At 40.5% G+C, this 51,173-nt stretch overlaps 1 protein-coding gene across 1 annotated transcript; it reads right to left on the bottom strand.

Annotated features, from left to right (window-relative positions):
- Nucleotides 1-989: 989 nt before the first annotated feature.
- LOC132999107 (collagen and calcium-binding EGF domain-containing protein 1-like) lies at nucleotides 990-46,985 on the bottom strand. Its single transcript, XM_061068895.1, has 11 exons — nucleotides 46,662-46,985; nucleotides 44,669-44,749; nucleotides 7,853-7,905; nucleotides 6,516-6,650; nucleotides 5,759-5,896; nucleotides 5,251-5,384; nucleotides 4,979-5,087; nucleotides 4,546-4,685; nucleotides 3,903-3,938; nucleotides 3,144-3,179; nucleotides 990-2,205 (listed from the first exon to the last, which is right to left on the bottom strand). Exons 1-11 carry the CDS (start codon nucleotides 46,772-46,774, stop codon nucleotides 2,020-2,022), a joined length of 1,161 nt encoding a protein of 386 aa, XP_060924878.1. The 5' UTR covers nucleotides 46,775-46,985; the 3' UTR covers nucleotides 990-2,019.
- Nucleotides 46,986-51,173: the final 4,188 nt, after the last annotated feature.

The raw sequence follows: 51,173 nt of genomic DNA, 5'->3' as shown, positions 1-51,173 counted from the left end.
TGTTTTATGGATGGTTATTATAATTACTCATAAAGGACATAGTGCTGTGAGAACTCAAGAATCTGGTTGTTTTACCTTGCTTGTGTTCACAGAGATTAACTTTAGAAGGGCGGATTATCTGTGTATTAGTACCCTCTGCTGGTGGCACTGAGTAAAAAATCATTCAGGGAAAAGGGATATGGTAGAAAACACCTCATGGTTGGGAACTCTACACAAATTCTGCATCAGGGCTTATCAACAGCACATTGCTCCTCAACCGCTTGTCTTGGGTTTTGAATCTGTTCAGATTTTAGGGATCTGTTGCCTGCTTTTGATATTCAAGGTTTGATTTCTCATTCTGCTTTGAAAAATAAGAGAATCCAATTGGCTCTGACTACGTGTTTAAAACTCAGCTCCTCTGAGGCTGAGTAATGACTTTAAATCTCCTTTATTGTACAGACGCCTGTTTTCAGTCTTCATGCAAAGCTTGTTTAATTGGTCCCGATGATAACTTCATATTTCATTGACATGAGTCGTATAAATCTTAGCTCGATGAGAGGCAAATAATCACATTTCCAACTCTTGAACTGTTACAAAGTCTCCATCTTTCTTATTATAATTTCCTAGAAAAAGCATCTAGTACAGCTACAAACATTAATTACATCCGCCGAGGAGGTTATGTTTTCATCTGCATTTTTTTGTTTGTTATTCAGCGGTATTACCTACTGGACGGATTACCAGAATTCAATTTTGGTGCAGATTAAGATCAGGGGGCGGGTACAGGAATTTGTTTTTGAATTTGAACCAATTAAAAATCTGGATCATGTGAATTTAACTAATTCAGTTTCATGAGAAGTCTGCTGGGCCTTGGTGGAGGTATGCTCTCTACTGACAATCTAGTTTTTGATGCAATAACTAGATCTATAATCTTGATAATTTGCAATTTGACGATCAACGTTACAATATAACTCTGAGCATTATGAATAAAAATCCACATTAAACAGTTAAAATCTATATTAGGCAAAACCTTTAATGAGCAATGGGTTGATCCTTCTGTGCAGCTGCTGCTTCACAGTAAGAAACTTTAAAGTTTCCTTCCTTCTTCATGTCGAACATGTTTCTGACAAACCACTGACAGAAAGATGTGTGCAGTATGAAAACATGTAAACCAACTTCCATGAAACATTTCCCTTTAGACAATTACAGTTATTATATGTTTATTCATTTTAGTTTTAAAGCTTTTTTTATGTCTGTTTTATAAGAAGCAGATTCTGCTTATGTTAACGTTACTGTCACAAGATTGACTCTGTTGTACACGTGACATTTTTGATATTATTTTTAAATGAATGTATTGCTGCAGTAAATGTGTCTTTAATCATACTTGAATTGAGATGTTGAAGGCATAATCAACATTACATCAGGCGTTACTGTTCCTGTCATTATTACGGTTGTCTGCTTTGAATTTGTCTCTGAAGTCTGTGCCTCGGAGTGGAAAGTATCTCTGACTCGAGGGCTGAATGCTGCAGTCAGGTGCAGGGGAGGCTCAGGGCGCGGGTCCTGGGTCTTTGTACCGATGCCCTGCAGGCACACTGTCAGCGGCTGCACGGCTTCCACGGACAGACTCAGGAACAGGAAGAGATGTAGACGATAAAGTTTATCGTTTGAAGTGGTTCAGCTCAGAGGCACAGCTCAGAGACTCAGACATGAAGGCTCACACTGTGTCTTTCTCACTCTATGTCCCGCACGCAATTCCCTCACTCACACATATGAGCATATGAACGGCAGCGAGGAGACTCGCTCGCTTGCAGAGAGAATGCGTTTCATTTCATAATCCCTGGATCTCCCCGTGTTACAGACTGTGGTAACGTTGAGGGTGTAACCGCTGAGGCTCCCTGCCCACTTCATCCCAGCTGTGATTTTAAGAATTATTTACATTTTGGCTCTTTGACCACCAATGTCCTTTATCAGTGAAGAAAAGAGTCAAGTTTGGTGATTTTGTTGCTGGGCTTTAGTAACCGTTACTGTGACCGGGGTCAAAGGTCAAGTATTGACCATCAGATCTTGGCCCGAGCCCCAATCTACAAAATCCACATCCCCGCTGGACTGAGGAGGAGTGTCCAGAGAGATGCCTCGCCGCTCGCCAAACACCTTCTCCTGCAGTTCGATGATGTCATTACGGATGTCCGCCATCATCAGCAGCAGGAAGTCAAAGGAGCCGGGAGGTCCCTGGAGACAGATGGGAAGTTCAGGAATTGATTAAGAAGCCGCACATTATTAGAAAACATTTTTTTTCTTTTAGAGGTTTAGAAGTACAATATATATGAAAAATAATAACCATAATGTAAACAATAGAGCAGTGGTTCTTAACCTTATTGGAGGTACTGAACCCTGCAAGCTTCATCAGTGCATTCAACGAACCCTTCGTAATTGGAAAAATAAAATATTATTTCTTCAAAACATAGGTATATAATTTGTTAGTGCACAAAATGAACCATGCATCAGTTGCACACAAAATCAATGTGTTCAAATCATCAGCTGCAACCAGCTTAATCACTGCGGAGTGTGACGTCATGAATAATACGAGTAGCCTTAATTTCTTTTGTGTAACACACTTTTACCAAGCAACAAAATGTTTGCAATCTGACACGGCGAAAAAAAATTGTGTGTTACCATATTGTGGGCAGCCAATTTTTTGACGGCCGACAAAAATGGCCAGACATTGCTAGTGTGAACCGGGCTATACTGTGTGTGTTTTGACCCCTGCCGAACCCCTGAGAGTGACTCACCGAACCCCTGGGGTTCGATCGAACCCAGGTTAAGAACCACTGCAATAGAGTATGGCACAAGGTGCTGCACAATGAGAAAACAAATAAAATGAAATAAAAACTAAATACAGACAGAAGGAAATAAATAATAGTAATACTAATGATTCAAATAGAGATAGAAGACCAAAATACCTTCTGAGAAAATATGTTTTAGCCGAGCCTTAAAATAACACTCTGTCTCAGACAGCCTTATCTACTCAGGCAATTTATTACAGTCTTGAAGCCCTGATGGCAGACACACTGTCCCTCCTAGTTTTCTATCTAGATTCAGGAAGTAAAATTTGAATACATTCAGGAAGTAAAATATGAATACATGTTTTTACTACAGCATAAACTCACAGGTGGGCCTCTCAGACCTGGAACTCCCATTTCACCCTGTAGATGACAAACAGCACAAATTATCCCTAGTTCAATATGAAGAGCTTCCCAAGTGTCAGAACCATTCAAATACTTTCAGGACACAAGCACACGTATTTAACTATATTATTTAGGGCTGGGCAAGTAAACTCGTTTCAATGGTAACTCGAGTTAACTCAAGTGATGAGTTAACTCGATTAATTATTTTATCTCGCATTCATTCAGGTTTGATTATTTATTGTTTTATTTTGAAAGTCAGGCTTTTATTTTGTGAAAGTCTGTTGCTGACTGCTGCAGAACAGGAAAAAAGAAAATAATGCTGCAGAACAGGAAAAAAGAAAATAATGCTGCAGAACAGGAAAAAAGAAAATAATTGGCGGATAAACAATCGAGTTAACTCATCACTTGAGTTAACTCGATTAAAACGAGTTAACTTGCCCAGCCCTAATATTATTATATATTGTCCTGAACACAGTTACTCAGGTTCAAGTGAACGACAGTATTTATTTGCAGCTACTACTGGATTATTAGGGTTTGTTCATTACAATGTGATCTTTGTCAATGAATCCTCTGGGAGGGGAGGAGCAAACAGGACAAAGTTACTGTAGATTTAAAGACACTAAATGATGCATGTTTAAATGTACTTCAGACACTAGATGGCACTAGTGGAGCTCAACAGACACACACACGGACAGACAAGAAGTCCAAAACATGTAGAAAATAAATCTATGTTATAATGACCTTTAATCCATCTCTTCCTGTTGCTCCAGGTGGTCCCTGTAGAAATGATAGAAATGAGGACATGGGTAATAAGCTGTGACAGTGGCTAAATGAGGAGAAATTAGCCTTCATGCTGCAGACTAATAAGTACACTTGTTTACACATTCATGTATGATGTTACACGTGTAGAGCAGTGGATGTGTTTGTAATTAGAGCAACATGTGTTCATGTCCATTATTATAAAGTCATTATTATGGCATATGGGTTGACTTCACACACATAAAATGAGCTTTTCTAGGCCGTGGGACGGTTTTACAAGTATGGTTTACATATTCATAATAGTAGTATTTGACCTTGTTTTGCAGATGCTTCTTTGAAATTGGTGATTTACAGACAAAATGGTTTTTGGGCTGTAGGTAATTGTTTTCATTGTGTACTGCAACTGCAGCTGGTTACAAAGCAGGTAAGAGAATGTAATGAAAATCTACCTGGTGACAATATGATCTTAGTGTTTTGTTGTTTGTAGTATTGGGTAAAACTCTCAAAATGATTATATACTATTATGATTTGAAATGTTGTATTAAAGAGGTTTTTGGGAGAGTTGTCCTTATGTCACGTTGATAGTGGGAACTAAGTCTTGTTACAACCCTTTTTTTCTTCTTACCACTGCCCCTCTGCGGCCTCTTTTGATATGTTTCAAGTCAGGCTCTGGACCCATTGGGCCCATGTCCCCTCGAGGACCCCGAGGACCAAGCGGGCCCCTGTCCCCTGGGTCGCCTTGCTTTCCTGGTTCACCTGGGTGTCCTGGTGAGGACAGGTGGTTAAAGAGATAAGTGGGGAGGAAACATTCAAAATTAGATAATTAATTAAATCAGTCTAACATATAAAATAATAGCAATGTCATAATAGAAAACCGTAATATCTTCTTGGACTGGTCATATGTTACACTGCTCACATTAAAACTTTGGTTTTAGAAATCAATAGTCTAAAGGAGACTAAAGCTCTGTAAAGTGCATTAACCAGTAACTCTCCCTCTTCATACTTTTGGACTAGTAGATTTGATTTTGTGTCTCATATTACTATTATATCAACATTACCTGGGACCCCAGGAGCTCCTGGAGGACCGGGTAGACCAGTATGACTATCTGGACTTTTTCCTGCCCTCCCCAGAGACGGCTTGTCACTCCTGTTAGCCAGGCCCGGCACCTGCAAACATAAAAAATGACTTTGTGGAATCAAAACAGACATAAACAAATAAATTATTAGCATTAACATTTATGATGAATTATTAACCTTTAGATCTGCTCTGTCTTTACTGGTCAAAGGTGGGAAACATAGATTAAATATTGCTCTAAAGTGAACACGTTACCTGGTTCGGTGACTGTGTGTTGCCCAGCCTCAGTTTCAGCTGCAGCAAACTGTTTTTCATATTCATAAAATCCTGACAGGTGAATGAACAAGAACCAGCACTCATCAAGGTGTCTGACTTCCCAGATGAGCTCACTGCAAGACAAAACATTCACATAAAAACATATTTATATACAAATTCAGGAAGGGAAACAAATGCTCTTCTAACAAAAGTCACTGCTTGACAATTACACTGAAAGAACATAAATCGGCAGTTGTCATTATGAACTGAAATTCAAGAGCTGATCAATTAACATCTTGGTTTTGATTTGTAAAAGTCTTATACCTAGTTATGCTAAAACAACCTCTTACTGACTTTAAGCAGGTGGAAGGAAAAACTAATAAATGAGCTCACAATGTTATCCATATCATCTTGTATCAGCCAAACACCTTCACAGATCAATGAACCATTATGGCTGGATGCTGACTCGGTCTCCTACTTAGACTTATTAATCCCAACAGGAACTTACAGTTGTGTACAGGGATGCAGGAGCGTTGGTCCGGTGCCAGTATGTAGCCGCTGCGACAGCGACACAGGAAGCTTCCCACTGTGTTCACACAGTCGTGGTCACACACACTGCTGCCTTGGTGCTCACACTCATCAATGTCTGCATGAGATGATCCATCCAATTAAAATCTATTCGTTGTTATGATATAAATACTATTCATGCATTGACACAAATTGAAATGACAGTCAGGCAGAAAGAGAGCAAGAGGTAGAAGACACAGTACATGTAGTATATCTATTTCAGCTGCATTCTCACATGCATCTTTTCATGTGGATCTCAGTTGTAATCTTCACCCCTTGGACATACAGTAGGTGCAGGAATATTTAATTGTATATATCTTAGGAAATGATAAACCCTAGAGCAATAAGAACCTTGCTGAGACATCACATAGTATGACTGCAGGTCAATAGCATTTACATAATGTAAATACAGGGTGCAGATTTGGAAGGAATTCTGCTGATTTGCTTTATGCTGCATCAAACAGGAGAAGGCCAGTGTTTCACAACTATGAAAAATCGATTTCATGTGTTGATGCTATTTGAAGAAACACCTATGTTTTTCATTTTCTTTTGAAGAATGTCCACTTTATCTTTGTTTTAAGGATAAAAAAAGCCCTGTGGGGTGCTGGGACAAGGGAGACATAATCTCTCTACCACACCAGTAGTAGACATGGTAGTCAGAATCATTGACTGAGAGATGGGGTGGGTGCGGTACTGACCCAGACAGTAAGGAGATTTGTGGCTGCGGTGTCTTTCCCGGTCAAAGCGGTAGCCGGGGTAACACGTGCAGACAACTCGTCCAAAGTTGTCAGTGCACTGCTGCTCGCAGGGCGATGCATCACACATGTCTACACCTACAGAGACAGAGAGAAAAGGACGAGTGTGCGTGAACTAAGTATCATAAAGTTATTCAGGATCAAAACATAACTGTAATCGCCTGCAACTGCTTTCTAATTACCACCTCCTTACATTCAGAAAGTTCCACATCCACATGGAAACTGACCAATACAGCCTCTACTGCTTTGGTGAAGAGACATATTGACGTGTCAGAGTAGAAACAGCACAAGTGTAAATAACTAAATGAAATCTTAATTTCAGCTGCTTCGGGTGCTGGTTTCTGGGTCATTCTCACATAGTCGTAGCTCACAGGGACACTCATACCTCCATAATTAAACAAAGACATTGTTTAGGTGCATTTCCTAAAATGACAGGCTAAAAAAAACTGTTAACTGCTACCTTCGACGGGTTAAGTGTCACAGGACTGTAATTTATTTTTCTCAACTATGAAATGCTTTCCACATGTCAGCACCCCAATCTTTATAGGGTGACGTTTTACACTGGTTTCCGTCTCTCAATCATATAGCCAACATGTATGGTGTGAAATAGGACTATTAGAATGATTACAAAGTTAAATTATTGGTTGATTAAAAGAAAAAGAAAAATGATATTGCATCATCATAAAAAATTCAATCATTCATGAATCCAGGGCTGTCGTGTCTTGATTAAAGCCTCAGACTTAAGTTCTTTTTAAATCAAACGGAAAACACATATTCATAGTAAATGTTTTTATTGTATGTGAGCTGTGGCCTATTTAAACTGTATACTGAATAAATGTTCTGCGTTTTAACTGTTTTTACATTATACTATAAGCATCAGCTGACGCTCTTTAAACATCCAGCTTAAACAAGGTGGGGTACAGTGCCCTCTAGTGGTCAGAGTAAGTCGCTGTCACTCTGTCTCGGCATGTTCACAGTTGATCATGATAAGTCCAATGATCACAATAACAAGATGCTTTTATATCGATGACCACAACACCATGATGCAGCTGTTTGTGTCAAAACTATGGGCAGAATGTTTTTTGGCTCAGGTAAACTCTGAAATGTTTAAGGACTCCTTAAACTTCAAACTGACAAAGATCAGCTCTAAGAACAAAAACATTATCTCTGTAGGTCCACAATTACAAATATGTTTATATCGTGTTGCAGACTGTTCTAATCAACCACTGTCAGATTAAGAGCATGTCAAGTTCAAGAGTCAGTGTGTATGGTTTACCTACTTTCAGGTATGCACTGGCCCATCACAAACCTGAACCCTTCACAGCATTTCTTCCTGAAAAAACAAAGAGAGTGTAATCAGATGTTTATAGCGCCATTTTCAATTCACAGTTTGTAAAAAAGCGTAGATAAGAGATAGAGGAGGAGATTGATATCACTCTCTGACCAGTCGAGAGGCTCGGAACAGGAGGAAACAGTTGATCTGGCTCAGGTAACACAAGTAACATCCAGAAACTCTGAAGCTTACTAATCAATAATGCTACTGATAAAGATAATGACATCGTTATTTGTATAATACCTTTCAAAACAGCCATTAAAAGTGCTAACAAGAATTCATAACTGTTAGGAATTTCAAACTTTTAACTATAGGTTGTGTCTGAAAGAACTCTTAATAATAAAGCTAGAGGTAGTTTTAGCTAGATATAATGTACAAATTAATTTAATAACCGTTGCTGTTTAGTGCCAATAATGTATCTTTTAGTTGTCCTCATAATTAACTTCTTGGATATTAAAGCATATTTTCATTAGCTGTATTCAACATCAGACAGAATTCAAGGAGCTGTCCTTTCTGGGGCAAAGTCAGTATGACATTGTTTAGTTTCAAGGATGCGAATGTTTACACATTCACAGTCAAGATTGTTTTGATGGAGCAGACACTCAATAACACAATAATAGTTTCTCAAACCATAATGAATGACTCTTTTCATAAAGGCGGAAGGGGAGGTAGGAGCAGTGGGTCAATTACATTACCTTATACAAATCATTATTTTCAACCTTTCGCTTATCATATTTAATATTTGGAATTTGCTAATAATGTTTGTACGTCACAAGGATGGCCAGTCTAACAGCTGTCCTGATAGGAGAGTCGTAGGTTTGTTATGGTTAAGTTGGTGCAGCCAAGATGGCTAGAGCAAGACACTTTCTACTCAAGGCTGAATTACGAGACAACATCAGACTGTCAGGGTAGATAGAGTTGCCCTAGCAACCGGTAGAGTAGCGTAGGTTGCATGACGGAGAGCTGCTCGCTGTCACTTCCTGGATTCGGTAACAAGAGGCGTGGGACTGCGGCTGGACCAATAAGGGAGATCCAAAGTGATTTGCGGTGACTCCCCTCCAAATATTCATAACCAATCACATCAAATCTACTGTTATAACTATATCAAACCCCTTCTGTTCGGGGCCATTTTCATCTTCCTACTGCTAACTTAATTAGCATAGGCTGTGATAATTGTCCATAGCTATGAATAACTTTTCATTGTATCTTTAAATAAAACATTTGATTGAACCAAAATCTTGGATCGGTTTCTCTCATTATATAGGATAAAAAAACACGCCTTAACAGATGGTGACCCCGGACGTGATCCTATGAGAGTTTTTGACCGACTTTTTTCCTAAGGAAGATTTGGACCAGACAGCAGGCCTCAAAGTCTAAGCTGCTCTGATCGATTTTTCGCATTCTCATTGGACGTCCAAACAAAAAGGTACGCAGAAACCAGTTAAAACAAATTCTGTATTACTTAGATAGTCACTGCTATAGATATGAGAATGCGGAGAGGAGATAGGAGGTAAAATTTATAAATAAAGTTCTGTGTGTTTTGAGATACAATGAAAAGTGTTGGGAGGAACTAAATGAGTCAACATACAATGAAAATGTTGTGAGGAAGTGAGTCAACATACAATGAAAAGTGATGTAAGAAACCATAGGAAATAAGAATTAAATATAGGAACAATGAAAAGTGATGTAAGAAACCATAGGAAATAAGAGTAAAATAGAGGGACAATGAAAAAGGGATGAGAATGGAATAGGAGTCCCAGATCTTGGCGCATATACCGTAAACTGACGATTTAAACAACAGGTTGCAAATATTGCAACCTAAACTTTTTAGGGTGTGGTTTTAGAGGAAGGTGGCCGGCCTGCACTAGGAGAGTGAGGGACCGAACTGCCAAACACACCGTTGTTTAATCGGACCTAAAGATAGAGATTCAGGTAGCAGGGTTGCAGTGGAATCTTAGATTAGATTAGATTTCTTTATTTATCCACACAACGGGGAAATTCACTTGTTACAGCAAAAAAGAGAAAAAAGAAAAAAAGAGAAAAAGAAAAAAGAGAAAAAAAGAAAAAGAGTGCCGGTTCTGACGGGAACAGGTGCTTATCGGATCCAGATACACTGTAGAAGCGAGCCTGAAGCAAATATTAAAAAGGGATCCGTGAAGAGAATGTGACCTGAAGGCATGAGCGCTGTTATGACGAGACCAGACGCTTAATGAATTCAGACACAGCTTTTGGATCGACCCTTAGATTAGAGATAAAACGGCTGTGAAGATGTTGTTATTCTGTAACAGACGTGTGCTTTCGACGGGACCGGGTCTGAATAACCAGAGTGCAACGTTGGATCAAGCTTAAAATTCGCCGTGCGACACAAGTAATCATATATGATAAGTCTGCCCCAGCATCAGTACTGACGAGACTGGAGCTGGGACCACAGACTTTACCGTTGCCATGTGTCAAGCCTAAACATTTAAAGACGCCTAGATCATAAAATATTATTATATGTGAGTTGAGTGTTTTGTCCTAATAAAGTATTTTATGTAAAGAAGCTATACGTGACACAGCACTGAGGCTGAAACAGGGGTTTCTATGCCCAGCCTGTATATAGATTTAAGAAAAAATTGGCTGGATTATCTGGTTGTTTCTCATTCAGGACACAAAGACCTGAGAGGATTGAATCTGGCTTTGTTTTGTAAAAACAATTGGGTTGTGTATTTCACTTTTAGAAATCAGAGACTATTTAAGATTTCCAGAAACCATAGAGGTTTAATTAAATGTGGGTTTGTCTGATTCAGAGGTAGAAGGGCAGTTATTAATCGGTGCTGCCTGGAATCCCCAAAATACACACCATCGTTTCAATTGGACACAAATAACGGAAGGATGTTACGAATAAGGATTTGAAAGAGGAAATTACTTAAATAAAAATTATTATACTACTATTGATTATATAAAATAGAGAGGATGTGAAGTAACTAGTATGAATGGAAGTGTGTGGCTGTTGGACTGAGTGACTGGTAGAAAACGTTGGGGCGCGGCCCTTCGTATCTCAAAAGAGGGAGTCCGGTCTCTGCCTGAAAATTAAAAAAAAAAACATGGCAGAGCACGCTTGGCTGTGAATGTTCGTGTGCTTGTGTGCAGGGAGATAACTCCCAGTGTGTGTGGGAGTAGGAGTGTTTGTGTGTGAGGAAACGAGAGGAAAAAGAGTCAAGGTCAAACGATTGACTGAGACACAGAACAAACTGACTAAGACAGAAGAAACTAACTGACAGGAAAACGACTTTTTCCTAGAGAAATATATAGGAATTAGATTAGAAGTGGTATATGTCTGCCATCTGATGTATGTTGTGTTGAAAACGGAAGAGAGGAGAAAGAGTGTGTCAAAGGTCACAGGATTGAGAGAAACAGAGGCAGAGATTTACCCTGTACTTGGTAGATGACAAGGGTATTGAGGGAGAGGAAGCTATTGGGGAAGGCCAGAAACCTTAAAGCTTACATCTGGCGTTAAGATCACAAGGAGGCTTGGTGTTTGTGTTTATTTGTTTGTTTGTTTGTTTGTCTTTTACTATTGCTAAATTCAGAAGTAAAGAATTCCAGAAGGAATTGTTAAAATTACACCTTTTGGCACAATTTTGTTGTTTCAGATATTTCCAATACATCTAATCTTTTAGAGGAAAGGAGAAAGGTTTTGGCCTCTAAAGTTCTACATAAAATCCAAACATTTAAATATCTTATTACTATGTTAGTCCTGCTACAGCAGGGATTACAGTAGACACCAGTATGATACTACACAATTTATTAGTTTGATTTGTTATACAACTCCATGGAAAAGTGATTAACGAAAACACAAAATCACATTAAAGTGCCTTTCAAAAAATAGTAATTAAAAAAGATAGTAATTGGCAGTATTTTGTTTTTTTTCCTGATGTCTTTTTCTTTAAAACTATTCACACTAAGTGCATTTTCTGTCAATATTTTTTAGTATATCTAAGCCATTTGACCCATACAAAGCTTCATCCTCAACCTTGGCTTTGTTGATAATGAATAAGTTCACAGTGTCTTTGTTTTATATTATGGAGAACTAAGCTCTGATAAAATGGGCACAGTGAAACTAGATAGCAGTGGTCAGTTAAGCTCTCCTCAGAATGGGGGTAAAGGTGAAATATTTCTGTCCCCTTTAGAATATCAATCTATGGTCCAACTTTTTTCTTCTTAGAGTATATTTTCCATAAAATTTATTTTGAAACAATTATCGATTATATCAACTGAAAGAGTTAAGATAATTGTGTCAAAGGAGGGAATGTTGAGTGTGTTTTTTGTTTTGTTTTTTGATAAAAATGCTGTAAAGCTGATTCTTATTACTAACTGAAGTCATCCAATTGCTTGCTAGGAACGGATGAGAATGTCAACCTAAGCTTTAAACTTGTTTACGAGCTGCCTGGAATTAGTAAGATACAGAATTGAGATCTTTTGAATTTATGTTTGCCATTTGACTCAATACACCATCTGGGGTTAGATAAAAGTAATTACAACCAGAGGCTTCAGCCTGCCATCTGGTAGCTGGGGAAACTTAAAGAACATTAATGCTCGGGTTACAACTGTGTAGACATCATTGAATTTGATTGATAAATTGGTTAATTAATTAGTTTATATTTTACAAATATTCGTTAATATTTTTAATCTTTTCAATCTTTTTAATCTTTGTAATACTGTATTGATTTTTGTATTGTATTGTTTTGTTTTGTTCTGTTTTGTTATTGTTTTAAATTTTAAATTTTTTATTATTATTATTCTAAATTTAAATTTTGATTCTGATTTTGAATTATTACTATTATTGTTATATTTGGAATTATTATTTTATTTTATTTTTCCTCTCTCTCATCCACTAAGAAATTTATTTATTTTACACTTAGAGATAAACACCCCTGACATACCCATACGACAGACACACCAAGATACACACACATTCATCGAGTCACAGCGCTAGAAAAACAGTGAGTGGATAATAGGTGGATGAACAGGTATATTCTGAGTCTGAACCTTCTGCTTGAAATACTGATAAGTGTGCTGGTCTGGAGGTATTATTATTAACAGGCTAAAGAAAAATAAATAATAACCTGTCGAAAAGAGTTTGTTTTATCCCGAAAGATGGCCGCTGCCCCTGTCCAGACCCCCACCACCATGATGCAGCTTCTCTCTCAGCTGGAAGACACAGCCTGTGATGACGAACGTCAAGTCCAGAGTCTACGAAAGATGAGTATCGTTTTTCAGTCTCGTGCTGATAATACGCTTGAACTATTGGACAAGTGCAAAGCTTCTTTTGCAGCAGCCGAGGAGAGTAAAGACCAACTGAGACGCGAGGTGATGGATGGCATGCGCCATCTCAACCAAGCTCAGAATGCAGCAGAAAGCCACAGGAGAGTGAGTATCGAGCTGCAACGCAACCTCAGCGAAGTGGAAAAATCACGACTGAATGTTCCGAGAGAACTCCAAGAGCTGCAGACTCGTCTGTCAGTGGAGGAGCAACAAGAGGAGGAGAGAGGGAAAGAGGTTTTCGTGCTCAAACAGAAGTTGAAGAAAGCTGAAGCAGACCGAGAATCTCTGAAAAAAGAGCTTTCCCTGATTCAAAAGCGCCTGATGGAGTCTGAGTCTTGCTGGCGATCATGCGAGAGAAAGCTACTGAAGGCCCAACGGAACGAAATGGCGCACGACATGAACCCCAACAAGAAAGACAAGCCCCTTAATCAGATGGCTGCTGTGTCAGGATTAAATTTACAAATAGCTGAGGCAGTAGCGCAGGCTATGAGGATCGAAAGAGACAATCAACCCATGCCTCCATTTGGTCAACCCCCTCCATTCAGACCAAGAGGAGGGTACGGCCCTGCTCAGTATCAAGGTCAAACAAGAGGAACCTCCAATACCAGATGCTTCATATGCGGCCAACTTGACCACTGGGCCCGAGAATGCCCAAATGAGGAACAAAGAAGACCACGAGCCCCCTACAGAGGACAAGGCCCCTACCGCGGAGGCCCCCCAGCAAGAGGCAGAGGAAGAGGCATGCCTCCGCAGCCACACCAGAGGCCATTTGCCACCGGGGAACACGGCAACGACTTTGACCAATGAAGTTGCCAATGTCTACCGCAGGTCACGTCATGCCCCCCGAACCAGACCCCATTGTGACCTGTAAAATCAATGGAGAGCCCATCCCCCTCATGGTCGTCACAGGAGCAGCAGTATCGGGAGCGGTGGTGAATGCGACTCCAGAGTTCTGGTTCAAGAAAAAGAGGGAACCAGGAACCAGGAATGTTTCCCCTAAAAGTCAACTCGGACCACGGCATCACTGTATTTTCTGAACTTTAAGGCAATTTCTTTTTCACCAACCCGAATCCAAATCTCTCAGGCGCTCAAACAGCCTGACATCACCTTTGAATCTAAACCTGTCAACATGGCCAATGAAATGACAGCGGACACACAGGCCCCACATAACTGTGAGGCCCTCTCCGAAGAAGAGATCAAACTCAGAAAAATCTCCAATCCAAACTAGCCCAAATATTTCTCATATAGCGGCCAATGGACCAACACACATCAGTAGGAAACAGACTCAGAATAACATAGAAATACTGGTGGCATCCACACACGACAGCACTGGTAGAGAACTTAGAACATGGGTAAGATACATGCAGTTCACAACACTAAATGATCATACAGATGTAAATAGGCCATTCAAAGCGCTGACCACTGAGTACAGGGCATTTTAAGATAGGAGTTTGATTCCCCCCCAAGTAACTCTTGTTAAGACTCTTGAGAGTCCTAAAAGTAATTATGTTTCACCATTTTTAAAGAAGAATAAATCTAAATTCAGTTAAAGGTCAGAGGTCAAATACACTTTAACACATAGCCTGTTTCATCTTAAATGAAATACAGAAGCCAGAATACAAGCCCCTCTGTTTACACAGTTTATAGAATGTCATATCTATAATCATATTTAAATTTATTTTGGACACTTTAACTTTTCAAATTCAGGCGAGAGGGTTTTTATTTTTTGTTGTTTTTGTTTCACCAGTTAACTTAACATCTAAGGCTCTTAATTTGAAAGGTGTTGTTAAGCTCCAATTATTGTTTCTATTTCATCATGAAGAAAATTGTGAGAATAACTTTTATTTAAATTGTTTTGAACTGTTTCAGCTGTAAACTCTGAAATGTTTGAATTGAATCTCATGTCTCATACATTTGTCCTTTTTGTATGTGATTCCTGTTTTATCACAGGACAGTTTGACGTCAAAGCTTCTGAATTATCGTGTTATGGAGCAGTCAATGAATTTTGGAAAATGGTTTGAACACAAATACTCAAACGCTGTCATATCTGCTGTCATATATTGAAATTCAACTTGTTTAATTTCTTATTTTTAATGTCCACTGATTTGGCCGACCACTCCTCAAAAGTTTTATGAAATTGTTGAATACCAAAAGAGGGTATGTATGTTTTGATTCGATATTTAGTTTGTTTCTTTAATTATAAGCTTATAGAACTTTAATCTAAATTACGCATCGCAGTAAATTAATCATCTTTCTGTTTGTTTTCCTTTCAAACTCTGGGATCTGGGCTTCATGTCTTCACAACCAAACTCTCATCCAGTGTGAACTCCACCTCCTCCACCACGACCGACTACGCCCTGCGCCTGGCTGTACAGTGCAAGCTTAAAACACCTGGCCTGTTGGCAAGTATCAATTCCACAAAAGGATCTTTACAAGGCTTAGATCCAGATCATTGCCCCTGGTGGCTGGGTGACCAGTGCCCTCTCCACCTCTACGCACCATGACATGACATGGCAGTAGACTTTGACATTTCTGACTAGATCACCAAGGCTCGGAGGGAGGAAAACATGCCTCATGCCCCCAGCTGATCTGATGAGGATGAGGACGGGTTTGCACTGGATGGGATGAAGGGTTTGCGGAGTGCTTGAAATTCCCAGTAGGTGGTCACACCGATTTGAACGGTGTGAAAAGAGGGTCTGTTAGGAATTTCTAACTTTTAACTATAGGTTGTGTCTGAAAGAACTCTTAATAATAAAGCTAGAGGTAGTTTTAGCTAGATATAATGCACATACAAATTAATTTAATAACCGTTGCTGTTTAGTGCCAATAATGTATCTTTTAGTTGTCCTCATAATTAACTTCTTGGATATTAAAGCATATTTTCATTAGCTGTATTCAACATCAGACAGAATTCAAGGAGCTGTCCTTTCTGGGGCAAAGTCAGTATGACATTGTTTAGTTTCAAGGATGCGAATGTTTACACATTCACAGTCAAGATTGTTTTGATGGAGCAGACACTCAATAACACAATAATAGTTTCTCAAACCATAATGAATGACTCTTTTCATAAAGGCGGAAGGGGAGGTAGGAGCAGTGGGTCAATTACATTACCTTATACAAATCATTATTTTCAACCTTTCGCTTATCATATTTAATATTTGGAATTTGCTAATAATGTTTGTACATCACAAGGATGGCCAGTCTAACAGCTGTCCTGATAGGAGAGTCGTAGGTTTGTTATGGTTAAGTTGATGCAGCCAAGATGGCTAGAGCAAGACACTTTCTACTCAAGGCTGAATTACGAGACAACATCAGACTGTCAGGGTAGATAGAGTTGCCCTAGCAACCGGTAGAGTAGCGTAGGTGCATGACGGAGAGCTGCTCGCTGTCACTTCCTGGATTCGGTAACAAGAGGCGTGGGACTGCGGCTGGACCAATAAGGGAGATCCAAAGTGATTTGCGGTGACTCCCCTCCAAATATTCATAACCAATCACATCAAATCTACTGTTATAACTATATCAAACCCCTTCTGTTCGGGGCCATTTTCATCTTCCTACTGCTAACTTAATTAGCATAGGCTGTGATAATTGTCCATAGCTATGAATAACTTTTCATTGTATCTTTAAATAAAACATTTGATTGAACCAAAATCTTGGATCGGCTTCTCTCATTATATAGGATAAAAAAAACACGCCTTAACATAACCCCAAAGACAGCACACACAATAATATATTAAAACATTAAAATCAAAGACAGCAAATTATATAATACAATATATTTAAAATCAATGGCAAAAGAATAGCATACTTAAAAGAAACAAAATAATAACTAGCTGATTTGAATGATTGTTTTATTTTTTCTGCATTTGCAATTTAAAGTGAACTTTGAATTTCTCTTCTTGTTCCCGGCACAGTACTTGCTCTCTGTCCAAATAAACACGAAAGTAACTATCAGTGAAAGTGAAGTTATTAGAAACTGCTTTGTGGTCTAACACATTGGTGGATGTAATTTTTTTCAAGTACAGGATTGTGCAACAAAAACTGGGCAAAGATTCCTCCCAGAATTGATTCATGGTGTTTGGCAGCGACACTTATCCAACCATCCCACAACAATTCACCACATGTTACAGACATCACAGATGGAAAAACAGAGAGGAAATGGCTCAGAAACTGGAGCGGCTCAGCCACGCAACAAATATCACACACACACACTCTAATACAGACAGACAGACACACAAACATGCACAAGAAATGCAAATGTCCAAAAAATGGCATGCTGTTACGGGAGGGGATGTAGCATGCTGCCTCATTCACGGTGCCCTCGAGGCAACAAGTTGCTTTTATTCTCCTCCAGCCTCCATGCATCGAAACCCTAAATCACTCTATGATCCCTCCTCCTCCTGCTGAATGAAAAATAACCTGTAAAATGTCAAGCTTGGCCTAAACTGATGAGATCCAGATGAGAGCAGCTTTAATCTGCAGCCTGTTAGCTGAGAGTGTTGAGAAAGGGACGGAAAGGGCAGCGCACGGAGCTGAGGTGCAGACAGGAGAGTGAAGACTGAGACCAACACCGTCAGTCTGTCAGTCAGATGATCAATCAATCAATCCATCAGTCATCTATCAAGGGGATAATGTGTTGCAGATGCAGGTCTTTCCTGCGGAGGTGCTCTTTACGTTCATAAGTCTGGGAATCAGCCATGATGTGGTGTCTCTTTGTGTCTTTGTCAATGACATCATCCAACTGAGAGTTGTAGCACAGACAGGTAGACGGGGCACATGCAGCCACAGCACGTCAGTGGCACAAGGCTTGATCTAAACTAGCTACTTTGTAAATATTTCCCCTGTTGTTGAACTGATTTCAACAACAGGGAAAAATGAGCATTGATGTCATAACATCATCCCCATTAAAAGCAGGTGTTTTATTGTGAAATGACTAACATCTAATTACATGTTGGCTGGATTAAGTTTTTTGAGGAACAGAAATTGATTTCATGGCAATCCCAGTATAAATGTGTTGCAGCTGAGCATTCTGGAGAACATTTAGACCACGAGAGACATGTGACAAATTTGGACTGATGTCTGTTTTATTCTAATGAGCAACAAATGATGCTGTAAGAAAGTGGAACCATGTTTAAAGCTTAATAAATGTAAGCAATGATTGGTAAAGAGTGTAAACTTTAGGGGACTGTTGCTGTTTCTTTTAACTTGACCAAGTGCATCACTATGAACTCTTAACGGAGAGACTGAAATGTCTCTCCTTCCTCCCCTTCTTGAGTCGCCTTTACTGTCCATCTTTAAGTGTGGCTGTTCACAACAGTTATGAACACTTTTGCCCTTGTAAGTAGTCACGCTTCATCTTGCATCAATTTTTTTTAGCATGATCCAACCCTGTGCTCTACGGCCATGATAGAGGTCTTATAACAGTCCATCCTGAGTCCCATTTATATCCCTAAATAAACTAAATACTTCTGGTGGCACAAAGTCAGAGGATCATCAAAGTCAACTTCCTCTGAGCACCATGACAATCCATCCAGTAGATCAATTTCAGTCCAGATGTTTCCATCCCACAAGTTGTGCTGCTAGTGTGGCTTACAATCCTGCACACTGCTGCAGAGGGTAACAGACTTTATATTTAAAGACCAGAAGATCCACGTACATCGACAGGTCAGTCAGTCAGAAATGCAGCGGCCTCAGCAGCTCTCCCCTGGGTGTCTCTGAAGGACAGGGGAGGACGAGCGGATGAGGGTGAAGGGAGAAGTGACCCGTGTGTTTTTGTTTTGGAATGTGAAAGTATGTTGGTCAGGCAGGCAACAGGCCCGGTCAACATGACACTAGAACACACACCATTACACCCATTGAATCTAGAATGTGTGTGTGTATTTTTTTGTGCTAGCACATTGAAGATTGAAAATGCTAACAACCTGCCTTCGAAAACCCCAAACTATTTAACTGCGTGTGTGTGTGTGTGTGTGTGTCAGGGAGTCTGTGTGAGGGCTGGGACAGCATCCAGTAATTGGGTACAGCCTTTTAATGTCAGTCATGGTTTATTAGTGAGAGCGATGCATGACGTTAGCAAGCTCCCTCACCTCCTCTCTCCTTTTCCATGTCCTCTCTGTGCACTTTGATTCACTCGCCGTACACTGTGCATCTGATGTCGATTCATATTCAGGTCGTCCTATCGGCCCCTCGTTTTACCGCGGATGCCATTGGTTCACTGGTTGTTGACATAATCTCTGTCCGTCTCTCGCTCTCTTCTCCGCAGACTGACATGTTGTCGGCCTCAGTGTTGCCCCCTGTCCATGAAAGTCCATGAGGTGTCGGCCATTTCCATCTTTATTTCAATCACAGGGATAGTTTTCTGTCCTCTGAAGTTTTGCTGAGGCCAAAAAGCTGCAAGCCGCAAACAGCCGTATTTACACTAAACAGGAGTATCTATCTGCAAGGCTTCAAATGTGGATCCTCCCACGATCAAAAGCTCTTCCTTAGTTTACAAATGCTGTCAATAAAGTTTTGCTGAGGGAGAACAATCACTACCTGAGGAATTTCATTTTATGTTGCGTTTAATGCACTTTACAGATGTGCACATGTTCCACAGGGGGCAAATTACTATGACATTGATATCTTGTTATTTCACTAATCACCATCTACACACCAGAAAACATTGTTAAATTACTGGTAGCGTTGTGAGAATGCTAGAATGCCGATATTAACATTTTGCCTATTAACTGATGGACGACACATCTCAACTTCCTCCCACACCCTTTAAATGAAAAAAATCCCAAATAGGACTGTTGCCATTTTGTGCTGTTCTGCACTGATCTGCTAAGTCTGCACAGTTGTGATCACGGTGCGGAGCTGCAGTATTGAGGTGATGCCGATACAATGCTCGACCAATCACTAGTCAGTCTTAGCTTTCAATCATGATGTTTCACCGCACTGTTATAGCAACAAACAACAAAAACAATCTTGGGAAAGAAATGCATTTTGTGTTTCGCTTATTTTTTTTTAGATCGGTCCATGTTTCATCAACTAACATGGAGGAAGCCGGATTCATTACCTAAACTGCATCAAGCCACCAGGGAGCAATACAATTGTTTTGGCTTCACCTTTTGCCTCTGAGAGCTGCAGAGCTGCAAAGTGTTGGTAATACAGTGACCATCCTAAATTTGTCTTAAAATCTGAGGATTTTGACCAAAATAACACAGTTCACAATTCAGACATGTAACAGGATAATTATCTTCACAGTTTGTTGGCAGTTTATCTGTTTTATCCCTGTTCAGCTCATGTCAGCAATGGTTCAGACTAAAAGTGCTACTTTTTAATAGGCTGTCCCACTGTATCAACTTTTCTGGATTCGTAAGTCCACATTCAAATTCATGTGTGTAGTAATTTGCACATTTCAGTGCTGATTAGCTGCAGACTTAGATAATGCATGATGATAGAAAGGTTTGGACAGGGGTTGAACGGCCCCTCTTGGCTTTGGCTAACACTCTTTCAGTGTGGATATCAAAAAATGTGTCTGCTGGCTGCTGTTTTTGACAGCTTCTGTACCCAGTGTAATAGATTATAATTTACAAAGAAGTGGAAATGTATTGGACTTTACAAAACTCATACTGATCCACTAAAAAGGCATTGATTGGCACTGATGCAGAGGCTGATGGGGACTTTATTAAAACTGTAACAACCAGTGATTTGTCTTTTCGTACCACTGCTGAAATTATAAAAAAAACTGTGGAATGACTCGGAATCTTATTTCTGTTCAAAAGCAATATAGAGGACAATACCAAGAGTCCCCTTTGGAAGGATCCTGACATTGACCTGTCAATCATAGCATCATAAACCTCACCTCTGTTCATCCTCCTCTCTGAACATAGGGTACCAACTTTCACCAACCAGTCAATTGTTGTGCTGGTGGATGACCAAGCAGCTTCCTGCTCATTCAGGGGTGCAGGCAGGATCACATACAACCCCAGCCTGCTGCTGCAGCTGCTGCCAAAATCAGCACAGAGGCACTGGGAGGAAACGCAGAGACAGGGTCCAGAGGCAGGCCTGGGCCTGGATCGCCTTACACTGAAGATTATATTCTTAAGCAAGGGGTCTCCATCCAGAGGGGGAATGCTCACTGTTAAGGTTTCCGAATTCAGTGTGTCTGTGATTTATTTGTGCATTTGCAAGCAGGAATGAGCTACAAAGATGGGATAACCCCACCAACCCCCAATACATCCTCAGTCCCCAACCTAGACAGTGCCCCTCCAGTGAACAGGGCACAGCATGGATGATGCATTATACTGCAGGCACTCTGCATTATGGATCCAGCTCACATTACAGATCTACACTGTAGAAATGTAACCATAGAGGGTTCTTCAGCTTGTCCCCATCTGAGTACACTTTTTGGTTCCCGGTATAACTTTATTATTAAGGTTCGATCGGGAACCCTTTCAAATGGTAGAAAAGACCCATCACAAAGGTTTACACCTACAAGGAACTGTGTAAGGTTCCACCCAGAACCACCTGTGTGAGGTTTATAGATAACCCTTTCCGGAGTGTAATGGTTCCACCAAGAACCCTCCCTAGGGGGTTCTATCAAGAACCTTTCCACCTTAAAGGGTTTTCATGTCGCATCCACCCAAGGCATGACATTATGGCAATGATGTAAAATATGACAGAACCCAAGTTCAACTGATTGACAGTAAGGATTTATTTTTAAGTTCCTTTAAACGCAAATAGTTCTGGATGGAAACACCCTTTGGAACCATTATGGTTCCAAAGGGTTTCTATATGATCATGAGAAACTTCAGTATTTGTCTCTTGTCAAATCCCTTCTCTTTTTTCGGTGCATCGTCTTTAACAGCAAAAATGTTGGATGATGTGAAGACGGAGTGAAGTGGGAGGAAATGCCACAAGTAAGAAATGAGGGAGGACACTGGAAGGAGGAAGAGGAGGATGGTTTGAAGACACGGATGAAGGTTGTTGTCAGTTTAGAGTGTTCCCTCTGGGGCATTTCTGGTAAGAGGAACACAGGAAGTGAAGCCTAGTGGGGGTCAATGGCCTATTGACACACCAAGACAGGAGAGTGGCCATGTGTGCGTGTACGTTCCTTCATTTTGATGGATGCTTCTCACTGAAGTGGCTTATACATGTTACAACTACAGCATGCTGCATTCATCTACCATGCTGTAATTGATTTATTTGCTCTGCAGAGCTCACAGTTGAAAGCAGTTTAGAGAAACTTGGCTGGTCGTGTTGTATATGACGGTGTGATGATGGATTAGACTGAAACACATTAGTCTGATGATCCAACACTAAAACTTTGGTATAACACATGTTCATTTATTGCATATTTTCTTATGGGAGTAAGCCCTGTTCATTTCTGATGTTGAATTTATTGCTGCTGCTCGAACTAGAGGGAGTTTTATACAGTTTTTTCAACAGGCGTTCTATCCATTCAGAGTTTGTGTTTTTTTTTTAATCCTCAGTGAAAGTCCATTTATAAAGAAGTTTAACTAAATAGTACCTTCCAACCATTTATCCCACAATACTACCAAGAAACACAACTTTTCCTACTTTGACCTGTATCAAAATATCCTAAATTAAAAACAATCCAGACAAAACCTATCAGTTTTTTTCGAAAGGTGCGAAAGTGCTGTGTACAGCTGCATGTTAAACCCTTCTGGTGTTGGCGTGTAATAGCGTTAATGTGTATGTTCGTTTTAACTTGTGTGAGTATACATATGTAAAGGTGTTAGTGTGGCGAGTGTGAGCACCTCCTCTCTGTTTATTTGCTCAGCTATATCCCACTTCCAGGTCCCAGGCCTCAGGGGAAACATCAGAGCTCTGGTCTAACAGAGAAAGCTTTGACTGGGAACACAGGAGGTCTGAACCACTTCCACCAGAACATAGGCTGACCTGAACCCTTCCTCCGCCTCCTCCTCTATGTTATGCCTCACCTCTCGCCTCGTCTTTCCATTACTTCTCCTACCATTCTCCCATTCTGATCGCCTCTTTAAAAACACCCTTTAACCTTGGATCCCTTCGGGGGGGGGGGGGTTTGGTTTTATACAACGTAAAACCAAATCAAGGTATCTTAAGGTTTAAAAGGTATAGTTTAGTATTATAGGTGATTCATCATTTGCTTTCATAAAGAGAGTTCAATTTGATGAATTTATGGTTGCTGGAGCCAGGTGGTGATTAGCTTAACTTAGCATAAAGACTGAAAACAATAGGAAAGAGTAACCCTGAAAAAAAGTATTACATCAATTTGTTGGTTATATTTCTAAATGATAATTTGTCAAAAAACAATCCAGCGGTATAGCTCAAATTTGTTTTTCACTTATTTAGAATATCCCTTTTTTCTACGATTAAAAGGATTTTTTTAAAGATAACTTAAAGGAGTAGTTAAACATTTTGGTAAATACGCTAATCTTAAAAGGAGCTACAAAATTGGAAACCTCCACCAAGACTAAGCAGTGTTAATTACCTCCATATTCCAATTTGTCCTGCCACGGTTTCATGATGAACACATTTTTTATTTTACACTTTTCATAATAACATAAAAGATCACTCATTTGGCCATGTGTTCGTTCATGACCAAAGGAAGAACCTGTTCCATTTCATAAAGCATCAGAATAAATGGGCAGAAGCAGGAATTTAGTCTCATTTTCTTTACAGTGTTTTGCACAGAATGACCGTTGCTTGAGAGAGAAAACTGCATTGGATGCCACTTCTACCTTGAAACTAAGGTGTGACTGTCTGCATTAATGATCAAAACATTATGGACAATAGCCCCCTCAGCAAAATTTCGTGGAAATCAGCTCAGCAGAGTCTGTGTAATCCTGCACAAACAAAACAAAAATATAATCCTATTGGCAGATTATATGACAAACAACAGTTTCCATCCATCACTTTTGTGTAGCATTCTGGCGAAAGTGCCAGATTCCAGGTAGAGTTTAGTTACAGGTTTAGTCTGTACAAACATAGTGGTACCAAATCTGTCAACCATATGATAACACGACTTCAGTCCCAGAACAAAGCAGAAAAACATCCCGACTGCTATTCCACTGAAAAGCTGGTGGAACCTTACAAACTTAAGTCTTAAAATAAGATGAATAACAAGCAAAACAAGTGAAATCATCTCATTGGAATGGTTGTTAAAAGAGTGAGAGTGAGACCAGGCCTCTTTCTTCCTGCTCGTCCAGGAAACCTCAGACACCACAGACCAGATTTCCATCTAGACTTGATGATGGAGAATGATGCAGCATCTCACCACATCACCGTGACATTTTGTAAATGATCCTGCCTCGTTTCGTCAGGCACGATTTCCAAGTAAAAGCTAAGCAGAGTTTAATGAACCAGAGGCGAAAGCTGCAATTTCACACTTTTAAGTACTATTGTTTCAGGTCAAAGTGTTCTGCAGTTATGGGACTGGAACTTTAATGTTTACTGCTGCCTGTGTTTTACTTGCTTTGAGGACATTCTGAGGATTTTTTGATGCTGTGTGTGTGTGTGTGTGTGTGTGTGTGTGTGTGTGTGTGTGTGTGTGTGCGTGTGTGTTTGTGTTTCTCTTTGTGTGTCTCTGTCTGACAGAGTCTCTCCCAGTGGTCTCTGGCCTCTGTGACCCGTCCCGGCTCAGTGTCACTGCAGGAATGTGGCATCTCTGACCCTCTGAGCTGCTTTCTGTGACAGACACACACGTGCTTTCCTCTTTTTGCAAAGATCTGGAGATTTGGTATCATACATGACACCAAACAAATCTGTTTACATAATCATGAACAACCTAACGAGAAAACACATTAACCTCATGAATATGGTTATATATTGATTAGTATTGATCCTTCAGGTCAGAAAAACTCTTTGTCAGATGTTTTCAGATGTATTGTTTTGTCTAGGACCAGATGTTAGTGTCCTCTGCTTATATTGTGACGATAGCGGCAACATCACTATTTACCACACCAATGTGCAACATCTGTATAGCTGCCTTCAGACATTCACTGAACTCTGGATGGCGAACGTGAGAATGAAAACGTCTGATTGAGTTCCTCTGGACGTTCTCTAGTGTTTTTTCTCCTGCCAGCCCCCATGGGAAAACTCTGTAGAGCCCATAGCAGGAATACAGCAGGAAATGTCCAGAAAATTCACCGTGAACAAGAGGGCTCGTAACTACAAAAAGAATAAAAATATCTCAGGATGAAAGTGAGGTGTCATGCGTGTAGAAGATGCTGGCGAAGATGTCAACTTGGAAAGACAACGAGATTCGAAGGGTTTTGGTGATAAGGATCATCGGCAGTGTTGTTACACCCGAGGCCAACACCAGATAATTTCCAGATTCCATTTTCTGGACATTATTTAGAATTAATGTCTAAATAATGATGGGTGTGTGACACAGAAAAACACTTGGGGAATTATATTTACATGTAATGCATATAAAACACACCAAACTGAATGGATTGAGCAGGAGACAGTGACGAATGGTCCGATGTGGCGATAAGGAAACAGAGGGGAGGCCAAAGAGGGACTGAAGTGGAACGGGTAAGTGCGAGATAACAGTGAGTGAAAGCAGCTAAGCCGTGAGGTCAAGCTAACGACAGATCCCTCATAATGACGCGTCTGGTTAAGTTTTCATGCCAGACAGGAAGGCTGTTTCAAGACAAAGAAGGTCTTCCAAGTCTTCTAAATGGCTCCGGGAGTGCCTTGATGTCGGAAAATCCTGGAGGTGAGACATTCATAACTGTTTTCAGTTGTAGAGCCCCAGCTGTTACACTGCGCACACTTCCTCTATATTCTCCGTTTTCAGTTTTGCGCCGGGCTCGTCGACTTCAAACAAGGGCGCAACAACGATGTCGTTCCAGTCTGTTATCAATTGGCCAGTGATTTGTTTTGTTGAGGTATTAACAGTGACAGAGCAGCCATAAAAAAAGGCGCTGGAAAAAAAAAGCTCCCACTAATCTATCGCAGACTTTATTAAAAAAAAAAACAGCCATTGTGTTTGTCCAGAGGGCCGTTCAGGTGCACGCTAATCAGTAAAAGGTGGAAGATGATGACTGGAATTTTTTTGGGGAGGTCCATCTCTGCTCTAAACAGCTCTACGAAGACAATTATACATCCATTAAACACAGGAAGCGAAGGACTCATAAAAGTCCTCTCTGAGAAGATGAAGATGGGGACAGCGTTAAGTGCTTCTGAGTGTAATGAAAGAGCAGAACGAGCGGTATAGCTCAGCTGAAAGAATCTTGTGGCTGATCCAAGTGTGAGAAAAATGAACAGGTTACTGTTCCCACAGCTTGAGCTTTGTTGATCACCATCCAAAGTACACAGAGGGAAATCGCTACGGGGAGACAAGAGAGCGATAGTTTGAATAGGACGCCCGAGAGGACTCCTGGGTGCAATGCAAACAATCCACGAGCTGAGCACGTTCAGTTTGAATGAGCTGAACTTAAAGCGAGTTGACTATTAGTTTCTCCCTTGGCGACATTTCTGAGCAATTTATGATCCCAGCTCGTGAGCTGAAGGTGAAAAATGACTTTATCCACTGTGTTAATGATGAGGACTGAGCTGAAGACAGAGCTGTCAGTAAGTCAGCTAAATCCTCTCTAGATGATAAACAGAAGAATGCAGGCAGTGCACATGTGAGTTTAAAAAACACAGGCACCAGGCATCTAAAAAGTAAAGCAAGTTTAGTAAGCTTAATCCACACACACGCACGCACACACATGCCCGCGCCCGCTTGTCTGTCATTTCCTTATTAGGTTTTCACATTGAAATCGAATTACTGGTGACAGCCTACAGTCAAAACCTCATCCCTAACCTTAACCATGACTAGTTCATTCCTAACCTTTACCCATCAAACAATCCACAACTTGCCCTTAACCAGGACTTCAGAGATGAAGTTTTGCCACATGAGTCCCTGTAAAGTCTACTGTTTCTGATGAATTCAGATTTTATGCTGGTTAAGGTCCTAAAGAGGAAAAAAAAAAGAACTCTCCCACATACTTAGATACCCTTAATTACCTGAGAGTTGACATAGACTAACTTCCTGGGGGCTTATGCAATGACAAAGTTTTTCTCACCATACTTAGACCACACACAAATAAATAAATAAATTCAAACACACACTAACAGGAATAAGGATGATGTCGGCCATGTGCAACCTGTGTTTGTGTGTACACAAAGACAGACACACATAAAAGTATCACAGGTTGTGCTATTTAGTCCAGACATCCCTAAAACATTACCATATACACGTGGACACTTACACAAACATATTCACATGCTACTCATAAACACGTGTCCAAGCACACGACACACACAGTGACAGAGGCATCTGGTCCTTGTTATCCATTTCAGAGCAAAGTCAAATCACCTTCCATTCTTTAGACAGAGGTTTCTTACTGTTTGACCTAAACCTTATTTCTCTGCTTCCTGTTTGACCACTTCTGTATTACACCCACCACGAGTGAAATATGAAGTCAACCGCGTGTACAAGCAACAGATTTGTCAGGAGGGGAGACAGGGCCGTTTATGGACTGTGAGAGATGATGAAATTCACGCAATATGTGGATAAAACTGCACATTTTCATTCATAGTCAGAAAAACTGAAACCTTGTACTTGCAGCAGGATTGTTTTTCCAGCAACAGCACCGCTACAATAGCTTGTTTTATGGCTCGTAAGAGGGGGACCCCTGACTGCAGATCCCAGCAGGCCCCGAGTGTCCAGCTCTGCAGTGAACGAGCTACGCAAACACAACCTACAGAACATGTGGACACGCATACGCCTGCCTCTCATCACTTGCCATAGAAAACAGCCCTCTGTGTTTTCAGCCAGATACAGATGAATAGCTCTTCAGCCATGTGATACATTCTGCCTGTTTCCCACTTCCTAACTGCATCTGTCTGTTACACACATCTGTCCACTGCATGAAAACGACTCTGCTAACAATCCCACAGTGTCATGCTGTTCCTGTAGATCTGAAAGTAACATGTGTGGATTAATACAAATACACACAATCTCAATTTACCGCACAATGTAGTGTGGGTGGATGGGTCAGAGTAGGGAAGTGACACTACTGGACGCAATTAGACAACACTGAGGAGAGATCATCAGAGAGGTAGAGGTCACGTCCATGTCTGCTGAGCGGAGCTGCTGGTCTCCTGCTGAAGGTTTGATTCTCCGGCAGCATCTGTCGGTACCCCCCCCCCCCCCCCCCCACATGTACTTATCAAAGTGGGACGCCAATTACAGTAGAGAGTGGGTGAACAAAAGAACTCATCAGTTTCTCTGATTTCCCCTTCCTGCTCTTTTTATAGACCTTCACATGGTTTTCCAGGCGAACCCCCCCCCCCCCCCCCCCCCCCCGCTGAGAGGAGCAGCTTTATTTCGTTTGGATCAAATAAAACACCCCTATTTCCACCCCCCCTCCACCCCCTGCCTCACTTTATTTCCTTGCCACCTTCCTGCAGCTCTCCCTGCTGTGAATATTTTTGTATTTTTTTTTAATTATATTTTTGTTTTAATATCCCTGTGCTGTTTTTCAATGGCCCAGGAGCTTCCATGTGCTAAGTAGAAGATGGATGATTATGCACAAAAGTAAATCATATGGAATAACATTTACTTTCTTCGCACTTTGAAGAAACTGCTCAATCTTTTTCTGCTTATGAGAGATAAAATGTCAAAGAATCTAGGGAAGGACAAGAAAGACACCTGCTGGGTAAAAATTGTATAAATATTTTTAAATTCCAAAGTTTTAGTCTCCAACAATTCATGAGATGTCAAACATTTTACACAGTACTTCAGCATGAGCCATGTCCCAATTCAGGGGCTGCCTCCTTCAGAGGATGCAGTGCTAAGGTAAATTCAAAATGAAATAGTCTAGTCTAGTTTATGGAGGACTTTTGGGATTGGTATCCCCAGCCTCACGCAGCCAGCAAGGCTGTGATTGGTCTGCTAACTACATCCTTTCCTGAGTCGCATTTCCGGTTTCATGCCCCATAATACCGGAATATGGACCATATAGAAGAGCGTTTGGCAGGAGAGATCCGAAAGAATGACCACTTGTATAACGGAAGTTATGGGACAAATTTGTCCACCAGAAAAATGCTATGAGGAGCCACAGTGCTGCCACACTCAAAGAAGGCGTCTCTAAGGTCGTCTTCAACAAAAAACATTACTCCGCCTAGTGTTCTGAAGGAGAACCATAAATTGAAATGAGTCCGTCGACACAACTGCGTGAAAAGCCGCAGACGCAGTTGCAGAAGCATGCGCCGGCCTTTACTGTTGTAACCAAGCAACAGAACCGCAGTTGAACATGACAAGAACGTTTTTTTGAACATGTGTAACCTTAGCGGTTCGGCTGTGGTATAGGGATGGTATAGATGTGCCGCAATCGCTATTTTGAGGCAGCCTCCAAAGGATGCAGGCATCACTTGGGACACAGCTCAACTATTCTAAAATCATAGATAACACAAATATGAAAGTACAGTAAAACTGTGATAGAATGAGGAGCATAGAAATTATAGAACATCTAATAAAATGTGATTATTATTAGAGTACAAATATAGAAAAAGAAAAAGTGAGGTTTTAGAGGTTATTTAAAAGCTGCTATAATGTTCACTGTAGTCTGAGACATTATCAATCTTGCATCTCATCTGCATCACCCCACAGCGCCTAGTGTTTGAGAAACTGTCAAAACTGTGTATTAACTTTGCATATGGAGTCAAATCTGAACTAGCCAGTGCCAACCGATTCTGGGATGAGGACTGAGTTAACAGAGTTATTCTTTCATCCGTGTCTCCTGCTGTTTCCTCAGTTTCACATTTTCTGTGTTAAAAGTGTCAGATTACTCTCAAAGATGAATGCGTCTGTACTTTGCTGGTCTTGAATTCCTGAAATAACTGTTACACATGCTTTGTGTCGAGTAAATGAGTAATTGGCTGGTGAGTGCATTAACAGCAGACATGGTGTTTGTGGTGCACCCCCGTACAGCAGTTTACCATGTTGTGTCTTTTTTATTTCTATGGCATGACGTCTCTGGCTTTTATCTTTGTATCTATGCTTTCCATCTGTGTGCTGTGTCAACCTCAGGGACTGTCAGCATTTTCTTAGCTGGATAACCTCACTTTACATCCAACTTTCCGGATTTTTCCTCTTTTCTGATCTGAACAACGTTTTTGGCTCTTTTCCCTGGGAACTTTTGTTTGGCCTGTATTACCTTCTTTTACACTGAATAATGTGCAATTTTATGATGCTTGAACAATCATTTTAGGGCTTGGCTGAGAGCGTAATGATGTGTATGTGTGTGTGAGTGTGTGGGGCAAAGTTTAGCAGCTTTGAAAGTATGTACAAAGACTATGTAAGATCCACATAGGAGGTAGAAACCAAGTGTACTGTCATAAATCCAAAAGGAAACAAAGGAGATGAGAGGAAACTTAAAGACTCTGATATACTACTGCGGCTTTATCTGTGGTCCTGCACTGAAGGTGTCAACGAGCAAAGTTCACACGCACACATTCATCACATACCTGGATCCCAGCCTACAGCTGTCAGTAAGTTAATCAGTCATCAAACCAGTCAATCAGTCCGTTTGTTCATTCATTAAAATTGTCAATCATGCAGTGTGTGAGGGTTTGAAGCCACGGTGTCATTCACCTTGAAGCCAGACTCTCTGTCTCCCAGCTGAGTGTTATTGTAGAGGTTTAACTGCTGAGAGTCTACACATCCTCATCTCTCAGGGGGACCATGACGCGAGAGACAATCCCCTGTCCCATCCCTGGGCACCACTTTCCCAGGGGGAGGGATAAACAGGACATGGAATGGCTGCTGGTGCTCAGCTCAAATCAAGACTGACATTAATGTTTCATGTCATACTGATTTATTTTGCCCTGAAACAACCTGACACGATCACACATGATTACTTCTGACAAGGATAAGGACAGGATCAATTTCTCAACACTGACCTCGTTGACCTTATCTGGATAACACAGCGCTGTCAAAGTTCACTTCAAAAAACATTTAACGTGTAAGAAACATGTTTATTCCACTCGACCTGACCTCAACCCTCAGCATTAATACTCAGGCTACTAGACAGAGGCCTGGCTTCTGTCTCTGCAGAGCTAAATACAGAGGCTCAAGAAAACAAGAGAGGAGGAGGAAGCTGTGGAGTGGAGGTGGAGATGGTGTGCAGGCCCGCATCTGAGTCAGTCTCAGTAATGAACACTTTAAATGTTTCTGGGTGACATATGGGGCAAGTTTGGTTTGGGTGAGTCGGTGGGTGGAGGGGTTTGTGAAGGATTCTACAACACTCAAAAGGTCATTTACAGTTATTCCTCATCCTTTCCGACCAAACAGCAAAACTAGAATAACACTCAGTAGAGCACATGCCTCCGTCAAGGCCCAACAGGCCCTTTAAATTCAATCAAGCTGCTCCAAATCTTTCACACACGTAGATATCAGTTTCCTAACTGTGCCTGATTTCTTTTCACCAAGATCCATGAATTATTCTCAGAGAAAACATGGGGGGAAAAACACTAAAAATTATAAAGAAAGTGAAAAAAGAATTGGATCTGCACTAAAATTGCATGGGTTCTCGCTGACTCTTAACACATCCCCAAGTATATTTGTAATCTTCATGTACAAACCTAACCTAAGGAACAAAATAACTTCTGAACTTTTGTTTGGCAGAATATTCTAATCCTGCTATAATCATGCACAGTGGCATAACCTTCAAAACTTCTGGTATCACTCTCCAGGTCTTTATGTCCGTGACAGAACACGATTACATGTCCTGTCATGGTCTGTGTGATCAGTTAGTGCTTTATTGGAAGAAAGGGAGTAACAACAAATGGGTAACCTTCAGTAACCCTTCTGAGGAAGTCCGATTGCATAAAACACAAAACAAAGACCAGAGCTGTGGACCACTAACTCAACACAGCAGAGACCCACACTGTGGTTCACTTGGTGGAACAAACAGATCCCATCTGTACAGTTAACAACTCAAACCAGCCACGATTTCAAGTCCCTGAGTCAAGACCACAACAATGTTCACAGGCTGAAAGCAACAGAATGCAAAACTGATATTTATATGATCTTTATAAAGTCATGGCTACACATGTTAAACAAGAAGGATGATACTAGTGAAGTATCTGTTCTCAACCTGCCTGTTTGGAATGGGCTGTTTGCTTGGCCTGTGGTAATAGTTGCACTGTTTTTTCAAAGTTTGTTAATTTTAGACATACAGAGAGTGAAAATTGCATCAAATTCAACATTGCACTTCCTTTGGCCCTTAACAATTCACATTGTAAGTCTGAAACCAGTAAGATGAACAGTTCTCGAGACATACGTTACACATAAAGGCAGAGATTTATAGAATTATTAGACAGAGAGCATACCTCAGAATCACATTTTCAATTTGTTAATCACTTCCTCTTTTAGCGCCATGTTTTTCAAATAAATGTTATACATTTCATGAAAGGGAATAATAATTCCCGATAATTGTTCCTTGTGTTTGGTTGAAGTTGTTGAGGACAACAAGTGGGAGCCAGATTTTATCCTCGGGGAACAGCTTTAGTTGATTTTAAATGAGCTACGATTAATCACACAAATGATGTGAAGAGTTTTTCATTTTGTTTTCATCCCTGAGGAGACTGAATGAGTAATCAGACCACATACAGACAATACATACTGCAGATAGACACATACAAACGTATCCACATCCAGCAGAGGGCACAGACAAACAAGAGTGAGAACCACATAGAAGATTTTTAAGCTTGATGGTTTTAGCTAAAAGCCAAAATAAACAGGTCAACATGTACACAATGACATGCTAATGGGTTACAGGCATAATGTTCACAATCATTTGCTAATTAGCATTAAACACAAAGCATATGGGAATGTAATTAGTTGCAAGTATTTGGTCAGAAACCAAAGAATTGGAAGAAACAAATTTGGCACAAGGGTAGTAGGAGAGAAAAGTTACCAAAGATACAACAGTTCATCCTGTGGGTCACATCATTGTGTGTAGACATGTCCAATAGTTGTCAAAACATTCCACTCAAAACAACATATGTAAACCTCATTAGGTTTTGTGGTCTGACAACCATTACTCTCTGCAGTGAATACTCTCGTACCAATCTCCAGTGGACGATAAGACATGGGAAGAGAAGTTCAACTTTGGCCTGCTGGTGGCGCTAAAGGAACATTCAGTGCATTATCCTCTGGAGTCCATAAATTAAATACCACATTTCATGGTGATTAATCAGATACTTGCTGAATAATAGGAGCAGAGTTGTTGCCAATCCACAGGCCAACACTGTCGTCCCAGCGGAGCCACGCTACTACTGTGACTGAACACAACTTGGATGGATTGCTACTTAATGTATTTTCAGGATACATGTGTATTGATTTAAAGTATGAAAATCAAAACGGAAACCCCAGTTCAAACTGCATTTGTTCAAAGGAAAGAGGAAATTTATGCAATAAATCTGCTCCGAACACAATACACTTGTAAGAGGCATGTGAATGCCAGGTGTGAAGAGGCCTTCCTTCCTTCTGACCACCAGTCAGCATGTGATCACACGTCTGCAGAGTTAAAGCCCACATGAGAAGTATAATGAGTCAAGACAGGAGGTGGTTGACTGAAACCAAACACACACATTATTAAAGGTTGCATTATGTCTTTGACCAGCGGGGCTCTTTTGTACTGTTACAGTTGTTGGTCATATTACACAGGATGGATGGGGAAGAGTTTAATGTATATATTCACATGTTTTTTTCCTATCTTTATTAAAGAGAATGCTCTTTCAGTGTGAGGGCTGGACTTTTTTCCTGTCTGATTTCAAATTCAGATTTTGCAATGCTTTCACTCAAAAAGAGAGAAAAGAGAAGGCTTGAGCGTGAGGAGAAGAGCTGAACCTAGAGAGCAGGAAATCCAACCAAGCATAAAAATATTTTACGCACAATTTGCGCACAAGGAGACCAAATCTAAATAAGTAGGCGCTATATAAGTGAAAGCATTACAAAATCTGATGTTGAAATCAATAAGGCCTGCTCTCCCATCTGAAAGAGCACGCTCCTGAATAATGATAGGGGGGAGGAACATGGCCTCCATGCCAACTATAAAGTCTTGGCAACTATCAATTGAAGGCAAATGGTAAATCGTTAGATTCGTCGATGTGAACAGCTGGTGAATGAGAATCTCTGGAAGTTTCTCATGCTATAAATCAGCAGATATGGAGCCAACAGTGAAGTAATATCAGAGACTCCCACAAAGAAGCTACTGAGACAAAAACTCTGTAAAAATGACCAAAGCCTGTTTGATTCGGCCTTCCACTGTCCTATCATTTCTACTGTCTTATCATTTTTCCATAATCTTTTGAAGGCAAAATGACTGGACAAGCACAGAGAGAAGACTCCTATGAACACAAATGTCTGCAACTCACTCAGTGAGCGATGACATTACACAATAAGTCAGCCGGATGTCATGTGACAGCGTGATACACGGAGTGTTACAGAAATCTGGATTTCATCAGTGCAGAGCATCAGATTGTAAATGGCTTGGATGTAACCCCTGGTAAACATGTGGTGTAAATGAGATACGTCTCCTTTGATGGGGAATTACATTGAAAAAAATATACGTGAGGCAGGGGTGGACTGGCCATCTGGCATACCGGGCATAATCCCGGTGGGCCGTTGACCCAATGTGGGCCGGTCTGGTCCGCTATGTTGTTGTTTTTTTTTTTTTCTCTTCTTCCTCTCTAAATTCCCTCCAATTGGGCCGGCCAATTGGCTACAGAGGGCTAGCAGTGTGTTGCCAGCATCGACACATATTATTGGTCTATTGTTTGTCATTGTCAATCAATCATGGGCTGACAGGCTCAGAGAGCCCTGACAGTGCTGTCAATCACAACACAAACCGGGGGCGGGTGGGGCGGCACCTCATGGCATAGGCGGGGGGAGTCGCGGGACGGGCTGCTGCTGAGACAGAAACCTAACTTAATGGATAATAAGAGTAAAAAAACGCCCGGGTGGCGCTGAGAAGCATCTCACTCGCTGCCCCCTCCCTCCTGAGATGTGCAGGTCCGGTGGCGTGTTTGCCACCGTGGGGAGGGTGCAGCGCGAGAGGTTGGTCTATCCCTCCGCAGGTTCACCTTCAGAAATCTTGTTACGACTTTTACTTCCTCTAGAATAGGATAAGAGATAGTGTCTTATTTTGTGTGCCTATAGTATAGTGGTTATACTGTGGTTTATTAATGTTCTTGGGCAGACACAAGAGGCACTTGTTTATAGTTAATTAGAAGTTCAGATGCACTGGTCCATTACTATTTGAACCTCAGCATCTAGGGTTCAAAATTGGTAAAATTATACATTATATTCATATTGTTGTTGTAATTTTTCAGTCAGTTGAGATAAATCTTGAGGAGAAACATTTTGGGTTGTTTTGTGTCTGTATAGACCTACTATAAAAAGCACTTTGCATTTTTAATTTTAGTTCTTGTACTTTTGATACTTAAGTACATTTCAACACCAGATACTTTTGATACTTAAGTACTTTTAATATGAGCTACTTTAAGACATTTAGAAGACATAAGTTACGTCAATTTAATGGCAGATGTGCTCGGCTAATTATGTGGGCCGGTCTGAGCCAAAAAATGCCCGGGCCGTTTTGTTCTCCCAGTCCAGCCCTGACGTGAGGATAGAGAGTAGAAGAGAAGCAAACAGGTAAAGGGCTAGATCAGCAGACACTTGACAAAGGATATGATCATTAGCAGATACATATGGTGACATTTAGTTACTTTTCAAGCAGCACTTAATTACTTTCCAATGAAAGCATCTGTTTACATTAGTGTCTCAATAGTTCTTCACTAACTTCTCATTTTCACGCACCCACATCGGTCCAGCCATGGGTTTTGAATTTGTGGTAGATAGATTGATTCATGGTCTCGTGTTTTCGGCTATGTGTTTACAGTTTACACTAATTACCTCGACATAGAAGTTTCTATTGGTTGTGGTAGAGTCTGTCAGTCCTGCATTGGATTCAGATTTTCCTCAGCATGTGGGATTCACTGGAAACGATTCAGTGTGTAATCCAGTCCAATTTTATGTCAGTGATAATAGCCTCACTGTTCAGTGTTTACTCTCGTCACATTGTGTCAAGTCGTATTAAGTTTCTGTTAATGTAAACTGAACATCCTACTGCTGCTGCTTCATATTAAATTCCTATGTGGAAGTTCAACAGTGTTTTGACATTTGTGTTACAGACCATAATTTAGATTTCAAAGCAGTAATATTTAGCATTTGGTTTTTACAACAGAATACTTAAAATATTTAATGGAGGTGTGAGAATAACAAAAAATAAGCTTGACCATGAACACTGAGGACTGGTTTTAGCGAGCACTGCTGTTACCATTAAGAAATCAGAACAGTCAGTGGGTTCCAGTGTGGCTGTGCTGCTGCTAAATGTTTGCATGTGATATATGCCCTTCATTGGTTGAATGTGAGTTACAGTTATCAGCTAGAGCCATTTCTAAGTTCAGTCTCTCAAACAATAAATCTATTCTCTGCAATATGAACCACTTGTGTTCACTTCATCACTCTACCAGCAGACATCACTTATATACCATGCCCACTGCCTCTGTAGAAACAGATCAGCTAGGATACAAAGGAATAATGGTGCCACAGGGGAAGTTGGATCATTGTGGCAATAAAAGTACCATCAAGTATGAACACAATGATATCAATCATATCTGCATGACATGTAACACCCTCCCTTTACTTTAACAGAGTAAGATCCTGAGATCTCATATTGTAAAGTGGTGTTATACGTGTTATCTACTGCAGTAATGAGCCATTTAGAGGTTCATAATTATTATTTGGGGCTAAACAATAGGTTAATATGCTATTATGTTCAAAATAAACATAATTTGTCCCACAGACCCAAACTACCTTTGCAAACAAGACTTAAGGTTTTATTTTGTCAATAGATGCGTGGGAGAGCCTTTCCCTGGAAGGAAAAGTAGTTGACCACCAAAATCTTATCAGTTGATCCTTGAGTCCAAGTGAATATTTGTACCACATTTGAAGAAACTCCTTCAAGGCGTTCTTGAGATAGCATGTTCACAAAAATGTGATGGACAGACAGACAGAGAAGCAGACAACATAACACCTCAGGCCACTGTCTATTGCCGGCATAGAGACATCAAAACCAATGTGGCAAACGAAAGGAATGGAAAAGAACACATGTCATCATATGGGCACAAACCAGAACATTATGCCAATCGAGTGAATGGTTGGTTCCTATTACTGGAGCCCACAGGTCCTGTCAGACTCAACAGCTGAGATTGTTGAGAGACAAAGGCCTAAGAAAGGATCAGAAAATCCACTGCTCTAACTTCCTGCACAGACAATACAGAGACATTTCATTCTGATGCATAAATAAACATGCAAGCTCACGCACACACATCACACAGATACTCGATACACGCTATGTATATTTGGCTTGGCACAGACTGGAATCCGACCTCCAGCAAAGACGGAATAAGAAACGCAAAACAAGCAAAACAACAGAAATTGCGCTGATTCAACGTCATCATTGTGAGAGCCACAGCAGAGGGGGTAGGAGACCTGCGGCTCGCCAGGCCTCTGTTTAGATTGTGAGATCAGCAAAAGGTTTACGTCTGCACAACACCCCAAAACCATCTGAGACAGACACACAATCATGTTGTAGACATTTAACAAACAATCTTCTCCACAATAAAAGCATTTTGATTGGAGCATGCGAAGACATTGGGAAGATCAGCAAAGCCAAAAGCGACTGAGGGAAAGAAGTGAAAAGAGTTTAGCGTAGTGCGCTGGCAACAGGTTTTGTGGAATCTGGATTCATTTCTAAACGGCAGGTTCTACTTGGACAAAGTCAACATCATTAGAAATTCAGTATATCTATCTATAGATCTATAATAGGATTGCTGGACTTTTCTATAAAAGGATCACTTTCCTGGAATCTCACAGAGAAAAGAAACTCTAATGTTAAGTGTTACCATAATTTAAGAACCATCATTTGCTTCAGTGTTTTCATTGCAACTGAGCCCAATTTCTTTGGGAAGGTGTGAACTTTTCCAAATCGTTAACATGCCACATTCAATCAAAACTCTATAGATATATGCAGGCTATTACTTTTCCCAGATTATTTGAATATGAGAACATAGTGCCAGGTGCAGAAATAAGAGATGATAATCAGATATTATTGGAAAATGCAGCCTGTCGACATGGCAGACCTGTGGTTAGAGCGACCTGTTCTGGGTCAAATACAGTTTACGAACTTCAATTGTCCAATCCAAACTTAGCAGCCATAATGGCAGTCATCGAAAACCCTTGGATTTCTTCACATGTAGTAAAAACAACACTACATATGTCGGGAGGATGGTGTTTTTTTAATCTCCTCTCCAAAACCATAATCAAATCACTTGTTAACCTGTCAGGTTAAGAAGCTTTTATAACTAAATGTAACTTCTACGCCCAAGGACCACATTCACTGTATGGATGCAACCAGGGCCGGCCCTGGCAATGTTGGCGCCCTAGGCGGGATTTCAGAATGGCGCCCCCCCCAACATACACACGCAAATTGTCATGCATCCCCAAGAACTTTTGGACTGTATACAGATGCACACACAGGCAGACAAAATTCTAAGCTATAAAAAATATAAAAATATAAAAAGTCTGAAATCAGCTATACTGACAGCATATCATGTCATGTCGACAAAAATAAACATTAATGATGTCTGCAATCGGGGTGATTCTACCTCTATATTGTTCTTTCTTCTCCTCCCCTACTTTGCTGCGCATTCTGAATCGTGCACCTGATAATTTAATCCTTTTTTGACTCAGCTTCAACTCTCACAGTCTAACACGCCCCCCAACACACACACACAAGAGAGTATGTGCTTGTGTGTTTCTGTCTGTTTGGACACAACTGACAAATGTGTGGATTAAGCAGTGTTTGGCAAGTTACTGAAAATTAGTAATTAGTTACAGTTAGTAATTGAATTATCCAACCAGTTACTGTATATCAAAAGTAATTAGTTACTAGGGAAAGTAACTTTTAAGTTACTTTTATTTGTCAACAAACCAGGTGAATCCAACATGTCTGTTTAAGAAGAAGATCAGCTGCTGGAGATCGCAAATGACGGCGGCCTTAAAAGTATGTTTGAGAAAACAACTCTACCGGTGTCCTGGATTAAAGTCACGGCAGAATACCCTGAGATCTCCACAACAGCACTAACAACTCTGTTGCCATTTCCGACATCATATCTGTAGTGACATCGGTGGAATTATTTTTCACGAATTAATGTTTATTTTAAATAACAAAACAACCTCTCCAAAGCGCACAGAAGCGCATCGTGTGGGTAATGGAGCTTTGGTATCCGTTCGTCTCCGTCTATCTGGTAACTTACCGCGCAATAATTAATTTGAGGCCGCATATTAACAATTCGTTAATTTCGTTAAATAAATAAAAAATCTACCGATGTCACTAGAGGCCGTACCAGAGGGACTCCGTAGTGAGGCTCCGTAGCCGAACCTTAACGGCTGGTCTGTGAAAATATAGTCTGACGTCCAACCTTGTCTTCTTGTCTGCAAGTGTTCATTTTTCACAAAAGAGAGTAACGCGAGTAACGAACTCATTTAAATTTCAGTAATTGTAACTGTGTTACTTGATTTAAAAAAAATACTTTGTTACATGCTCGTTACCGCTAAAAGTAGTGGAATTACAGTAACGCGTTACACTCCAAACACTGGGATTAAGTACATAATTGAAGATGGGGACATTTTTATCATGTGGCGGCAATAAACAGGGAAATGAAGGAGAACAGCGGAGAAATCGAAAGTATGGGATGTATATTTAATCATGGATATAATATATCACTTATATCGTATGAAATATATCAATTTTCAGTGTGTTTTCCGGCCCGATTTGCTCGCAGCGAGCGAAAAAAATAGACCCCGAAACCATCGCTGCAGATCGCGAGCCGGCCGCGGCGCATCCCGCAGCTTCCCGGCACGACGCTGCCGGTGCGAACAGCCCAATTATTTAACATGGGCGCGGAAAGGAAGCGGACAGCTTTCGTGGCTCTTCGCGGCGCTTATATCTCCGGCGCGTCCCCGGGTTTAGAAGATGATGCTCTGATGTGAATGTGTTGGTTTTTATTGCATGTGTCACGTCATGATAAATCAGTCCCTTGTGCCGCCCTCTCGGCATTTTGCGCCCTTGGCAACCGCCTACTTCGCCTATGCCAGGAGCCGCCCCTGGATGCAACCCACTGATGCAGTCAGTGTTATTGACAGCTTGAAGTAATGTTCTTTGCTTTATTCTATTCAGCCCCAGTGTACATTGTACAAGTACATTACTTTTTCGTCTGACCTACCACCCGAGGGGATACTTCTACCTCTTTCATAAAATACTTTTCTTGAAATAGTGCTTTCAACCGATTCATGAAGCTTCAGCCTAAATAAGATGTTTGGCAACATGTGATCAAATCTGACAGAGATCATTGCTGTAGCCACTTAAACTATTGTACACTAACTAGAAATGAGAAGCCTGCTTTTTTTTACATCTGCATGAAATTGAGAAACCATTGCCTAAAAAAGCCCATTTCCTGTTGTCCTGAGGGTCAACGATTTCATGCGCAGCTAAGAGTCAACAATGATAACAGACCTCATCAGGCGCCACTCTTGCTAGAGTGTCAAGAATTAAATCACATAAGGGAAATGGGAAAATCGTTGTGAAAGAAGAAGAGAAAAAAGGAAAAATGGAGCAGAGAAAAGGAAATATAAAATCAAGGCTCTTTGTCACAGATGCAGCTAAATAATGCAAAAAACAAAATATTTGCCAATAAGAGACCTGATCAGTCATTGTTATGACCTCACTCTACTGACAAAGGCTCAGTTTGAGACTGACACATATGAAAAAGGACACCAAGACAATGGAAGTGCCATTAAAAAAAGCAAAACAATAATCAAACTCAAATCACAAGAAAATCAAGAAACAAAATGGGTTGGAGTCGTGTCAACCAAAAGGAACAAAGAGGGGAAAACACAGAGTCAGCCATGCAGTGGGCCATGGCACACAGCTCACCCCCCTCAATTACCTAAAGAAAAAGTCTATAAAACAAAGGAAACAGATGACTGGTCTGCTGTAGACCGCCAGCACATAACTAAAATAACTCAAAGGGCACTCACTAGTCCTCTTCAATGCAATCAAGCTGCGCCAAATCAAACACTCTGTGATATCAGCCTCCTAAATGGGCCTGATTTTCATTAAGACACATTCATTATTCTCTGGGAAATCAATGGAAATGTAAAAAAAAGCACTATGTTAGAAACAAACGGCATTAAAGTGTAGGCAGTGTCACACGACAACAGTCATTAACACCAGCTAAACCCACATCGTTGAGATCTGGATGTTCAGTGATGTTAAGCTTTTTAATCCTATGGTTTCTTAATGTTTTGATCAAAGTTAATACTTTAAACATTACAGATAACTCCATCTCATAGTCTTTGTCAGTCTTTTTGTATATATAGATTTATAATAGCTGTGATTAATGTATTCCTGATGGTTTTTGAGGTTTGATGAATAGCTATAGTATACATTGAAACCTCAGTACGCTACTTGTTGGTCTGTCCCCAATGTTTACATTAGCAGCCAGATTTATAACTGGTCTGGTATTAAATCAACATACAAAGTTGGCTTATAAATTAGTGGTCTGGTGGTCTGCGTGAACATGGTGGCCTGGGATTGAGTAAAATTCTCTGCCAGTGTTAATCTTTCCGTCCGCTGTTGACAGACAGGATGAATTATCCAGAAAACCTAGAACAACATGGTCAGTTAGAATCCGATCCAGCTAACACCGTAACCGTTATTCTTCAATAGGCCTTAGGGCTACCTGTTTAAAAAGTACACATCAATCCACATAAACTTTAAACTTGTTCAAATGAAAAAATGCGATGGCCTCTTCAACGTGCTCCTCTCTGACTTAAATGTAATATTCACTTACACATCGACACATGAGATCAATCTGTTTCCCTTGTAGTTAATTGCAAACACTATTTGATCCAGATCTGTGCTTAACCGCCTTGAGAAACAAGTAAAAGGAAAAATACAGCCTCATCTAACCCACCTCCTCGAGCACCGTACATCTCTTATATAACCAGAAATTCAACAAGACACAGAGCCTGTTCCAGTCTAAACTTGAAGGTAAACAGATCAAATGGTCTGGCCTCACACCAGACCTGGTGCCTCATTTATTAAAGGATCTTCTTATGACAAAAAACAACTCCAGGCATTTGGATTAAAAAGAAAGTTATGTCAAAATGTCAAAATGAGCGATTTTCGTGGAATTTCTCCTGTTGTGTGTGATGTATCTCGGGCTCAAAGTCTTACAGCCTGTCATTGCATCTGCATTGGATTCATCACTTACCTTTAACGTATGTTGACCTCAACAAGCTCATATGATATGATGGAGTAGCAATATGATACACCCCTTGAGACTGTGAATGTTTTCAAAGAAGAGCAAGAAGAAACCAATTTCTTCAAGTAATATGTCACATCTTTCAAACCCTGCCCCAAGATTCCCCTTTTAAGGCCCATTTATGCTCATGGTTAGATATGGACTTTGAGAATTGGAAAGAAACTAGAGGCGTCATTATGATGTAACTTGGTTAACAATGCAGATAATTTGCCTCTTTATTGAAGTTGTTTCTATACCTTCAAATTATAATGGTGTTCCGTCCAGGAACAGCCTGTTTTACGGCATACATCATACACCAACAATCGGAGCCAGAGCTAGCAGCGAGAGGCAGCTAGCTGCCATTCTCAATACGGACATCCCAGTAGAGCCACCAAAGAAACTGAAGAGGACATAGTCGGTGGAAACGGAGAAGAGAAGAAGATAAGAAGCAAAAAAATGTAACAAACCAAAACAGAGTGAATAGCGGAGCATATTTTACCAGACTGATCTCGACCCAGCGTTTTATTTATTTAGGTAAATCATAACTTTTGCTTGTTCGCTTTGTCTTGTGCTTTTCTGCTTGATGATGGGGAGTGTAACTGAATTTGTCGACTCTCTCACTACAACAGAAGCCAGGCAAACCTATTTTGAAATTAGCCAAACAATTCGCTCTGATTTGATTTGAGCTACTGTTCTCTCTGATTCCAGACAAACACCCGAAAAACTTTTTCAGTCGATTCTGTGTCTTCTGAGGTCCCCTGTTTATTCTCTTGTCAGCTTGTTAAAAAACGCACCCGTGAAGAGGTGCGTACATCGGAAGGCTTGGAAACAACTTGTAATTACAACAATGAACTACAGATCCCACCTGTAGGGGAAGCCCAAGTGTAGCCGAGAGAGAATCTTGCATTGTGTTGCTTTAAGATGTACATTATCACAACCTCTTCCACCATCGACATGTTTGTTACTATCAGACACTCACAATTTACGCTGAGGTCCCTCTAGTGGATTTAAAGATAAACAACCATGCCATTGTAAAGGACACATTGGAACTATGGTTCCATGGTTTGAAATTAGCCTCTCTCTTTTCAAATAGACGGCAGCATAAATTAACCTTTAGATTTTCTATCCTCTAATGTCTGTAAATGTATATGAACACAATTATCTAATCACTTGTGAGCCTATAGTAGAAAAAAAATTGCTGCGGGAAATGACTATAAACAGTCTGTTGTCCTTAGCTTCCCCTGGATGGATGCAATGGAATAAAAATAACTAATCACATCCTCTCCTTTCAGACTACTTCTACTTTTTAGGTTATGATGCAGGCCTGACTCCCTGGGGGGGGGACTCCTTCCCTCAATGTTTGAGCTCTGGACCCAAGCTGAGAAAGTTCAAGTTCAAGTTTTGTTTCACTGTCACAAAGCCAGGCGGTTGGGATTCAGTTCAGAACAGATGGAAACTGCAGTGCAAAGGAAAGTTATAAGTCTTCATAAAAGGGACCTTGCAGCACACTACAAAGTGAGGTTGGAATAAATGGTTCTACAATGAATGTGTCTTTGGCCATGTTCAGACTTTGGTTTGGTTATTAAAAAGAGTTAGCAATAAAAGATAAGGGGAAAAGGGGGTAGTAGCTGCTGTGGGTGGACAAATTATGGTGCTTATACCAAGTGCATCTTCCCTCTATGAATAATGGTTTACAGAAAATTACTATTTTCTCTCTGAAGAGGATATTTCGGTTTCCCAGAGTGGGATTTACAGTGTGGAGTTCTGGAAATGACTTGGCAGTGTGGTTTAGTGGTTAAGGAAATCTTCCCATAACCCCAGAATGTTTCAGGTTCAATTCTCCCGAAAAGCTGCCACTTGTCAAGACTGTCGTTTTCTGGGAAAGGACAGTCAGCTCAGTATCAAAATGTAAATACACAATGTACAGTGACTGTGGATTCAATCAGTGGCTCAGGGAGACCTGATGTCCTACCTGAAACAAGTGCTGTTCTTCCCTCCTGCTCTGACACAGGGATACTCCACCGTCAGGATCTTACTCTCTGGACACTCCGCTCTGAGAGAACAAAGACACACGGAAACAGATGTAATTGATCTGCTCTTTTACACAGTTGTTACACAGTTTGCCTCCAACTGGAAGGGGAGAGAGAGAGATGGGGAATGACACTGAACAGAGGTCGTGGGCTGGAGGTTCATGGTCGGCACGTTAACCTCTAATCCAGCAGGGCTCCCCCCTGCTCGTAGTTTAAACACTTACACCTGGTGGGTGACGAGTGTCCCATGAAGATTAACACCAAAAGTGGTTTGACCTAAATGCCCCTGGACATTGCACAATATTATATATATGATATTATAGTGGAGCCCTGCTGATACTGCAGTTTTCAGGCCAATATCGACATTGATACAGAAATTAAAGATAAGCCCATTGATGAATTAAACTTTCGCAATATTCTCCACAATCAGTTCAATGTTTTTAAATGTACAATATATAACTTTGGCTTTAACAATAACAAATGATGTTGAAGCAGTGTTGGATTATTGGAGTGGTCTTCACCACCACTGCTCAGGCAACAGCTTGAGCTGGGTTTGGCTTTAGCCATTTAAAAAAGTCATGCAGTCCTTAAGTAGTATACATGGTTTAGGTAAAGGATGGCTTCTTCAGCATGATGATAGATTTCCCTATTTAATACTTTATAATTTAATATCAGGATATGGGTTTTATTGAACAGTTTATTAGACCCAGCAAGAAATGTAATGGCGCATCTTGGCTTCTGTGAAATTGTGACAAGCACTGTTCCCCATTTTGTGACATTTTATGGCCAAATTGTTAATCGATTCTTGAGGAAATTAACAGATAACTCAAATAATTGTTAAAGACAAACTAGTTATAATTAAGATTTATTACAAGTAAAGAATCAGATGAAAATTGGTTGGTGCTCAAACTGGTTAGGCTTATTTAATTTAGCACCAAGAAAATGAAGAATACTAGAAGTGACCGATATGGCCAAGCTGATTTATTGATCTAGCTGTAGAACTGATGTCATACAGATTTCAAGATATAAACCAAACTAACAACAAACAAGCTCCTCATTTGATTTGTGTTACAGTGCAGTGGTAGCCTACACATTTGTTTCAACTAAACCATGTCCAGGCTCTTGAAGGTATTAACTTCTGAATGTGTTTATTTAACTGGGGGCATCAGTGGATGATTTCATCCCACTGTAACACAACCCACTGAATTTAAACTGAAGCTCTAAAAAAATTAACCCGATGTGGTTCCTTGTAATTGGACAAGACGAAAAGAATAAAGATAGGAATACAAAAATAGGCTACTGTTGGTTTATTATCTGAGGTTGAAGCTGCTGCTCAGCGGTTTGCCCCTCAGTGGTTAATCGGTACATTGGGCGCATGTGCTCCCCTCACATCCCCTGACACTGACCTCCTCTCTCCGGGCACGATGATAGCATCTGTCATGTTGTGTCTGAACATAAGTAACATTTGGCTCTGCGCAGCGACTCCAACCATTTGGAGTCCCCCTGTTGCCTTTTTTGCATTTCCCTGAAGATCACAGTGGATTAGACGAGCAACAGAGGTTCATCTAGGGGTCTCCTCTTTGACAGCATCCAATTAAACACAGACTAAACTCTATTATGGATTTTGGCACCGTGCGTAAATCAGACAGGGAACTCCTTGTTTAGGGTTTAAATTAACAGTAGAAAAAAACTTTGCGATGTGAGTGGAGAGCAGGTTTACCTAGTTTTAATGTCACTTTAATATTATAATCACAAGTAAACCAATTCAATAATTGTGACATGAATTGAAATACATACACATGGATGTAGCTTCTGAAGCGTTATGCGTCATGATTAAAAAAAACCCGTCATTATCCCTGGATGAGTTTGTCCTGATATTACAGCTCATTCACAAAAACCACAGATATATTTCCGTATCCACTTGTCAGGACTCACCTCGATGTGTCCACTGCGAGCGTCGTCCTGATAGAGCTGGCACCGGACTCCCACAGGAAAACCACACAGATTGCGCCAAACGGTAAAAGAGTCGCACCATAAAGTTGACCCATGTCCCCTTCTGCGCTCCAGGACAGACGATCTGCTCAAGATAAAAACGCCCTCACATCAACAGGTCGCCTCTGTTTTCATCTGTCATTGACCCAAGAAGGTGGTGGCACCGAAACCTCAGAAATCCTCGACAAGTATCCCGCGGAGTGGATGCTGGTGGAGCCTGTGCGGACAGTGAGAGCTGCGCTGCGCATCCGGAGCCCAACTTTACGCACTGAGGCAGGGGCAGACCCCTTGGAGAGCTACTGGAGGGTTTACGACTCAGTTTGTTACCGCTCACTAATCCCTCTGGATTTACATTCCTGATGAAGAAGATACCGCAACTGAGCAGACAGCCTCGCTGCCCAACGCTGTGATGACGGATAACAACATGCCTAATCCAACATAATAATAAAAATAAACAACAGCAATAATAATAATAAACTTAATCACAGGATCACCACCGAGCTCTTCTGATATGTTGAAAGTCAAAAACACTTTTCTAACTTCAGTTTCATAACATGAGCTGGAAGGAATTCAGGGAGGTAGTAGGCTGCAACATGTGAAACATTAAGTTAATTAGATTCAAGTTGGGAAAACACAACAACAAATTACAAAACACAGCAAAAGAACAACTACAAAACCCAACAAATGGAAAAAAACTCTCATTAGCTAAATATGACTGATTTAACTGAGGTATCTGCTGTTTTGAATGCACTGCCCCTATAAATATATACCTTTGGTACCAGGCTGCTTTGTGTTATGTTGATGTTAATTTTTTAAGTGCTGTTGTGTTTTCCCATTTGTCGTGGGATTTGCACTTCAGGGCCACCTTACTGAGCTGATTAATCCCAAATCACAACAGCACAGTACAGAACGCCAAACAGACCGTTTTACTTGATGCACTGACCCTTTAACAATGATAATGGCTCTCAGTAAAATGTATACCTCTGCCATGGACCATCGGTCCCATTAAAATTAATTCAAGCTGCACCGAATTTTACACACTCAGAGACATCAGTTAACTAAATCTTTTTTCATTAAGATCCATGAAATATTCCCGGGGAAAACTTTGAAAAACATCCTATCTGACAATGTTAAAGGAAGTTTCATGGAAATCCATCCACAAACCAACCAACAGACAAATGGACAGAGGTGAAAACACAACCTCCTGGTGGAGGTTATACAAACAAAGCATGACAAACAGATGCTTTTTTTTTGAGTTTCAGTTAAGTCTCAGATCATCTAGGTTCCATATATGTGTAGCTAAAAGCAGTTTCTCCATGTTTGGATATAATTTTGTGAACAGCCAGACCGGTGCCAACCTCTAGTCTACTGTGCAGTTGCTGAAGCAAAGGATCCAAGATGTTTTTTTTGGCCATGAACAACAGTGTGATTTATAAAGATGCAGGATTAGTTCTTTGGCAGAATGGAAATTCATGGCAGAGCTTTGACAGTCACGGTGGTATGGTCCTTGTTAGGACTTGAGCAGTGATCAGTTAACCGAAGCTGTCTGAAAGAACAATATGAAGGCATAGACGTACTAATGAGTTATGTTAAACTGTTAAAATTGAAATCCAATATGATTCAGTGGCATGAGGACTGACTTTCCGTCTTTCATCTCCATCCATCCATCATCTAAACCGCTTATCCTTTGATGGATGCACGGAGCAGGAGCCAATCCAAGCTGACATTAGGTAAAGGTGGGTACATCCAGGTCAAGTCTCTTTGCCACCTTAATATTTTAACTTATCCATCCATTTATATTGATGGAGATGTTGGCACTCAGGTCACTGCACTTAAACAAGAGAGCCAGATGCATCATTAAAGCGTTGTTGATTTATCTGTATTTTGTTGTAACAGCATGTGTCATGAAGCTTTTCCCCACAGCTGTGTCCCAAATTTCCCAAAAGACAGGGAACTCTTTATCCCTGATCACTGTGTGTACTTGATCATGAGACAACTTGCACAATACTGGTGGAGCAACGAGCTCGCAGATAAGGGAAGAAAAGGTTAAGGACATGATAATCACTGGATCACCCAAGAGCTGCTCACTGCAGATGCTTCCGGTGTCACAGCTGAAGAAATAACATTTTCATTTATCGCATGTCACAGCATCTATATCTGCTCTGTTTCATGCACATTAGAAAGACAGAAAACATGAAACTCTTACACAAATACAGTTTCCCTTTCATTGAATTTAGTGCCGACAATCTATTCACCATGTGTCATTGCATTTGCTCTTTTGCCAGTTTGGATTCTGTTTCATAGAAAGCAAATGAAAAATGTTGGAAAGTCGTAAGTTTAGAGGAGAAAAAAGGATAAACGTGAAGAGAGGAGGACTTAAAACAGAAGAAGAGAGGACAGAGGGATTGATAAAAACAGTTTCCATACCGAGGTCACTTTTGTATAAATAATGCTCGCTCATTATTCATGTAGTTGTTTGTTTTTTATCTTACTTGCAATCACAGCATCATTACCGGAGCTGTAAGTTTGCCATGGACTTTAGGAATTGGACCGTTCCTACAGCTATCTGATTAACTGTGTACAGGAAGTGTATTTTTTTTACAATATTGTGATGAAGGCAAATATCTATGTTAACATAAAAAAAAACAACCACATTAATGAACTGACAAGTTTTGTTAACTTTATATTTTTGTTTGTTTTTACCAGCGCTGAAGAGAATATGCCTAATTTCTTAAAAATTCCTGTAAAACAAGATTCTGCATCTTTATCCCTCTGCTTGACATACAATCTATATAAAATAACACTAATAAAAAATACCATTAATACAAATTAGAACCTCCCCTGGAAGAGTAATGGAGTGAAAACGGAGCCAAATGGTTTCATATTGCTCAATATTTTCTCTATAAGAACCTGATGAGGGAACAAATCCTGTAAAAAATATTTGTGGTGTATTACACATACGTCACTACAAATCAGTGGATGTATTAAGTATTATAAAGAACACTTATGACACAATACAGCATAAAGTAGCATGAGGTCATAGTTTCACAGCAGGTATCTCACCCGAAGCACAAGTCTTTATCAGAATAACAACATTCTGGGGGATTTATTCCAGTCCTGTTTATGATATAATTATTAGGGAGGGTTAGGTTATGAATATGACTGTTTCTTACGACCCCTATGATGAAGTTACGGGTTATTCCATTATTGTGAGAGCAGTGGTCTGACCAATAGTCACCTCTGTGGAAAGCACGGCAAAGTGGTCAGAGGCTGGTCAGGCGATGTTTGGTCTCTTACACGTCTATTCCCCCCGGTGCGTGGAGTTCTTGGCCACTGCTCAATAGAAACAGCTGGTTTTATTCACCATAAATGAATCATGCAAAAAATACACTTGCACTCACTTACACACGGGCTGCGTACATGCACTGTGACTGTGTCAAATTAAATCCTACAGTCTCCTTTGGCTCGCTCCCCACAGAATCAAATAAATTCATAAAATACATAAAGCAACATTATTAGAGAACCGCAGGAAAAGGTGGCTGTTGAAAAGGAGGCCTCTGCTCCGTTATTACGACCACACAGGCCACGGCTCCTCTTGTTCCCACGAAGGATATCGTCTCCTGTCTTGGTTTACTTAGGTTGTGGTTTTTATTTGGTGTTTGTCTATCTGCTTATGAGCACACTGGAAGAAATGTGGTTTTCATTGAGGGCTCGGGCCAAATTCTTCATCGTTACCAACTGCTTGTCATTCATGGATGAAAGTTGTGAAACATAAAAGGGAAGAAATAATGCTCAGCTTCCCAAAGGAGTTAGAGGAGATTTTGAAGTTGTAGCACAAAACGGACACAGAGTATTGCTTGTCACCTTTAGCCGCTGAGAATACACTTGTACGTCTTCACCACTAAGTCCTCAGCATTATATGGAATTCATCATTAATTTATAATTTTTTAAAGGCACACAAACTATTTACTGGCAGTAATAGGATAAATATCATATTGCCCCACAAAGAATACATTTGCATACTTTATAACGGAAGCTCTATTTACTTGAGGGAATACGGATTTGATGAAAACACCTACATATGACACATGTATGTATGTTAACACTTGGTTGGTTGGTGCTGACGTGATCTTCATAACGTCAACAATCAGTTTCATGGACATACAACACGTTTCGTGCCAACATGCCAAGCTGTGCTAAAGAGAAGTACACTGGAAATAAAATCCACAACCAGATGAACACACTAGTTCAACAACGCATGACATCATCCTGGTCTAAGTGAATGAGCAGCATTTCCATTGAAGCCTTGATGCATTCGTGTGAGTCCTAATCAGTAAAGTATGCAAGTGTTTAATTTGAGATTGATTCATAATGAATGGGACCTCCAATAAAAGTAGCCTGTTGAGTTTTTAAACCAGAGCAGTAGAGCACTAGTTTGATCTTTGAGCCCAGTTC

Source organism: Limanda limanda, chromosome 3, assembly GCF_963576545.1.
Source record: "Limanda limanda chromosome 3, fLimLim1.1, whole genome shotgun sequence".
Lineage (NCBI taxonomy): Eukaryota > Metazoa > Chordata > Actinopteri > Pleuronectiformes > Pleuronectidae > Limanda > Limanda limanda.
This window is presented reverse-complemented; position numbering and strand designations above follow the sequence as displayed.

Coding starts and splice junctions, on each gene's coding strand:
- LOC132999107 (XM_061068895.1), bottom strand. CDS start 46,774: ATGGGTCAACTTTATGGTGCGACTCTTTTACCGTTTGGCGCAATCTGT. Junction 3,939..4,545: donor GAGGCCGCAGAGGGGCAGTG/GTAAGAAGAAAA, acceptor TCATTTCTACAG/GGACCACCTGGAGCAACAGG. Junction 2,206..3,143: donor CAGGTCTGAGAGGCCCACCT/GTGAGTTTATGC, acceptor ATCTGTCTCCAG/GGACCTCCCGGCTCCTTTGA.